General features: G+C 40.9%; 3 protein-coding genes across 7 annotated transcripts in view; 2 read left to right on the forward strand and 1 right to left on the reverse strand.

Annotated features, from left to right (window-relative positions):
• Positions 1–252: 252 nt before the first annotated feature.
• LOC108700795 (leucine-rich repeat-containing protein 46) lies at positions 253–6,960 on the forward strand. Of its 3 annotated transcripts, none has more exons than XM_018234750.2 (8): positions 253–554; positions 2,276–2,354; positions 3,127–3,235; positions 4,685–4,731; positions 5,191–5,300; positions 5,488–5,557; positions 5,731–5,892; positions 6,235–6,960. In XM_018234750.2, the coding sequence occupies exons 1-8, from the start codon at positions 545–547 to the stop codon at positions 6,332–6,334; spliced, it is 687 nt and encodes a 228-aa protein (XP_018090239.1). In that variant the 5' UTR covers positions 253–544; the 3' UTR covers positions 6,335–6,960. The 3 variants fall into 3 exon arrangements, with proteins under 3 accessions (XP_018090239.1, XP_018090240.1, XP_018090238.1); XM_018234751.2 differs by having other exon boundaries at positions 255–554; positions 5,731–5,909; positions 6,235–6,372; XM_018234749.2 differs by having other exon boundaries at positions 258–554; positions 5,731–5,876.
• A 6,699-nt stretch (positions 6,961–13,659) lies between these two features.
• Positions 13,660–22,451, reverse strand: sp6.L (Sp6 transcription factor L homeolog). Its single transcript, XM_018234752.2, has 2 exons — positions 21,588–22,451; positions 13,660–16,594 (listed from the first exon to the last, which is right to left on the reverse strand). Exon 2 carries the CDS (start codon positions 16,563–16,565, stop codon positions 15,549–15,551), a length of 1,017 nt encoding a protein of 338 aa, XP_018090241.1. The 5' UTR covers positions 16,566–16,594; positions 21,588–22,451; the 3' UTR covers positions 13,660–15,548.
• Positions 22,452–54,806: 32,355 nt separating this feature from the next.
• sp2.L (Sp2 transcription factor L homeolog) overlaps positions 54,807–57,244 on the forward strand; it is an 11,944-nt gene continuing 9,506 nt past the window's right edge. The window contains exon 1 of one of the 3 annotated variants that reach the window (XM_018233920.2): positions 54,807–54,983. The gene's annotated coding sequence lies outside the window, so the exon portion shown is untranslated. The remainder of the gene's footprint in view (positions 54,984–57,244) is intronic. The other 2 variants (XM_018233921.2, XM_018233919.2) reach the window with 2 other exon arrangements.

A 57,244-nucleotide genomic window follows, 5' to 3' on the forward strand; every position in this document is an offset into this window, starting at 1 on the left:
TGCTTCTTTTTATTCCTCCTCTTTCTATTCAGGCCCCTCCTATTCATATTCCATATTCCATATTGGGGAGAGGTGGGTCTCAAGGTGGCAGACACCCCAGTAGCCAATCACTAGTAAGAATGTTCTATGACAGACAGATGTCTCTTGCTAGCAGGGGGTGGGGCTTCAATGAATTTTCTGTGGCGCCCAATAGTATTTAGTGACAGCGCTGGCTCCTCCCCATATAGAGTCACGTGCTGTGTGTGTGTCTAAGACACATATTCCATTTACAGCACATACATGAGCTCACTGGAATTCACAGACAGCAGCATTATAACATTATTCTCTCTCAGTCACGAAGCCTCGCCGCTATATTCCGATAATTTACCCTGACAGCGCCTCGCACCAAGGCGGCCGCCATTTTCCCGGAAGTGTGGAATGAATGGCAATGGGCGGGTGCATTATGGGAGAATAGTGTATCCTAGCAACCAAAACACGCTAAAACCGAGGATTCTGCCTTCCTCACAGTCTGTGTAACGACAAGCGCCGCTACCGTCTCACAGGAATGGCTGGAGGTGAGTGTGAGGCAGCGAGTGATGTATCTGTGTGCGGCAATTGTACTTGTATATGTTTTTATACACTCCCTTAACTCCTGGGATTGTTCCCCTATAAATGAGCTGTTAGTATGATCTAGAGAGGGATATTCTGAGACCATTTGATATTGGTTTTCATTTTTTATTATTTTATCATAATACACAAAAGCCATGAATATCCTGTCAATTATATTCTTATAAACGGTGAGTTCTGATGTCATCAGTTATAAACGGTGAGTTCTGATGTCATCAGTTATAAAAGGTGAGTTCTGATGTCATTTCTGTCACATGACTCACTGAAATTTGTGTATTATAATAAATAAAGTGCCCCCTGTTGTAAAATATGAGGATATTAGAAGTTACCTCGGAGTTCCATGACCTTCTGCCTCGTGTTTTTATATGGTCATGAAACTCCTCGGTGACTTGTAATTAGGGAGGCACCGAATACACTATTTTGGATTCCCAAAAAATTTGGCTGAATACCGAACCGAATCCGAATTTTCTTATGCGAATTAGGAGTGGGAAGAGGAAAACCTTTATTACTTCCTCGTTTTGTGACAAAAAGTCACACGATTTCCCTCTCTGTCCCTAATTTGCATATGCAAATTCGGATTCGGTTCGGCCTGGCAGAAGGATTCGGCCTGAATCCTAATCCTGCTGAAAAAGGCCGAACCCCAAACCGAATAATGGAATGGGTGCATCCCCATTTATAATATCCTTATATTTTACAAGAGGGGTTAGTTCATTCAATATATATTACCCTAACTCTCCCCCGACCCCATGCCAGTGAGGGGGTGAAGTATCCGGCCAGTAGCCTTGGCCCAGGCCTCCTTCACATTACAATTATGCTGACATTGTAGGGGGAGAAATTGCATTGTGGATAAAAGAGTATTTTGACTTGTACACTGCACTTTGTAACTGAGAAGAAACGTGATAGTGTGGAAGGCACCCTCAGAACAGGAGTAGTAGGGGAAACCGAACTTGTGGAAAATCGTATTTACAACATATCCCCGGGCAGGGGACCAGCTTTACGCTTTTTGTGACTGAGTGTCACTTCATCGGAAGCTTCTGTTCTGAGGTCGTACAACTGACATACAAATAAAGCTGCTCAGTCCTACGGTAATTGAAAATGTTCATAGGGTGTTAATAGTAAATATCTCCTAACGCTAAACAAAATGTCATTGGCCTTATCACTTTCTCACCCTGTAACAACTGTGACCTGGTTGTGGAAAACCTCCAGGTCTGACATTTCAGCGTAAATCACAATGAAAGGAAGCCGCCAAAGAACGGGAAAACGCTCACCCCACGTGTCGAGTGGTCCGGGGGGATCGCCCCGAACCCCTAGCAATGGGTGTTTGTATACGATATGAAGAAGATCAGCAAGCGCTCCGGAGACCTCATTCTAAGGATGTAATGGTTTTAACCTGTTGAAATAAAAGCTGCATTTTACCTAAAGTAAGTGCTTGCTGATCTTCTTCATATCTGTTCTGAGGTCGCCTTCAACACTATCAAGTTTCTTCTGAATTTACTTGTCCGCAGCCAGAGCAGCGTTGGAGGGAGCATTCCGTCATCAGCTTATATAACCTCTCTACTAAGTGCTGCAATGGCGTTCACCCTCACGCTTCTACTTTGTAACTGTATCTACTTTGTAATATAAACCATATCACTGTATGGAATCAATCCTTATGAATGTTGTTTTATAGGCCACACAGAAATCACCATAGAGACTATTGCCAGGAGAAACCTGGATCCCACCTTACATCATGCAACTGGGCAGCAAGTGTAAGTGCTGAATATACAATATCCAATTGAACCCACAAGGAGGGGACAGGGGTAGAGCCGATACTGGGTGCTGCACATAGTTCAAATGAGTTGGGGAGATCGATAGGATCCTATAGGGGGTTATGTACTAAACTCCGAAAGCAAAAAACCCTGAGAAATTTGTGTTGTTTGGTTTTTTATAAAATCGGACTTTTGAAAAAAATCACAAAGTTTGGCAGAACTTTTTAAACAAGTAGGACGGAAAAGTCCGAATTGGAAAATCGGGCATCTCAGACCTGTCGAGGTTGCATATAAGTCAATGTGCGCTGGGTTTCGTGCAATACCCCGAAGTTTTCAGGCAAAAAAGCATAAGAAATCTGAGTTTTCGGGTGAAAAATACAAAAAAATCTCTTGAAAATCTGTTTGTTTTTTTTTTCCCATAAGCAAATTTTACGGAAACTGTAATAATAAATAAGCATAAAAAACCCAAGTGGATTTAATCAGAGTTTGTAGTAGAAAAATACTTTGATAAATAACCCCCATACCCCCTAATGTAATAAAAGGCACTAAGTTTGCCCAGGTGCAGTAACCCATAGCAACAAATACGATGGTTACTTTTAAACAGGTGACCAGTAATGCTTGCTGCTGATTGGTTGCTACGGGTTACTGCCCATGGGCAAACTTAGTTCCTTTTATTACATAACCCCACAGTGTTTTACAGACTCACATTTGTCAGTGTGTGTGTGTGTGTTTGATTTACTAATCCAATCCCTGTCAATTATCATTCCTGCAGGGAACAGGCACTCCTTCTCCTACACTGCGTCAGGCTGGACCGAGAGAGAATCACCAAGATGAGGAGCCTGGAAAGTGTCAGGGAAACACACAGCCTGTACCTGCAACAGGTAACCTGCCTTAGAAAATCACTTTCAGCGAATCACCCTGCATTACTGAACTACAAACCTCACGCAGATTTTAACTGATACATAGAAACCAATGTAACAAGAATGCAAGAGGCTAAAAGTTTACTAACTGCTAGTGTAGTTTACTGACTATATATATATATATATATATATATATATATATATATATATATATATATATATATATATATATATATATATATATATATATATATATATATATATATATATATATATATATATATAAGAGGATTTTCACTTTTCTGTTAGTATGACGTAGAGAGGGATATTCTGAAACAATTTGCTATTGGTTTTCTTTTTTTATTATTTGTGTTTTTTGACTTATTTAGTTTTTATTCAGCAGCTCTCCAGTCTAATTGCACTGATTTGACTCAGATACTGGAATATAAATAGGAGAGGACTGAATTAAAGGAGGAGTAATAAAAAGTAGCAATAACAATACATTTGTAGCCTCACAGAGCATTTGTTTTTTAGATGGGGTCACTGACCCCCCCCCATATGAAAGCTGGAAAGAACCAGAAGAAGAAGACAAATAATAAGTAAACTATAGAAAATAAATAATGAAGACCAATTGAATGTTTGCTTAGTATTGGGCATTTTATTTATTTTTTATATGAAGAGGGCTGAATAGAAAGGGGAGTAATAAAAAGTAGCAATAACAATAACTGTGTAGCCTTACAGAGCATTTGTTTTTAGATGGGGTCAGTGACCCCCCCACATTTGAAAGCTGGAAAGAACCAGAAGAAGAAGGCAAATAATTAATAAACTATAGAAAATAAATAATGAAGACCAATTGAAAAGTTGCTTAGAATTGGTCATGCTGTAACATACAAGTGAACCATCCCTTTTACATTACAGAAGGTAACCAATACACCAATGCTGTAAGAGGCTACATCTACACAATACAGTCTTTAATACAATATCAGTCAATAATTAATACTGCCTTTACTGATACTATTAAGTTACATACAGTAAGGGCTCTTGCACACGAGCATTGCACTTTCTTCCGTTCAGCTGCAGGAGTAGACGCAGTGAAGGGGGCTGTACTCACACAGATGCATGTAAGCACCAAACGCAGGTGAGACGCAGCATGTTGCATTTTACCTGCACTCAGCGCATACATACATCTGTGTGAGTACAGCCCCCTTCACAATAAGTGACTGCGTCTACTCCTGCGCTCCCCTGCGGCTGAACGGAAGAAAGCGAAACGCAGGGAGTGCATGAAAAACCGCCTGTGTGTAAGAGCCCTATTAACCAATATACCCATCTTGTCATTGGCTAAACATGCATATAGTAAGCTGACTATGCTGTTGAATAGCAATAGGCAGTCTTTTCAGTTCAGATATATTCACTTTGTATCTGTCCCATAAAGCAGATTTGACATCATCTCAATTTTGTTTCCACCATTAGAACCTCATAAAGAAGATTGAGAACTTGGATCTGCTACAAAATCTGCGGTGAGTTCTAATATTTGCCAAATTGTTTCTGAATAGCTGATCCCAGACCCAATGACCCAGCTTATATTTGATAAATAATGGTTGAGCACCAATGTAGCCAAGAGCAGACATAGTAAGATCTCTTGTGCTTCAAACACTCCCACAATGATCACTATTTGTCTCATAGGTGAGTTCCCCAGGGAATTCAAAAGCTCTCTTTTCACTTGCATGGGATTCTTGGGGCCATGTCTATCAAAGGGGAACTATTTTCACCCTTTCAAAAACATGTCACTGAAAATCCTATCAAAATGAACTTAGAGCTGTGGCCTTCCTATCTGGCCAATTGTGATGCACAATTGTAAATAAGTGGTAAGCGTGGACAGGTCTACTCTGGAACTCTGAAGAGTAAATGCAGTTGCTTGGGATAAAAGACTGGAAACATATTTTAGTATTTAGTGAATATAATTTGCACCCTTACAGGTTCCTGAGTCTGTCCGGGAACAGGATTGAGGAAGTGACAAATCTCCGTTTCCTGCAGAACTTGCAGCTCCTGGACCTGTCCCACAATCTGATCCAGAGACTGAACGAAGGTGAGGGGAAATGTGGGCTGTGTCTATAACAATGACAAGCTGTATATCCAATCAGCTGCCAAAATACTTACTGAAACAGGCTGATGAATGCCCCTGTTGTGGACTATAGTTATCTGTAAGCACATTATAATATAATATAATATAATAATATAAATGCTTTTACTTTATATGTTCTCTTATGACACAGGAGAGCTGCCACCAAAACTACTCGCTTTGGATATGAGAGAAAATGGCTGCACCCACACACCTGGTTACAGGTAACCGCTTCTGAACACTCTGGCGACAGGCCACACACTGATTTTTATATCAACACACTAATTGTAGCAGAGAGTCACTGACCTCAATGTGACATTTCTGTTGCTCAGGCATAACGCACAGTCACTGCTGAATATATAACACATTGATTGGTTTTGTGGGTCTCTTTCCTCAGGCAGAAGGTGATGGCAGCCCTGCCTCTCCTGCAGGAGTTGGATGGAGAAATTGTGGGTATCAAGCAAAGCCAGGAATTAGCATTAGAATCTGAGGAAGAGGACGAATCCGATACCGATGACACCAGCCTATCATATACAGACTCCGGTATTACATCACAAAAGTATACTGATTAAATTTGTAAGGATTTTCTAGGATATTTGGCAGCTTTTACAGCTTGTCACAAAAGTTCAACTTAAAGATTTGTGTGATGTAAACAGTAATATTGTAGTGAAATTTGCACTTGGTCTTCATTTTTATTCATTGTCCTTTTACAGTTATTAATGAGAAAGTATAACACTTTTGTTGACATGAGCTCATTAAGTTGGGCTTATGTAGAAAAGTCACATTAACACTATTTGAACTGCTAAAAAAACAAACAGCGGTGTATTTTTTTAACACAGACATATTAGCCAAACTGTCTCCCTATAATAAAGTTTAATATCTGACTTAATTTCCTTTCCAGGCAGTCTCTCCTCTGTGCGCCAAGACATACTGGAGCGATCACAGCACAGGAAAGAGAGAGCACTGACAGAACACAGAGAGCGCTTAGGGGAACTGAATGAGGATAAAGATTTCCTTGACTTATCAGAACAAATCCCAAGGCTCAATGCATTATCTGAACATGGCTCATGCACCGCAGAAACCCAAAGTCTGACTATCATGAATAACTGCAAACCTGCAACTGTATGTGAGGAAAAGGCTCTGAATTATGGGGCAACAAAGAACTGTCCATCGGCTTCAGCTAAAGCAGGTCACAATGTCCACCTCAATCAGGAAACCTCTAAAGTCCTGGTTAAGAAATCCTCCAGTAAAGCTCTACAGCCTGCACGTGGCACAGGGCAAGGCTCAAAGCCTGATGAAAGAAAGTCCACATTAGTTCCCAGGAGCACAAAAACTCCCAAACTACCAGCCTCTGCCCCCTCCCCAAAACAGCCTCCAGTTTCTTGTAGCCCAGGTAAACCGAGCAGCATAAGTGTTTCCTCCCAATCATCTCCTAATAAGAGACCGATTACAACTGCGCCCTCCTCTGGGAAAGCACGGACTGTATCCAGCGCAGCTACATCACAGAAAACCTCCACAAATCAACCAAAGACTAGACTTAATCATAGCGCAGGACAAAAGAAGTGAGACCATATTATTGAATTCTTTGTTATTGTTGATGATTAAACGAACGTCTTTTATTTGCTAACGAAGAGAGTACTGATATTGTTGGTTTTATTCTTCTGCACGTATGCATTCATTTTCTCCCATCTCTTTGTATAACGCCAGCTCCTTCTCCACTCAGATCAGGAATATATCAGACCCACCCTCAGCTGACTTGCCTGTGTCTAGCAATGTATTGACCCAATGGAGATTTTCCTCCTCCAGCTTTAACTGCTTTTGTCTCTCTTCAGCTTCCTGCTCCATGTACAGAATATGAGGCAGGGTATAAACACTGGCACTTCTCATTTGCCACTTAGCTCCCCTCACTGCCAGTTATATATATATATATATATATATATATATATATATATATATATATACCCAGGAGGTACAGGGGGCCCCATGAGGCTCTCATTGATGAGCAATTTCAACATATATTGGTAAAACAGGACAAACACTGGATATGTTGGGGGCCCTAAAATTAATTTGCTGTGGGGCCCAGCAACATCTAGTTACGCCTATATATATATATATATATATATATATATATATATGTCCGGCAGCACTATGTCCAGTTCCTTGCTCCTGCGACTGCTTCATCTCCCTCCGGCCTCTCTTTCTTCTTTCGTTCTGTTTGGTAATTACTCGGATGAGGTCCAGAAGATGGTGTTCTATCCAACTGCTCCGACAGGATCCAAGGTGAAAGTGAGCGCTTTATATATAGGATATAATAAGTATGTACAGACTTCTATATGACATTGGCTGAATGGCTACTTGTCGTTCCCAATTAGTGCAGGTTCATAGAGGTGGAGCAGGTGAGAGAGACACTCTGGGGTGCTGAGATGGGGGTGAATGAGAAGGGTCTGTATAGGGAATGAATCGGTGTGGAACAAGGAGCCAGTAAGAGAGGACAAGGCTTTGCTGGGCATGGACCTATACAGGTGAGACTTGAAGGATCTTATTCCATATCTTTATTATTATTATTATTAGACATTGTTTCTAGTAAGATCCATTAGATCTGAATCCCTCAGGATCACAGGGTCAGACTGTTGCCCGATTAGTAATTCTAATAACAATATTATTCTGTACTAATTCATAACCTCCGCACCTTCCTTTCCATCTCCCCAGACTAGCCCTACAGTGAGCTCCCTTATCTCAGCAAGCGGCGCAAGTTATCACTGGTCTTTTGGGAGAGTATGGGGTATGTAGGAAGTGCTGAATGGAAAGTGAAAGTAATTGTCTAAGGCATAGAGGAGGGGCAGACTATATTTGATTGACAGCTGAGATGTTTAAATGAGCTTACAACAGCTATGAATGCTTTAATAAAAAATATAAATTGGATTCCATGTTTAATTTGAAAAGGACTTTTATTATACAGATTTTTGTGTCTGGGTGACAGGTCCCCTTTAAAACATGTTGCTGTGAAACCGCTGATAAATAATTGGAATGTCGGCTCTTTGGGGCAAATTTACTAAAGGGCGAAGTGATTAAGTGTGGTGTCATTTCGGAACTTTGCCGATTTACTAACGGTCGCCACCGTAAATTCACTAGCGAAGAAGATAGACTCTAGCGGTACTTCGATCCCTAACGCCTGGCGAATTTTCGCTCTGGCGAATGGACGTAACTACGCAAATTCACTAAGATGTGGATTTTATTGAACGTTACTTGCCTGCGCCACCTCAGACCAGGCGAAGTGCAATAGAGCAGATACGACTTCCTCAAAAAAAATTCCCAAAAAACGCTGGCGACTTTTCCTTTTTCAGGGTGATAGGCTGAAAAGAGCGTAATTTTTTTGGGGGTTCCCTCCTTCCCCCCTACATTTCCTAACATATGAACATTAACTATACACTGGGCTCATGTGTAGGGCAATATAACAACTTTATTTTCTTTTATTAAGGTTCATTTTTAGTATGTTATAGAATGGCTAATTCTAAGCAACTTTTCAACTGGTCTTTATTCTTTCTTTTTTTTATAGCTTTTGAATTATTTGCCGCCGCCTTCTGACTCTTTCCAGCTCTCAAATGGGGGTAAGTGACGGATTCATTCTATCTTAGTTGGGATCAAGTACAAGCGACTGTTTTATTATTACACAGAGAAAGGAAATCGTTTTCAAAAACGGAATTGTTTGGTTGAAATGGAGTCTATGGGAAATCGCCTTCCCGTAGTTCCGAACCTTTTGGATAATGGGTTTCCGGATAATGGATCCTATACCTGTACTTGTCTTTCTATTCAGGCCTCTCCTATTCATATTCCAGTCTCTTCTTCAAATCAATGCATGGTTGCTAGGGGAATTTGGATCCTAGCAACCAGATAGCTGAAATTGCAGCTGCTGAATAAAAAGCTAAATAAGTCAAAAACCACAAATAATAAAAAATGAAAACCAATAGCAAATTGTCTCAGAATATCCCTCTCTACATCATACTAACAGTTCATTTAAAGGGGAACAACCCCTTTAATGATCCTTTTTTAGCCCAAATTGAAAGCAGAATATAAATTACCTCTCATTGGCTGCATGATGATATTTTTCGTAAAAATGTCCCATTTTATAAATTTACACCAACTACTGTATATACAGATGTAGGACTTGTAGTATCTTGTTTGTTGCCCTGACAATCCCGCTAGCAGGAGAGTTTCTTGTTTCCGGGTGATTAGGGTAACATTATGGGGGTTATTTATCAAGGTCCAAATTTATCTCAGTATTTCTAATATCCAACTCCGAATTCCAGAATGGACCATAATTATGAAGAAAAAAGCCAGGGCAAACTTCAGAGCTTTCCCCTAAAACTATGAATTGTTCTGAGTTTTCCGCAAAAACAACTTTTTCTTCTGAATTTTAGATTTTTTTGCTCAGGAACCCCAAAATCAATGGATATGGGTACAGACATCAGCACAGACACTGGGACCTTCCCCATTGACTTATACAGGACCTCGAGAGCTTTTAGATGCCGGGGCTTCGAATGAGACCGTCTGACTTTTAATTATAAAATTTTCGTTTGATTTTTTTTGCTCCAAAAACTAGAATAATTCAAGGTTCGGATATCCGGACCTTGATAAATAACCCCCTATGTCATACGCCCACTTGTATTAATATTATTCCAGCTTCATTCAGTAGGTGACATAAGCCTTTCTTTTTAATAAATGGATTTATATAATATATGTCCTTTGATCTTACAGGTATAGGACCTGTTATCCAGAATGCTTGGGATCTGGATCTTTCTATAACTTGGATCTTCAAACCGTAAGTCTACTAGAAAATCATGTAAACATGAAATAAACCCAATAGGCTGGTTTTGCCTCCAATAAGGATTAATTATATCTTAGTTGGGATCAAGTACAGGTATGGGACCTGTTATCTAGAATGCTGTGGACCCGGGGGTTTCTGGATAATGAATCTTTCCATAATTTGGATCTTCATATCTTAATTCTACTAGAAAATCATGTAAACATTAAATAAACCCAATAGGCCGGTTTTGCTTCCAATAAGGATTAATTATATCTTAGTTTGGATCAAGTACATGTATGGGACCTGTTATCCAGAATGCTCGGGACCTGGGGTTTCTGGATAATGAATCTTTCCATAATTTGGATCTTCATATCTTAAGTCTACTAGAAAATCATGTAAACATGAAATAAAGCCAATAGGCTGGTTTTGCCTCCAATAAGGATTAATTATGTCTTAGTTGGGATCAAGTACAGGTATGAGACCTGTTATCCAGAATGCTCAGGACCTGGGGTTTCTGGATAATGAATCTTTCCGTAATTTGGGTCTTCATACCTTAAGTCTACTAGAAAATCATGTAAACATAAAATAAACCCAATAGGCTGGTTTTGCTTCCAATAAGGATTAATTATATCTTAGTTGGGATCAAGTACAAGGGACTGTTATTACACAGAAAAAGGAAATCAGTTTTTATAACTTGGATGGGCTTTCCATAATCTGGAGCTTTCTGGATAAGGGGTTTCTGGATAAAGGATGCGATACCTGTATTATAATATTCTGAATATTGTGCAATGAAGCCCGTGTTAAATTGAATATATTGTGTCGCGGCTCCCTCTGGTGTTCACTTTCTCCTATAGTCTCCGCTCCCAGTGAAGGATAACGTTGCAGAGAGACCACAAATCCCTCAATAGCCGCTGATTCATGATTTAAACACAGACATCACCATGTTTGACGCCTGGAGAAGAGCAGACAAGACTCCCCGCACCTTCTGCTGGCGTCTGCTCAGCAACAAAACACACACTCATCACAACTCATGCACATTCATTTATTTGTGCAGCAACATGAAATTCACAGGTTAGCGATACAAACAAACAAGAAAAGGCAATATCATAAAACATTAAACTGCAGGTACAGGTGAGAACATTCCAATCCCTCCCGGGATAAAGCTACATAACTAGAGAATTGGGCTAAACCTTAGGCTAGCAGGAACACTAACATTTAAAGGGGTGGTTCACCTTTAAGATCATTTTTAGTTCGTTATAGAATGGCTAATTCTGAGCAACTTTTCAATTGGTCGTTTTTTGTTTTTTTTTAGTATTTGCCTTCTTCATTCTGTTTCCACCTTTCAAATGGAGGTCCCTGACCCCCATCTAAAAACAAAAACTCTGCAAGGCTACACATTTATTGGGCTGAATTGAGTTTTTAGCAGACTGAAGGCACGGACATTTTTTTTAAGTAGACCACAGTAAAAAAAAATCCAAATTACGGAAAGATCCATTATCCAGAAAACCCCAAGGTCTCCAGCATTCTGGATAACAGGTCCGGCAGGGGTGTAACTACATCTAGTTATGCCACTGAGGTTTGTGGTATTCTGGATAACAGGTATAGGGTCTGTTATCCAGAATGCTTGGGATCTGGGGTTTTCCAGATAAGGGGTCTGTTTGTAATTTGGATCTCCATACCAAGTCTATACCTTAAGTCTGCTAAAAAAAAAATCATGTAAACCTGAAATAAAGCCAACAGGATTGCTCTGTATCCAATAAGGATTAATTACATCTTCATTAGGTACAAGGTACTGTTTTATTATTAGAGAGAAAAGGGAAATCCGTTTTAAAAATTGGAATTATTTGATTAAAATAGAGTCTACGGGAGGCGGCCTCAGTGCTTTTTAGATGAGAGCTTTTCTATTCAGGCCTCTCCGATTCATATTCCAGTCTCTTATTCAAATCAGTGCATGGTTGCTAGGGGAATGTAGACCCTAGTAACCAGATGGGTGAAATTACAAACTGGAGAGCTGCTGAATAAAAAGCTAAATAAGTCAAAAACCACAAAAAATATGAAAACCAATTGCAAACTGCCTCAGAATACAACCCCTTTAATAACCATTTCATAGACATGAGGGAATCTTTAATATTTTAAACACATAAATGGAAACTTTCATGTTGCTGGTTCATCTCCATTGGCCAAAGACAATTTTCATGTTTCCCCGGGAGCCACAAATATAATTATCCATAAAGCACTGGAGACTTTTGTTTTTTCTAGTAGGGACCACAATTGCTATTTTCCCTATACCACCCCAGGGACCCCAATACAGGTACGAGAGCCGTTATCTGGAACCCCGTTATTTAACTCTCAGAAGGTTTCCCATAGACTCTATTTTAATCAAATAATTCAAATTTTCTCTGTAATAATAAACAGTACCTTGTACCTAATTAAGATAAAATTAATCTTTATTGGCTACAGAGCAATCCTGTTTATTTCATGTTTACATGATTTATTTTTATAGCAGACTTAAGGTATAGACTTTTTTTAGACTGAGGTATGGAGATCCAAATTACAGAAAGACTTCTTATCTGGAAACCCCCAGATCCCAAGCATTCTGGATAATAAATCCTATACAAGTATGGGATCTGTTATCCAGAATGCTGGGGACCTTAGGGTTTTCTGGATAAGAGATCTTTCTGTAATTTGGATCTTCATACCATAGTCTGCTAAAAAAAAAAAAAAGGCCTTAATTAATGTAAACAGTAAATAAAGCCAATAGGCTGGTTTTGCCTCCAATAAGGATTAATTATATTTTAGTTGGGATCAAGTACAGGTATGGGACCTGTTATCCAGAATACTTAGGGCCTGGAGTTTTCTGGATAACTGATCTCTTTGTAATTTGGATCTTCATACCTTAAGTCCACTAGAAAATCATATTAACATGAAATAAAGCCAATAGGCTGGTTTTGCTTCCAATAAGGATTAATTATATCTTAGTTGGGATCAAGTACAAGCGACTGTTTTATTATTACACAGAAAAAGGGAATCATTCTTAAAAATTGCAATTATTACTTTAAAATGGAATCTATGGGAGACGGACTTTCAGCAATGGGGAGCTTTCTGGATAACAGGTCTCATAGGTAACTGTAGGATACAGGATACATTTTCCCTTTGTGCAAGAAAATGGTAAATGTCATGAAATATGGACAGGTTTATTTATAACAATTATTCCTGTAGTATAAATAGAATGTGTATCTTTAAATTAACTCTTAGTATGATGTACAGAGGGATATTCTGAGATAATTTGCAATTGGTTTTCCTTTTTTATTATTTGTGGTTTTTGAGTTATTTAGCTTTTTATTCAGCAGCTCTCCAGTTTGCAATTTCAGCCGTCTGGTTGCTAGGGTCCAAATTCCCCTAGCAACCATGCATTGATTTGAATAAGAGACTGGAATATGAATAGGAGAGGTAATCAAAAGCAATAACAATATATGTGTAGCCTTACAGAGTGTTCAGTTTTTTAGATGGGGTCAGTGACCCCTATTTGAAAAAACTGAAAACTGAAAAGTGACTTAGAATTGGTCATTTTATAACATACTAAAAGTCAACTTAAAGGCAAAGCAGCCCTTTAACAAGAAACAAATGGCCACAACAGGGCACAGCAAATATGATACATGGATTAGTGGCTTCTATACAGATAAAAGAGAAACAAAGTAGAATTACTGGCCGTGTTCCAGACTGAGCGCCCCAATAAATCAACCATCACATCGGCCCGTACACCAGTTCCAAGGAATTCTATCCATTGGGCAGGTGAGGGTTAATTCAGTTCCCTACAGGTCCCCTGGGTGCAGCCAGTGCGTGCGGGTGCTTTTCTGGGGCGTGGAGCATTTCTTCGCCCGTATCCCTCCACACCCTGTTTTATAGGTACATTTCCCCCACAATACACTGTGAGCTTGTGTGTAGGAGAGGCCGCCCCCCCCACTCATTGATTAACGAGAGGGAGAGCAAAGGGTTAACTTGGCATCCTTCTCCCAAAAACATTTTGTTGGCTTCTCTGTTTTGCTGACACTCAGGGGACGGAAAAAAACACCAGCAAGGTGGTAGTTAAAGTTAAAAGCACAGAGAGTGGCTTATAGGGGTTTAAAGCGGGATCACTGGGCGTGGGAATAGCAGAACTCCCGGCACTGGGAATAATAAAACGCCGGGAACATCAGAAAATACAGCTCAGCTCTGGGACAGGATAGTCTTCTCTATCCATCAACAGTTTCCAGCTTTCTCCAACCCTGAACGAGGGACTGCTCCCCTGCTGGTTTCCTTGCTGTCCCCCCAATAGTACTTATTAGGGATTCGGCCTTTTTCATCAGGATTCGGCCGAACCGAATCGGAATCCTAATTTGCATATGCAAATTAGGGGTGGCGAGGGAAATCATGTGACTTTTTTTGTCACAAAACAAGTAAAAAAATGTTTTCCCCTTCCCAACTTCGGGGGGTTCGGCCGAATCCAAAATAGTGTATTTAGTGCATCCCTAGTACTTATCCCTGGTACTTACTCGGAATAAGCTGCACTCTCTTCTACCAGCTGTTCCTTTATTTACTCTTTCTTAATACTCAAAGCATCTTCTTATATTTATTATTAATGTTCTTGAATCTGAATAACCCTGTTCTGTCTCTAAAGTTACCTTTGTCTCCCTTCTGTCAGTTGCTTCTATTATTGCATGTGGTTTCCAGTAGACTCGTTGCTGCTTATCACACCTTTGTAACCAACAAATGTCTGACCAGGAACACTCCTTTGGCTTGGACATTCTGATATTAGCCTGAAGAATACATTCCCGTGTCCTCTTTCATTCCTAACCATGTGCTTTCTCTATTGTAATGGACTAACAATGATGTGGCACTGCTATACCTTGTTGACCTCTTTTTGGTCCTCCACCAGGTAGAATCTAACTCATCTGCTAGACTTTCAAACAAGAAGATCTAAATCTCCATACTTGGTATCTAGCTACGTCCTATATAACGTTCTTCCTAATCTATCGAGGGCCCTTTATGTGGCTGACTGGTCCTATTACTCATTTACAACTCCTCTCCATATTGGTAACTAAGAAGACTTCCTTCAGTTATGTCCTTCTCCCATAGATGATAATGCCCAAGAGTCATTGAGATGGCACTGTAGATACTGAAATGATATCTATACCCTACAATCTTTTTTCGGTGTTGTCATATCATTGGAATTTCATTACACTGTCCAAATAGAGAATGTGTTGATACAGACTGTTAAGGAAACATTATGAGATATTATGTCAGGGTGCTGAAACACTTAATCTATTGCCTCTACAAAATAAATTAAATATGTTACAGAACTCCTCTCTTGTTCTAGTCCGGAGGTAGGATCTACTCATCCAGGACAGGGCCCCCTAGTTGCTTGTAAAGTCTCAGTTTGTGTTACTTGCTCCACTCTCATCTGGCTCACTCTTGGCCTTACTTGATGCCTCTGTTGCCCCCCTGTTTTCACCCTCATGTGTCTTCATGTGTTTGGTTAAGTGATCACTGCGCATGAAGACACGACTACAGGAGGAACACGGATACTTTTTAGCCCCTGAATGGGTCTGAAGATGCCTTTGTAACTCATCACTCCGAGTGAACCTCTTGCCGCAGAACAGCCAGTTGCACACGAATGGTCTGTCTCCACTATGCCATCGCAGATGAGCCTTTAGATGGGAGGTCTTGGCATATGCTTTGCCACATCCTGGAATGTGGCAATTGTGAAGATTTTTGTGCTTGCCACCATCTCCACCACCCACACGTTCTGCCTCTTGGCAGTTAGGACAACGACAGGCTGCTTGGGCTGCACTCCGTGGCATCGCTCTTCGAACACCTTTGGGTCGAGGTGAACCTTCTGAACCCTGGTCAGAGGAATGGGAGTCCAGAGTTGGTTCCAAAGCTCCCATGAGGTGGGAAGAAGGAGGAAGCATGTGTGGGGGAGGCACACACATCTCTGAGCTATAACCTCCAAGTGGAGGTTGGTGTGGTGAAGAAGCAGAAAAGCCCCCTGCTCCAGGCTGTAGATCAACCCAGCTAGAACTAGCGTGAAGATCCCACCAAGAAGGTACCCCACCCTCTTCTCCAGATCCGCCTGGACCTGGGGGTCGGATCCAAGGTTCATATGGGTGAGACATATCTAGAGGTGGGTGCAAAAACTTGGGAAATAAGTTGCTTTCCTCAGATTCCCGAACTGAAAATGTCTGCCCGGAGGGTCTCACAGAGGTCAGGGAGGCGTATTTCTCGCTAGCAGGAAAGGAACACTCTTGAATACAGTCTTGCTGTAAGGAAAGTCCTGAATCTGATTCGGAAAGTTGAAGGTACGGTCTCACAGAGATCTCAGGTGATGACGGAGAGCCAGTTGTCTCAGATGGTTGGTTCCCCAAAGAGCTACAAACAGCAGTCAGCATTGCAGAGATGGAGACCCAGACGTGGTTATCTGTAGAAGTGTAAATGACAGAGGTGTGAGGTTAAAGGAAAATAACGCACTTAAAAAGTCATCGTTCTCTGCTCAAGTTTTTGTGTCTCTGTGTTTCCTTGAATGCCCTGTGACTCCCACCTGAGAGCTTGCACTCTTGTGCATGTGAATTATGGGACGAAGATCCCACGTCACCCGACCCTGATTAGATGTTTTCAGATATTCCGAGGAAATGTAAATATAGTTTATCTTTCATCCTAAATATCCCAGGAGCCAGCAACTGTAATAAAGGCCTGAAGGATGCAAATTACAGTAATTACAGTCTCGGCTCTAATGAGAAGTGGAGGATGAGAGAGACCTCCAAGGGTATGAGGGCCACATAGTCTGAAGGACAGCGCATGAACTTGTGCAGTGCTAGAGAGTTCTTACGTTTTCATACATAATTATGGAGGTTTGTGTAACAAGTTTTAAGAATTACTGACATATCCATAATGGCTAAGGGTCCCAGCATCTACGAGGGCTGAAAAAGTTGCACCTCTTTGTACCCTTTTGTCCATGGCGATGGTAAATAAGTCCTAATGGGTGCTTGACTTTGTTCTATACAAGGGGCACGTCATTACACTCGGGGGCAGACTTCATATTATCCCCACAGAGGTTTGGTATTTCCTATAATCCAAATGTTTGTAGAGCCAAGTGACACCACTATATATAGAGTATGACCAATGACATCACTAACCACCATTTATAAAGATATATTTTAAAGGTTATACACAGGGAAATCAGTGGCAAGGACCAATGTCACTCCGTCCAAACACCCTTCCCTCTCAAATGAATGGCAAATGCTCCGACTATGGCCAAAGCCGGCATTTATAGGCAGCCGCCAGTTAGGGCCACCAAGTGATACCTGGAAAGGCCGACGGAGGCAATGACTGCCTCATTTTCTAAATGCCGTCATATCTGAGCTCAGACCAATACAGATATTCCATTTTAAACTCAGGAAAGATTTATTTAGTGACATCACTAAGCACCGTTTATAACCGGTGACATTACTAAACATTGTTAATAAAGATCAACTTTACAGGTTGTTTTTTTTACAGACATTTACGCATTTTAATACCACAAAAAAAAATGTCATCAAAGCACAGCCAATTCGTTTTTCTTTGTGATATTAAGATAGCGCCATGTACCTTGTAATTAGGATTGCGCTAATCCATGTTGATGGCAAAACAATTTAATGGGGTTTCTTTATATGTCATTTAGTAGTTTTAAGGCATGGGGCACCACCCCGGGTTCTGAGTATTTTGGATAATGAATCTCATACCTGTGTGATGTCTATCTATCTATCTATTATCTATCTATCTATCTATCTATCTATCTATCTATCTATCTATCTATCTATCTATCATCTATCTATCTATCTATCTATCTATTATCTATCTATCTATCTATCTATCTATCTATCTATCTATCTATCTATCTATCTATCTATCTATCTATCTATCTATCTATCTATCTATCTACAGTATCTACAGGGCACATTTTACTTAGCTTGAGTGAAGGAATGGAATAAAAAAAAACTTTGAATTTCGAATGATTTTTTTGGCTACTTCGACTACGACTTCGAATGGAACGATTCGAACTAAAAATCATTTGACTATTCGACCATTCGATAGTCGAAGTACTGTCTCTTTAAAAAAAAACTTCGACCCCCTACTTCGCCACCTAAAACCTACCGAGGTGCAATGTTAGCCTATGCGGAAGGTCCCCATAGGCTTCCTAACAATTTTCTGATCGAAGGAAAATCGTTCGATCGATGGATTCAAATCCTTCTATCGTAGGAAATGCGGTAAATCCTTCGACTTTGATATTCGAAGTCGAAGGATTTTTGATAATCGAACCTAAGTAAATGTGCCCCCAAATGTATAGATATACATTTATCGATGCACATTCGTCTATTGTAATGCAACACCGGATTGTTGCATAGAAAGGTTGCATAGAAACCTCCGTGGTGCCAGAAAAATTCATTTAAAACTTTGAAGCCTTAAAAGTAAAGTAGGGGAATATGACGTGGTTTTAAACATGAACGGATGAAAAGGAAAGGCATAATAAACACATACTGTATATATATATATATATAATACACAAAAGCCATGAATATCTTGTAAATTATATCCTTATAAACGGTGAGTAGTGATGTCATCAGTTATAAACGGTGAGTAGTGATGTAATTTCTGTCACATGACTCACTAAAATTTGTGTATTATAATTAATAAAGTACCCCCAGTTGTAAAATATGAGGATATTATAAGTTACCTCGGAGTTCCATGACCTGTATAAATACACTCGGCCTTCGGCCTCGTACTTTTATATGGTCATGAAACTCCTCGGTAACTTATAATATCCTTATATTTTACAAGAGGGGGTACTTTATTCACTATATATATATATATGTGGATACGTTCAGTTTACTAAAGGAATTAAGACTTTTGGGGTTTTATTTGCAAAACTATTGAATATTAGTTGGAAAAAAAATGAACTTCTAATATGCTGTAGACAATGTATTCTTAGACCATTTACACTGGACTGTTAGTGCATAGGTGTGTGTATTACAATGATTTCATATATAGGAATGGCATACATTATACAGAAACCCATTATACAGAAAGCAACTAATTACTTGAAGGCCATAGATTTTGTTTTAATATGATAACTCAAATTATTAAAAATGATTTCCTTTCTCTCTGTAATGATAAGACTAAGATGTAATTAATCCTTGTTGGAGGCAAAACAATTCTATTGAGTTTAATTAATATTTAAATTAGTTTGTAGCAGACTTAAGGCATGGAGATCCAAACTACTAAAATGTGTCCAGAAAACCCCAGGTCCTGAGTATTTTGGATAACAGGTCCCATGCCTGTATTACATTTCTTGTTCTGTGGCTCTTCATCATAAGGTGCCATACACTGGGCGATGTCGCCAAACAAGCGGATCTGTCTCCGATAGGCCCACATTGAGGTTGGCGATATTGGGCTGATCTAATCGTGGTCCATAAGGGCCCAACGATCAGTTTAGAATGGAGGCCATACGGGCGGGCGGATCACGGGACCACATCAACGAACAGATGCGGTCATGATCCAATGGGATTTTTTACCCTGCCCGATCGATATCTGCCTGACTAGATTGGGGAAGCCCGTCGGAGGGCCACACACACGGGCCAATAAGCTGCCCACTCAATCTGTCGGAAGCTTTTATCGGCCCGTGTATGGGGGCCTTTAGAATTGAAAGCTACTGGATCTTAGTGTAATGCTAAAAACAATAAAGCTAAATAGTAACCATAATGTAATTGGCTTCTGATCCAACTGGCCTTACTGTGTTTCGAAACAGATAAAATATACGTTTATAAAAACGAATACTGAAAAGTTTCAGGCACAAAGGGCTTTGGCATGTTAGGATGGGAATTGGAGAAAATGGCAATTTGCACCTGAAAGTCCAGCTTGGAGGTCAGTTATGGTGAGATTTGAGGTGAATATGTATTTGTTACCCTACATATTCTTGAAATCATGACTGATAAATTGATATTTCCAATAATTCCCGATATCTGGACCTTCAAGGGGAGCCATGGCCAAAACTTGGACTGGAACAGAAACGGTTTGAAAAAAAACTGCCTAAAAAGGAAACTAAGCTAAACATACCATGATAGTTCTCATTCAGAACAAATGTTTCATCACTTAGAGTCTTAGACTATATATATATATATATATATATATATATATATATATATATATATATATATATATATATATATATATATATCATAGACGTGACTTCGCACAAACAATTTATTTTAAGAATTCGATTTAAGAATAACCCAGAAACGGCATATCTTTTATGTGATGGTATGACAAATTTTAGATATCTAGTAGGATGGTTCCTCAGTTTCTCATCTATCTTTTCTCTTCTATGTCCAAACTACTCGGCACCTCAAAAGAAGGAATCAAAAGGGGTGTTTGGCAGTTGGTAATTTTATATATAAATATATATATATATATATATATATAAGTTGACAGCAGGGGGGAAGTTCAAACAAAAAAAAAGGTCAAGCAAGATGAAGGTTTATTGTGTTGAATGTTTTGGTTCCACACAAGAACCTTCGTCCAAACCTCAAAAGAAGGAATCAAAAGGGGTGTTTGGCAGTTGGTAATTATATATATATATATATATATCTAAAATCAACATTTATAGCTCTTAATTGAAACTTGCAGTGGAAGAGATGTCATTGAGTAAAATATGCATATGGCTTCTCCTGACTTATCTTGTATCTTATTTGTATATCTGAGGGTTTAAAAGGACAGTATAGGAGAAAAACTGTAGGACATTTATTATGTTTTGACTGGTGGTGGAGTCTACAACCGCTCCATCTCATCATATCAGGGGTAATTAGAGACTCTTCATGGGGCAATGGTAAAGCTCATGCCACAGGCGAATGTTCAGAGTGGCTGCACTTAAAAATCAGAATATGTATCTTAAATACAACTAATAGCTCCTCAAGATAAATGCTAATTACTTTGCACATTCGTATAGATCACTGATACCAATTTGCAGGTTAACCTAGGAATTTACTTTCCCTATTGTGGGTGACATTGCTTATTTATTGATAGATCGGTAGGCAGAAGGTTGGTAGACGGACAGAGAGATTGATAGACAATTTAAGATAGCTAGATATGAATGGCATAGATATAAAGATATTGATGGAAACACATATATGTATAGCACATATAACATCATATGAAACTGCTCTCACTGGTCTTTGCAAAGTGAAATAAAGGGGGTAATTTATTTAACCGACGTTTCGTTCTTGGCAGAGACCATTCTCCAGGTTACAGGACATGAACAAAACCCCCCAACCAAGAATTTGCATCAAAAAGTATGATATAGATACACATGATATGGATTTTTAAGGATTTTTAACATACAATATATTTACCCTTGTTCAAAAGCAATAAGAGCGACCTACCTTTTTATAATCCACTTCAGATTTACAAAGTTGCTCCAGATTCCTAGAGATGCGGTGAGATGATCAGGTTGAAGCTGTAATTCTTATGACAGACACTATTGGAACATCATGGGGTCATGACTCTGGTTTAATTGGAAACCTTGGTTCTGCTTATTGGGTGACCCACCACCTTCGCTGCTCATCTATCCTAAACCAGAACCGGTTTATAGAAGCCTTGCATTTTTTTCATCAGTTTATCAGAAGTTTAAGGTTCTCCAGAAATATTTTCCCACGGGACTGATTGGAATTAGATACTGCACCTTACTTGTAGAGTAAAGAGCCTTGAGGCTTTGACGTTGACTAGCCTGAGGGCATCTAGTTATTGGCAGGTAGTGTTTATATGACGATTAGAAGCCTTGAGGCATTCAAGGAGATCAGCAGCCTCTGGACATCCAAGAATCAGCCGGATGGTGATTCTGCATGTGCAACTTAGTTCACCGTCTTTTAGAAATGTTACTCGAGCCAATGGGAGTCCTTGAGCGAATCACTGATTTTTTTTTTTTTTTTCAATATAACTCAGAGTTTAGTCACAAGATTATATCATTCCAATATCTTGTCGATCTTATAGGGTGATTGACCAGGGGACAACAGAGACAACTTTACCTCTGCAGTCTGAAGACCATTTTAGATGAACCATCTAAGAACATGGAGAGATCACCCTCCTCCAGGCAGATATCCCTCCAGATCAGATATTTGGAGCCTCAACTGTGCGTACAACTCCTAAATTTCTCTCTCCTCACTCACAGGCAGATCACACCTAAGTTTTCCTGGTTGCACCTCTGCCTTTTTCCCAGTTCAGATCCTCCCACCACCTCACCTTACTAGTGTTATTAACCCTTTGATGCGGGGATATGAGCTGGCAGAACCTCGTCCTGTGATGTTTAACTCATGAAAGGAAAGGGTGTGTCGGACAGCAGACAGCTGAAACACACAAGAAAGGAAAGAGAGATTTTCGGGATTACCTGTGAGATGCAGATTTCCTAAGGAAGTGTCTAAATTAAAAAGTACGTCTCAGACAGCAGCGCACCGGCATGGGAAGCCAGAGAACACCAAAATCATGGCGATGACTGATATTACCCGATGTTCTGCTACACACACACAAAATGCTTAGACAGGGATATATATATATTTTAACCCCCACCACCAACACATAACATGTGCTGCAGTTTATCATCATTTGAATTACCACTGAGATTTGTGTGTTTGTGTATGGGATGTATGGATAGATAAATGGATAGATAAACCTGCATGTGCCTATATACAAGATTCCTTATCGGGAAAACCTCAGGTCCCAAGGTTTCTGGATAACAGGTCCCATACCTGTATTAATACTGACAGGCTTATTTTAAGAAAGGCAGGGTCGGCTTGGGAGGCCCCGACCCTGCTGTAAACCCCCCTGCAGACCCCGGCCGCAGCCATCATCGGCATGTCCTCTCCCACTGCGCACATGAATGCGTCTACCTGCTTTTGATGCATCCGGGGGCCGGAGACAGAGATCGCGGCACAGAGCGGTTCTGGGCCCACCGGGTTTTCTCCCGGGACACTGCCGGCCCAGTACGACCCGGAAGAAAGCTGCAACATTCTAGTAACCCATGGCAACCAATCAGCAAATAGCATTTTCTTATTTTTTGCATTAATTTGTACTGGTGGCAAAACAATCCTATTGGGTTTACTGTATATACGGTATTCTTTTTTTTTTATATAGCCTGATCCAATTTAAAATCCCTTATTTGGATTTAGGATAATAGACCCCATATCTGTACTATAATGCACGTATTTGCCTTCAACTGAAGAGGTTAAAAACAATCGTTAGTGTGAGAGAGAGAGAGAGAGATTGGCCGTAGATAGAGCGATACCCCCCACCCTGCGAGCCCATGTGCGCAAGACACATCAGACCACACACTGAGCAGAAATCAGGATCACTCAGCTAATTACATGGGCTGTCTGCATAAACTACTAGTTTGCAGGATTCATCCAGCGCTACAATGCGCCTTCTATAAGCTGACCGGATACAAAGTCGTCCTGCAAAGCAAGTGCCACGGCACCAAATACCCCTTGTACCTTATTCCAAACTCTGTGTCCTTCATTTATAAAGCACTGTATAATATAGCAAAGATTATAGATCTGCGGGGATATTTAACCAAAAGCAAAATCTGAAAGCCCCTGCTCAAAAGTAGAGTCCTGCAGCAGGTCGGGTACCCACGGGTTACTCGCAAAAAAAGCGGGCACCCTGCGGAATGAGGGGAGGATTTTCAGGTAGCCACGGGTCTGCGGGTCGCCGGTCGTGTTGCAGCTCTCATCTAAATTTCTTATCTTATGTAATTTTGTCTATATATTACTCCTTTTAAAGTTTTACAAAACTACAAAAACAAGTTTTGTAGCCGCCCACTTTTGATGATGTCACTTCCGGCTTGCAGCACCATCACTTCCTGTGTGATGGTGGTCGGTGGGTTGCGGATAAGGCAGTTGCGGGTCGGGTAGCGGATCACAGTGGGTAAATATGGGGGTTGCGGTTCGGGTCACGGGCTGCGGGTCACGGCCGGGTCTTAGAACTTGGTTCCACGCAGGACTCTACTCAACAGAGTCTAGAGAAGATAAGCTTGAATACATGGGCGTACAGACATATTGAAAAGACTTTCCCTTGCTTTCTCGTGTACATGGAGGAATGTTCATCTAGTGCTGGACCTACTTACGAGGAATGGAGGGCAGACACCAAAGGCTACTGGGGTTTTAGGGGTGAAGATTATGAGTAGTTCAGGGTTCACAGAAACCAACACCATAACCAGGACATTGATATACCACAGCCCAAACCCAACATTCAGACTATGAAAGGACTATGTATGAAGCATGGGTGGTGGCATGTGTCTATAGTTAACAATGCAGTGTATGAAGCTGCAACTCTAGGTCCTTTCTCATCTGGTGCAAAAGAACATGTAAGACGAAGACAAAAGCAGCACAGGACATGACCAGACCTAATGGACCACATTCATTCTCATGAGAAAACATCTCCTGATTCAATTCGAAATTTCCCTATAGAGTTTTCATGAGATAGCTTTATGGGATAATCAAGATGTTGCTCAGGCTTGAGAAAGGGTCCTGTGAGGCCCAAAACGTTGCCACATGTCTGCTCAAATGAATTGAATATTATACAATTTGCAATGTGCTACAGTATATTGGACTTTTGCAATTGATTCTCTGACCCGTGGCAGGTTGGATCAAATACTGTTTAAAGCACCTGATCCGAAAGGATTCATCGCATGAGGTAGAGCACTCCATCTTTGTGTGTATTTATGAAGCAAGCTCCGGGACAGTGCCTGGAAATCCCTTTGGACGCCCCATAACTTTCACATTCAGACGTACAACCCCCCCCCCCCAGGTGCAAAAAAATTGCAGGCACTAAGTACAGGGCTGGGAAATTGATAAATGATGCCCATAGCATCTTTCAACTTTTGAGTTTATGATGGTATCATACAAGTGCAATTCAGTTCTCTCTTCTCACACGGACAGCTTGTCTCTCAGCTTTTGTTTTGCTTCGTGCAAATGATACTCCCATTAATAGCAGAATTAACATATCTGTGTCCAGGAATCATTACTCACTTCCTTGTGGATTTACATACGTATTACATTATTTCAATAGGAATGCTTATTTTTGGCCGTGAAAAAACACCACTTCATGGAAACCCTGGGAAATGTTGAATTATTCTGCTGGTTCCTGGCAGAAGCCAAGAGGCCGGGGTTATCAGAACGTACGCAAGAATGTGCACAATGTGAACAAATGAACAGCTTCCAAAGAACTGGAAAACAGAATGGGACGTGCCGGCACTTGCATCAATTGCCTCGGGCCTACAGTTATCCGGTGGTCATGCTTCAAGTATGACACATGGGCTCCTTCTGGGGAGGGGCCCCGTTTACTCTCAGAGATGTCCAATCGCTGCTGGTCCAGCTGCTGCAGATAAATAAAACCATCGGGGGTTTTCCAGCAGTTCTTCTTTTAACTGGAATTTTAGCGTTCATGTCCAATGCCATACAACTCAAAAACAATAATTGAATCTCACAAGTCAGAGGAACAATTCAATATGGGTTATTTATTAAAGTCCGAATTCCAAAAACTCCACCAAATTGAGTTTTTGCTACTATGAAATCTGAATTTTTAGTGGGAAAAAAATGTTTTTAGATTTATTATATCCCGAGGATGAAAAAAGGCTGAATCTGAAAATCCAGCATCTCAGACCTGCACAGGTTGTATACAAGTCAGTGGGAGAGGTCCCTATCTTCAGTTTCGGACTGGCCCAACGGGATACCAGGAAAACTCCCGGTGGGCCCAGGTGTCAGTGGCCCCTCATGCTGCTAAACATTTGGCCTATTTCATGGTCATTCCACTTTTCTATTAGAACAAAAAGCCTAAATAGATGGAATAATAGATTATAATATGCAGGCCCGGATTTGCGGCAAGGCCGCATAAGCCCGGGCCGAGGGCGGCAAAAAAATAGGGGCGGCATGCCGCCCAGCCGCATTGTGGGGACGTGTGCGTCCCCATTCAATTACAGCAGCTGCGCCTGCGTTTTTTCGCCGGCGCGCTAGGAAGGGGAGGTGAGGTGGGCGCTAGGACCGCGCAGCCGCCTGGTCGGACCGCACAACCTAGGGGCGCCCCTCATTGAAATCCGGCGCTGATAGTATGTAAAGAGACTAGGAGAATAGAGGTTGAGTGAGGAATAGTACTGAAAGTGGGCCCCTGGTCTTAGGTTTTTGGGTGGGCCCCTGGTGTCCCAGTCCGACACTGCCTATCTTATTTGAAAGTTTATTTGGTCTGCGCTGGAATTTGCCCGGAAATCTGACTATTTTGGACTTTCCGGGCAAAAATCTGCGCTTTTCATCGAAAAAGGCCAAAAATAATCGAGGGATTCTGTGAAAAAGCTCCAAAAAAAATCGTACAATTCGATTTTTTCATGTGTGTCCCCGATTCGATTAAATCATGCTTTTTTAACAATAAATAAGTTCCAATTGGTGATTCTAATTAGGTTGGACTTTTTGTAAAATAATTCAAATAATCAGAAAAATGTGGATTTTGATAAATATAGTGTTATATAGGAAAAGGATTGTGTTACTGTGCTGGGGGCCATGAAATCTATATTCATTGGATTTATGGCTTCCTTATTCCATATATATATATATATATAGATAAATATATATTTATACAGTAGAACCCAAATTTTCCATCCCCGGATTTTCTGGTTTCCTGGAATTGATACTGTTTTGTCGAGATCCCATTCAGGCAAGTGTTGTTTTTTTTCTTTCCGGGATTTAAAGATTTTTCCTGGAATTTGCGCTGTTTTGATGGGAATCATAAAATCGGATTATACTGTATATAAATTTAAATGCTAGCCTTTTTCCCCCCCAAAAAAATATGCCTTTAGATGAGTACAGATTTGTAGTGATAGAACTCACATTTTTTTCAGTAACCCTCCCCTTCCCCCTACTGAATATAATCAATAACATTTGGACCCATGGGTGGAGCTCCTTTTATTAGAAAATGCTCGGGCCTGGGCAGTGGCATAACTTAATGTTACTGGGCCCCACAGCAAATTCCTTTTAGGGCCCCCAGCATATCCAGAGGATTTTACCAATATATATTTAAATTGTTCATTAGTGTCCTGTCCAGGACTGTTCCACATGCGCAATATAATAAATAATAATATGCCCAAATTGCCGAAGTTGCTATGCATGCCAATCGTTTGTTTAGCCATAAGGAAGCAACTCCGGCTTCCAAACCAAAATTTGATAAAGAGGCTCACATAACACAGAAACCCCTAATATACCCATCACAGTTACCTGTTTCTTAAAAAGTCTGAATAAATGCCATTTTCTATGCCGAAATCCAACTGTTTAACATTTCTTCTCTTTCTGCATCATTTGAAATCCAGGCAGGGAAGGAGGGACTAAACACTGATGTTACAAATTGTAACAACTTCTCCACAGCTTACAGACAGCATGCAGGAACTACATAACCCACAATGCATTGCACTGGGACGTTCCTTATTGAAATCACGTGTGCAGGGAATTGTGGGGTTTGGAGGATGCAGGCTGAGGATAGTTGGTTGTTGATACAAAGTAACAGTAGTCAGTCAGCTCAGCAAAGTAGTCAGAAAGATGAGCAGGGGGCTAGGCTTAGGGAACTGTCAGAAACCATTAAAAATCATGAAAAGTCTGCATATTTTTTAATTGATGTATATTGCAAAGTTGCTTGAAATTATGTTTACTTTTCAAAAAGCTCAAGTTATGTTTTTGCGGAGTTCCCCTTCAATGGTGAAAGTGGAGCTTTTCCGGAGGATACCCCAAGTCTGAGCTTGTGGAGCACTTGCGCGGGGTCCAAAAGTTGCCACATAAAAAATGTATTATATTCACTAAAATTGGTAAAATTGGTGATTTACATTGTCATTGGCTTCTAATAAACCCACCACTTTGTCCCTTTGTTTTCAGGCTTGCGTCCCACATTTCTAACAATAAAGATATTAATAATAAGATTACAGCCCAAAAACATTTCATTTTACTCAGAGGTTTAAGCTGAATCACACACACAACAATATTTAAGAGAGTGTTAAAAGGTATATGGGGTTATAAAATACAAGAACAAAAAGTAGATATTTATCCTGTTTAATCAACTTGTATTTTGTCAGGAACTCATTTTGAGATGGAAGCCACCGGAAAGGCTGTGCACTCATTTTTGGAAGAGAACGCAGTAATTGCTCTGTGTATGCCGAGGTGTGTCAAAAGAAATTCTAATTGCTTGTTTTTCCCTTTATTTGATGTGTTTATGATACAATTTCCTCAAATGATTTTTTTAAAGCTCTATTTGTTACGATCCTTATTGATTGACACAGGGCTAATGGAGACACAGACATTGAGGTGACCCGAATGGGCAGACGACGCTTATAATTTATAGCAAATAGATGGACCGATTGTGTTATAGATTGATTTCTATTTTATATTTATGCATTTCCTACCAGTAAAAGGCATTTACTATCGGGGTCGCACTGGGCTGGCGGGACACCGGGCAAAAACCCGGCGGGCCCAGACCCACTGTTCTTCCTGAACCCCGGCCGGACGCTACTTTACTAAAATGCAAAGTTGCATCTCAACAGCCGAACGCTGACAAAATTTCACTAGCGTTAATACTTCAGCCAGTGGCGGGCCAAGCCAACCAGGTGCCCTAGGCGACCCGGGTGGCCACCGCGCTCCCCTCCACGCTCTCCTCCGTGCTCCCCTCCGCGATCGCTCGCGCGGACATGCGCGCTCCTGAAAACATTGTGTGCACACATGAGCACAAAGCCGGAGGGGAGAGTGTTACAGCGCTGGAGGCAGGGAGGCAGAGCAAAGCGACCCAGGGGAGTGGTGAGAGGCGGGGAAAGTGACTGAGGGGAGGGGTGGGAGGCGGGGAAAGTGACTGGGGAGATGGGGTAAAGCGCTTGAGGGGAGGGAGGCGGGGAGGAGTGGGAGGAGCAGCGAACATGGACTAAGGGTAGGCAAAAGTCAGGTACCTGTCCAGCGCCCCCCTTTCTTTGCGCCCTAGGTAGGTGCCTCTTCTGCCTACCCCTAGTTCCGGCCCTGACTTCAGCGTAAGCATTCATCTGTCGCTAGCGTTCAATTCACCCTTCATTAGTACTCTTATGCTTAGGTCAATCTGAAGAGGGTGGGTGTATATAGGTAGTACAAGAAAATACTTCAGCAGCACTCCGATTATGGTGAAAAAATTGGAACTTTATTCGTGCCTCAAGCTAAGCGACGTTTCGAGCCCTTGCAGCCCTTTATCAAGCTTACGTAAGCTTGATAAAGGGCTGGAAGGGCTCGAAACGTCGCTTAGCTTGAGGCACGAATAAAGTTCCAATTTTTTCACCATAATCGGAGTGCTGCTGAAGTATTTTCTTGTACGTGAACCAGACCTGGGCAGACAGGGTCACAGACGGCACCCGACGCTGCAAAGAGCGGTGAGAGAGTGTGTGTGTAGCACTACTTTGTGTTTTTTGTATATAGGTAGTATATACGTCTTTATTAGAGATGGTGCAAATGCTTGAAGTGGCCACTTATTATTACACGTGTCCAAGGAAGCAAAATAAAGACAAAAGATCCTCTAATGCCCTAGAAAAGAGCCCACCCTAAAACAAATGTGGCATGCCCCTAAAATTGGATAAAAAAATATGAAAAAAACACCAGCGTTGTTTAGAACTTTTATGACTTTTCGGCATACAGGATATGATGTCACTGACATAAGATTAAGGAGGATGTAGCTTCATCTAATCAGTTCTTCAGGTCTAAGGAGGTGAAGGAAACTCTGGCGAAAGAGAATTTGCAGAGTAACGATCGTTAGTCTGGGTGAAAATTCGTCTGGCAATAGGGCGCGAAACTGCGCTAAAGACGGTCTCTTTCTCTAGCAAATTGTATCTCTAATTCAGAATATATTTAATATGTATTTCCAAGACTGCTTGGCCTTACCCAACATTATACATTGATTTCTGCCATAAAACATAGACTCCCAGGATCCTCGCCTTTCAAGCTGTAGTTACACCCCTGGATACGTATATTGAAAACCCTCCAGAGATTTAAGGGAGCACTGAGAGCTTGGGCAGTGGAGGCTTTGCCCCCAAAGGCTGCAGAAGGGCCTAAATCTGGCTGACTTTCAGCACGTATGGCTATATATTGTTTATAGGAAGAGAAATAGGTAATTAATCAGTAATTATACAATAAATTCATTGTTTACACACTTTTCACTGTTTTATTTACCTTGGGAGGGTCGGGACGCAGGGCGCAACCAGAAAGGAAGACTGTGGGTGGTTTGAAAATGGGTGTGACCTTGGGAGATAGAAAAGATGGGGCAAATGTATTTGGATTAGACATACTATAGGTTGGGTGGCAGCTTTAATATATGCTTAGACCAACAGATGTATAAATACACCCCTGGGAACCAACAACATTGAGTAGGCCCATTTTAGTGACTTGCAAATACAATATAAATATATTCGTCCCATTGCAGGAACATAGGATTGGCCCCGTGCATAATGGTTCAGGTTGGTGCCCCTCCTGATATTACAGCAGCATGAATGGCATTGCTTTTATGAAGAGGGTCATTAGTCTGAACTAGTTAGAGTAACAACCAGTATCGGTACAAAAGGTGAGGAAGGCCCTATGCAAAACAGCTTACAATCAGCCCTTACAAAGTCTTGAATGGGAGCATGTGAGGGGGTAATGAGAGAAGAGTTGTGGAGCAGGTAATAAGCGTTTGGGTGAGTATCTAGAGACAAATTCAGAGATGTCGGGCGGGGCAGAGTTATTAAGGGCACAAGGCCTTCCTCACCTTTTGTACCAGTACTCTTTGTTATGTATGTAACTCTGTATGTTCTATGTATGTAATTCATGTGATTTCTTTGTATAAACACATTTACTTTTTATTCATATTTTATATCTAAACCCTCAACAACTTGCCCACCTTTCATCAAACGTTGTCTTGTTCTAGATCCCACAACTGATGGACCTGAAGCCTCTACTCTAAGACTACATACACGGCAGTGAAACTCTCTTGTGTCTCCAGCAATTACATTCTGAGTAAGTAAGATAATAAAAGTTACTAAGTACTAACCAGATCTATTAAACCTTTGCACGTATCCTGATGTTTCCTTTTCACCAGTAACTGCTACCTTAAGCTTGTGACATTATCTGAATTAGTATGACACAACATGGAGGAGAAGGGACTGATAAGTGAGAAAGGTCCCCTTGTCTTCTAACTCATAATTGCGAAGATCTGACTTTACATGATGAGCCCTACTAACTCGTTAGCCTATGGGAAGTACAGGTTCTTGCTAACTGGGGGTATTGCTGAGGTCACATTTCCAATGAAGTTGCAGATCATTTGTGGCTGATGATTAATAATTGTGTGCGGTTCTAATAACACAACTGGCTCTTCCTTACAATGTTTACATTCTCCCTCTCTGTAAGGCAACTCTACTCTCCCTCCTTGCTTATTTTATCTCCCACACCCTGTCCTCTCTCCCAGTAGAACCTCTGAGCTCTTCCGGTAATGGTACCCATATTACTTTCAGAAATGTTACCCCATGAGATTTCACCCCACCCAAAACAAGAACAGCAGGAAAATGCCAAGACGGGCAATTTGTAAGTGGGTTCTTTCCTAATTCATGAACCAGAAAAGCTAGACCAAGGGAATCCATTGGTTGACTTAAAAAATATTCCCTGTTTTATATAGGTTTTCTGGTTCATTCATGCTCCTTTAAGTATGAGTCCAGTTTTATATTGAAGATATCTGAGTGTGCAGTTAAAAAATGTCATTGCATCTACTGTACTTCCTGATCTATCATCTCACAGTAAATTGCCGTTGCATTTCTTTGTAAATGACTGGAACCCACATTCTGATTGCTAAGTGCGAAGAACACACACAAATGTTTTGTCTCAAAGTTATTAAAAGAAATACCTTTGGAATTATACAACAAGCTGTTTTAACATTGGGGTTAGCAAAGGGAAACTGTATCCTTTCATTTAATTAATTCCCATTTTGGCCCATTTGGTTAATGGGCCAAACTACAGATCGGAGCTTGAGAAGATGCTTTCTGCCACTGTCCACTGAGTTATTTACCCAATAACAATGAATCAGGTTAAGCTCATACCACGGGGCGGGCTGATACACTATAAAATGCAATTTGTTGGGAGAAAAGGCACACATTACATGAGTCACAAGCTATACACACCCAAGAATACAAATACAAATATCTCAATACAATCATAAAGAGGACATTCTGTATTTATGCCAAAATAAGAGTATAGGGACATATATAAAGGCATGTGCAAAATTTTGTTTACCCATAATGCAGTATATTTTCCTCCAAAATTTCAACCTGATGCTCCACCACATGATCTACCAATCTACCAATACAGAAGCAAACAAACCTCCCACCTTGCTGCACCCTAGGCAACCACCTCTCTCTACCCCCAGTTTTAGCCCTGACAATGTGTAGTGATGAAATTCCCTTTTGGTCTTTATATGTCATTAATTCCAAGGATTTATTATATTTCAGAACCTCTTGACATCATTCATTGTAAATAAGAAACACCCACTGATGGAATGAGTAGGACCAGTGATGGAGATGAGATTAGCTAATAAGGGGGTTCAGCATTGTAAGTAGGAATGAGACCCTCTCACCTATAGAATGTGTAGGATCTCTCATGAGTTGATGGGGCTCAGTGCCATTCCATTCATTGAGGGGCTTCAATGAAGCTGAACTAATCAGGGGTCCAGCTTTATGGGTGAAAAAGAGACCTTCTCATTTATGGAATGTGTAGGATAGGAGTGCCCATACTTTGCTAATATGAGGTCTACTTTTAGTGATGTTGTCCCATTGGTATCTACATCCATAAAAGCATTGTTGGCATTTTGTTCCATGGAAAATATTATTTAAATATTGATTTTAACAAACAACTATTTGTTATGTAAACTTAACATAATCAATATCTGAATGAAAAGCATGAAACAGGAGGGTAATTTAAACAAGCTGTTTGTTGAAATTGTCTTGAGATCTACTGATCATCAGCTAAAGGTCTTCTGGTAGATCCCGATCTACCTTTTGGACACCTTTGGTGTAGTATCACCCATGGGATTCAGAGCCATTCCACTTATTACTGAAATAAGAAACTTTCTAAATACAATCAATTAAAATTCTGAATTTTTTCTAAAATAATCAAGTTTATCTTCACTATCCCTCTCTCAGCATCTGTTTCTCTTCATTCTGTCTTCATTCAGCAGTTGGGTGTCAGACGAATGATCCAATATATCTTAAAGGGGCCCCTTTCCTAGCAGATGAATTAGAGCTCACTCAAATAACTGTTTCCAGTACAAACAAAATCTAACAAAATAACCACCTTTTGCACAAATTCTGCATGTAGAGAGACATGATGTCTGGTGATTTTAATAGAGTGAGCTCTAATACATCTTCTAGGTAAAAGGAGCCCCCCTATAAGATATATTGGATCATTCATCTGACACCCAACTGCTGCATGAAGACAGAATGAAGAGAAACAGATGCTGAGAGAGGAATAGTGAATATAAACTTGATTATTTCAGAAATGCTACAGAATTTTTAATAGATTGTATTTAGAAAGTTTCAGTATGCTGAAGCTTATATTAAATTTTCATTTTTGCGATAGTGTAGGATCAGGGATGAAGTCAAACAAAAAAAAAGTTCAAATAAATCTTTTTGAGTAACTAGTGTCCGGGTCTCCAAACTCGAGGACGGATAACTAAGCATTAATCAATATGATTACATTGATGAACATGAACATTGATAGCTGATTATTCACTATGATTACATTGATGAACATGAACATTGATAGCTGATTAATCAATATGATTACATTGATGAACATGAACATTGATAGCTGATTAATCAATGTGATTACATTGATGAACATGAACATTGATAGCTGATTAATCAATATGATTACATTGATGAACATGAACATTGATAGCTGATTATTCACTATGATTACATTGATGAACATGAACATTGATAGCTGATTATTCACTATGATTACATTGATGAACATGAACATTGATAGCTGATTAATCAATATGATTACATTGATGAACATAAACATTGATAGCTGAATAATCAATTTGATTACATTGATGAACATGAACATTGATAGCTGATTAATCACTATGATTACATTGATGAACATGAACATTGATAGCTGATTAATCAATATAATTACATTGATGAACGTGAACATTGATAGCTGATTAATCAATATGATTACATTGATGAACATGAACATTGATAGCTGAATAATCAATTTGATTACATTGATGAACATGAACATTGATAGCTGATTAATCAATATAATTACATTGATGAACGTGAACATTGATAGCTGATTAATCAATATGATTACATTGATGAACATGAACATTGATAGCTGAATAATCAATTTGATTACATTGATGAACATGAACATTGATAGCTGATTAATCACTATGATTACATTGATGAACATGAACATTGATAGCTGATTAATCAATATAATTACATTGATGAACGTGAACATTGATAGCTGATAAATCAATATGATTACATTGATGAACATGAACATTGATAGCTGATGTTTAGGTCTAGATGACACGTGGGAGGGAAATGGTTTAGAAATCACGCCTGTAACATCACTGTGGCGAGGGCTGTCTATGGGATGGTCCCATGTAGTAAGAAAGAAGTTATTGTAATAACGCGGTCGTGGTGGCAGAGTTATTATTTACCAATTAGTGACACTAATAGATTAAAGACCTTGCTCTCCACATTGTGTACAGATGACAGTCGTGGGTAATTATGTGCAGGTCCCTGCAGGCACTGCCCTGCATCCAGTGGGATCCGGTGTGTAAGGAAGGGAGGATTTCAACCAGAACTGGATGAACCAGCCAGCAACGCCCAAATCCTGCACCACATTACACTGAGCCCACACCCAGAGGGGAAGCAGTAGATCTTGCACACAAAAAAAGCTTCATCAAATGCCAAAATGTGGGCTTACATTCAGTCATGCTGGAGGGAATTCAGGGACCTCACCCCAGATTTGGGCAGTACCCCACTCAATAAAAATAGATGCAGCAATGTATTTCCCATGCACTGCGATACAACTCCAGCTCAATGAGGCCCTTAGTATTTCATAAACCTGTCCATCCTGTAATACTTTCTTCTTCTGAATTAATGATTTCTTAATGTTTGTTTCACAGCTTAAAGAGACACAAAGTCTTTATGTTATGATGCAAGAGACTCAAAGAGTATTTCCTAAGATACTATATTGATGACTGCTGTTTTTGGGTTTGAAATTGTCAACAGGGTTTCATGGTTTATAAAAATCGGAGCTGTTCGACTTATGGACTTCATCTGCTGGCCTCCTCCTGCCACCCCTGATAGCTTTCTGCTTTGGGTTGGTAGTTGAATATCAACAAGAGCTAAGAGGCTGCAGGTTGAACAAGACTGATATAAAGTATCTTGCCTTACTTTACTGTCCAAATTTTGCTCTTCCTACCTTCATCTGAACTTTTTGGGACCCTATCGGACCTTTTAATGCCACTTCTAACATGGTCAGATGAGGTGAATACTACCCAACTGATCTGGCTGGGGTGAATACTACCCAACTGATCTGGCTGGGGTGAATACTACCCAACTAATCTGGCTGGAGGTCAGTTAGTCAGACCTTGTAAATATTGACCTGTGTGCAGCCATATTTGATCACTCTCTGAAAACTATTCTCCTGTTTCATCAAAAATAATTATTGCACATATTAGTGTAAATGGATCAATCAATGGATTATTAATGAAATCCACCAATTTTATGTTGGAGTTAAATATGTTGATAAGCATCTGGCTTTCATTATACGGAGGTGACTTCATCTCTGCCACAGATCATCCCAGACCTAATCCTAATCTAATACTTTTTTCATCTTCTTTGTGCCAGATATGGATGTAATGATGTTTCATTCCTCTTCTTGTGATTCTTATGGAGGTTATGGTTCATCACTTTTTCATCTTGGGTTTAATATAGATGTGATTGTGCCCTTCTCATCATCTTGTGCTTGCTATGGTATCTGATGGTGCAGCCCTAATCTTCTTGTGTTTGCAATGGTATCTGATGGTGCAGCCTTTATCTTCTTGTGCTTGCTATGGTATCGGATGGTGCATCCTTCATCTTCTTGTGCTTGCAATGGTATATGATGGTGCAGCCTTCATCTTCTTGTGTTTGCTATGGTATCTGATGGTGCAGCCCTCATCTTCTTGTGCTTGCTATGGTATCTGATGGTGCAGCCCTAATCTTCTTGTGTTTGCAATGGTATCTGATGGTGCAGCCTTTATCTTCTTGTGCTTGCTATGGTATCTGATGGTGCATCCTTCATCTTCTTGTGCTTGCAATGGTATATGATGGTGCAGCCCTCATCTTCTTTTGCTTGCTATGGTATCTGATGGTGCATCCTTCATCTTCTTGTGTTTGCTATGGTATCTGATGGTGCAGCCCTCATCTTCTTTTGCTTGCTATGGTATCTGATGGTGCATCCTTCATCTTCTTGTGTTTGCTATGGTATCTGATGGTGCAGCCCTCATCTTCTTTTGCTTGCTATGGTATCTGATGGTGCATCCTTCATCTTCTTGTGTTTGCAATGGTATCTGATGGTGCAGCCTTCATCTTCTTGTGCTTGCTATGGTATCTGATGGCTCTGATGGTGCAGCCTTCATCTTCTTGTGCTTGCTATGGTATCTGATGGTGCAGCCTTCATCTTCTTGTGCTTGCTATGGTAGCTGATGGTGCAGCCTTCATCTTCTTGTGCTTGCTATGGTATCTGATGGTGCAGCCTTCATCTTCTTGTGCTTGCTATGGTATCTGATGGTGCAGCCTTCATCTTCTTGTGCTTGCTATGGTATCTGATGGCTCTGATGGTGCAGCCTTCATCTTCTTGTGTTTGCTATGGTATCTGATGGTGCAGCCTTCATCTTCTTGTGCTTGCTATGGTAGCTGATGGTGCAGCCTTCATCTTCTTGTGCTTGCTATGGTATCTGATGGTGCAGCCTTCATCTTCTTGTGCTTGCTATGGTATCTGATGGTGCAGCCTTCATCATCGTGTGCTGCCTATGGATGGGATAATCCATGGCTCATATTTCTGTATAGACAGAGCATCTTTAAGCCTCCTTGTACTTATAGATGTGATGTTGAATCTCTGATTTTCATTGCACAGGCTATGGATGTGATACTTAATTTCTTCTCTTTCTTGTATTGGCTATGGATCTCATGTCGTTTGCATTATATGTTACCCTATGCAGGTATATCTCAAAGAAACTATACATAGAAATAATTACTTGTCAATGTTGATTTCATGTTTTGTTTTATTATAGAACCACATGATGTTTGTCTACTGGTAAATGACAAGGTTAATTTATCTTTCCCAAGCCAGGCACCCATTCCAAACGATGAGCAGTCTAGTTCTGGTCTATTGTTGGTAGAATAATGAAAGCAAACATCCGATTAGTTAACATTTGTCAGTGGACTGGAACATATTTTGCTCATGTAACTTCTACCGTCATCAGGTTACGTAGCTGAAAACAGAAATTTGGGACACAGCTTGTTCCTTACTTAAGTGAAAGTACATTCTTATGATAGGACTCTCCCAGGACTGGTGGTTAATTGCAATGATTGCTTCAAGTGAATGACGCCAGATTGAAAGCCTATTGGGACGAACATGACCTAGAAATATGGTCAAATATGTAAAGCTATTGAAAAAAAACTCATCCAAATTATTAAGCATCGCCGATTAATTACAGACACAAAACAATTTAGTTCATGGCAAATTTAGAATTGGCTCATCTAATGGAACATATTTGCTACAGGTTTATAAGATTAATTGCCTTGTCTGACAACATTAGCTGCTGTTGGAACTGAATTATTAGCAGCTGATCACTTTATAGAACCATACACCCTAACCAGGTTAGGGTCCATTTTTTTTAAGTATGCACCTATATTTAAAACCCATAATAACCCACACAGTTAACAAATCTCCATCATTATGTGATGTAACTGAAATAAGAGAGCGTTGTGGTGTGGCAGTGCTGATAGGTCTACTCTTCGTCTCCTCCCAGAGTGAATAATGTCCCGCTCTACAGTTAGTAATTATATCATGACCACAGTAAATTATATAATGTTGGTCATTTTAGTCAAAGCCCATATACGTCTACCAATGCGTCACACGTGGTTATTTATTCGTGGGAAAATTAAGCAACAGCCCAGAACCACACACTTTCCAAGTTGAACATTCATTTTTGAAATGTCTATACTGGGCAAACATACCCACTAAGTTTCCTAGAATGCAGAGTAGGTTGTCATAGTCATATGTCTACCAATATCCATAAACCCCATAGTTTGGGAAGGTCCCCAGAAGAGAGCTACAGTATACTGAGAGTCACATGGGCACGAGTTTAGCAGACAAACCTTACATGTTATGGTGGGCACTCTGCATGGATGAGTAGGGTCTCTGGTGGGGTATGTTTTGGGTACCATTCCAACCTGGATCCAACAGGGCAGGACAGACTGCCCATTTACTGTATTTCTAAGAACATTAACTCAAGATACAAGTGGTGCCCATAACCATGAAAACACATTATCTTCACACCAGCCAATCTAGCTTGATATTAATAAAGAGATGCTATCCAAGCTATAATTTAGTGAGCCTTATTACTGAGCAAGTTGTTTTTATGGTTTATGGATTAAAACAGGTTGACTGAAAAGCTAGCGCCTCTTGCGTAGGCATTTCTCACATGGCTTGACTCTGAGTCTACAGGCCCATGCATGAATCAAAGGATACTCCACTTTTCTAGGACACCACTGGTCTATCAAAAATACCTAAAAATTCAAGTTAAGGCCTGAAATATGTCCTAATTGCCTTGCCATCTGCTAACCTGTCCATCCAGAACCCTGACTGCAACTGGCAGCATCCCTAACTACCAAGCCTAATAAACCTATGGCAATTAAACAATTCGAAGTGTCTGGATGGCCCTCTAACCTTGTTAAGTACAACTCAAAGCAACTGCAAATCAGTGGCAGGTTTGTGGGGGTTTAAAATCGTCATTGATCAGGCCCTGATTCAGTGGTGGCCTGATTCAGGTCAAAATTGTACAATCTGAGGACAAAGAGAGAGACACTTTTTATAGGGGCATAGTCTTTATACCAGGGATTCGTAACCTATTGGTCAGGATCCAAAAAAGATCCCTATACTATTAAGGAAGGATCCCCAAGAATACAGTGGAATACAGTGAAATTTCAATCCTACTATTATGTTTTTTAATTACAAATATGAGAACTATTACCTGGAAATCCATTATCCAGAATACAGAAATACGATCTGATGTAATATTAATGTACATGTAACACAACTTGCACCATAACACAGGTCAGTACTTTCAAGCTGGCTCCACAAATCACTTGTCTATTTCAAAACACGGGCTGAAATAACAGGCGCTCTCTCTCCTCGCCCTACTGGCTCCTTGGGTGTGGAACATACCTACTCATTCATGTTCCAGGACTGTGCATGCTCCCAACACCCAGGCTAATGGTGACAAGAATGGTGTTATTCTTAAATGGGCATGGAATGTAGGTTTGCTCTGTGTACAATGAGATATGCTCTTTGTCTTATCTTCCATTGCATAAGACATTTCCAAGAGTATAAAAACCCATGGCCTGTGGTACAGTAGTCTAGTGGTTCCCAAATTGGTGGCTGACCTCCTGTGTAGCTCCTGGAGCAGAAAGTGAAAATTTTAATTCATTAGGTCAGACAATAAGCCAGTGTTTTGGGCTTGCTCTGATCCGTTTCCCCTTCCCAGGGGTTGTCTATGTAAACCCTGGCAACGGTTTCCGAACTGCTTTGCACCCAATTCACATTATACAAGGTGGTTGAAGCACATACAATCTCTACTACTTTAGCTCCTGGAGCAAAGGCGGGTGGTGCTCAGCCTAAACGCCATATGCAATAGGATTTGGAGATTTATACCTATTAACTGTACTGATACACCTTAAAGAGCAGCATGAAGGCCAGTTAAGGTGAGAACTGTGGTGATAATGTATCTAGATATTTTAGATATTTTTGGAATGATGGGTGAATAACTGATACTACAATATTTTACTCATGACCTAAATGGGGACTTCACCAAACGTTGGACCTCCAAGGGGCCTTGAACCAAATGTCATACTGGGAAATACTATATCTAGTGGCTCATGATGTGTTTAGACGCTAAGAATAGGATTTACTTAGTTAACTACGGTTTTTATTCGCATAAGGAACTTTTCCACTGTTTTGCAGGACTTTCTGGTGTTTTGGAAGGTCCGTCAGAAATGGTGGAAATCTGCTAGTTGAAAAAGTCCTCTAAAGCTTAAATATGTAGGATCAGGGCTCCCTTGTTCCTCTAGTTGTTTGGTGTATACAGTGAGGTTCTCATGGTCCATCAGAAATGGTGGAAATCTGCTAGTTGAAAAAGTCACCTAAAGCTTAAATATGTCGGATCAGGGCTCCCTTGTTCCTCTAGTTGTTTGGTGTATAAAGTGAGGTTCTCATGGTCCATCAGAAATGGTGGAAATCTGCTAGTTGAAAAAGTCATCTAAAGCTTAAATATGTAGGATCAGGGCTCCCTTGTTCCTCTAGTTGTTTGGTGTATACAGTGAGGTTCTCATGGTCCATCAGAAATGGTGGAAATCTGCTAGTTGAAAAAGTCATCTAAAGCTTAAATATGTAGGATCAGGGCTCCCTTGTTCCTCTAGTTGTTTGGTGTATACAGTGAGGTTCTCATGGTCCATCAGAAATGGTGGAAATCTGCTAGTTGAAAAAGTCATCTAAAGCTTAAATATGTAGGATCAGGGCTCCCTTGTTCCTCTAGTTGTTTGGTGTATACAGTGAGGTTCTCATGGTCCATCAGAAATGGTGGAAATCTGCTAGTTGAAAAAGTCATCTAAAGCTTAAATATGTAGGATCAGGGCTCCCTTGTTCCTCTAGTTGTTTGGTGTATACAGTGAGGTTCTCATGGGAAAGTGAGGGTTTATATATTGCCTAATAAAAAGTCAGTAGTCACCTCTGGGTTGAATGAAGATACGTAGTGATCCATCCTCTGCTCTGGACAGATATTTTTTATTAGCAAATAAACAAGAACTGGTTTGGGGCAGTTTGTATGCGGGCACTGTAATCTGTATGCAGTTTGTGGATTGGAAATGTGCAGTGAGAAGGTTTTGTGGTCTGCAGCAGTTTTCTCGGCTAGAATGTTCTTGTGGCCGGACAGGTTTCCTGTGGCCTCAGCCAAGCTCTGTTGTTTGTACGGCCAACTTAAAGCATTAGATGCACACGTTTAGTAGTTATTCGAAATATTTGATATTAGTAGTTGAGCATTTGGGTATCCCGAAACCTGTTATGCAGAAAGCTCAGACTTTTGGGAAGGCTGCCTCCCATAGACTCCATTTTAATAAAATAATTCCTAATTATTAAAAATGATTTATTTTTCCTTTCTAATAATAAAACAGCTCATTGGACTTGATCCCAACTAAGATATAATTAATCCTTATTGGAAGTTAAACAATTTTTAATGTTTAAATGATTAGGTTTCTGGATAAAAGATACCATACCTGCATAGTACCTTGAGTGTTTTCTACGTTAAAATAGAGCTATAGACAAATGATCCGAGCACTTGTTCATTCCAAACGCAGATGCCCCATCAAATATGCCCCAAATATCTGCTCAGAGCCTTGGGTTGTTTTTGGCCGTCTCCATGAGACACATGTTCTGTGCAACAATAATGAATGGAAGGCAGGGCTGAAAGGTGAGGCACAATCATGGACTGTGGGAGTAGGTGGGAGAACTGGGTCCGCCTGTCCCATCATGCCTTGCAGGAGTTCTTGTAGATAGGGAAGAATGGCTTGTTGAAGCTTTTATGTTGCACCAGTCAGAAGAAAGACAACAGAAAGCACCTACTAACTGTATTCACTTGGGACCAGGGCTTACATTCACTTTATTAACCTGTTTAGTATTACATTTTGGCACAATTTACTCTTCACTGGGAGCTTTGATTATTTTCTACGATTATCTGACCATGTGGGGGGACTGCTGTAGGAGATGTGATAGACATAATAGCTTAGCCATAGACTTTTATGAAACTGCATTGTGAAGAATTGTTCTGGGACAGCTAAAGTCAAACATTTCACACACCTCCCAACTCTAATCAGGTAGAACAGTCCTGGGGGGATCTGTTGTGTCTGGTCCTAGCCGGGTGGTGAAGTTGTGACTTAATAGTTCCAGCTTTTCAATAGGAAAAGAAATGCTCTGGAAGACTTGCAGAAGAAAGGCTGTGCAAGAGGACTTAATCTGGCCATACATACAGAGATCCACTCGCCAAATGCGTGGATCTCTCCCTAATATGCCCGGCTGATACGATTATGGGCCCTAGGGACCAATGATCAGATCACAATGACCCGATGGGATTTTTAAACCTGCCTGATCAACATCTGGCCGACTTTAGGATAGATATCGAACGCTCGAAGGCTTAATCTGTTGGCAGCTTATATCTGACCGTGTATGGGGACCTTAAGAAGACCAACTCGGGGCTCTGATTTTAATATATGTATAGGGCTACTGGTCATTAGAAGAATCACAGCAGCCCTAGACCGTGAAATCTTTTTCCCCATTTCTCTGAATTGTTATTCCCATTTACCAAGTGCAGGGCCGGGTGCAAAGTGCAAAAAAAAATGGCCCCAATAAGCCGTGCTTTTTGCATGTTGCTCCCTTCCCTACACTTTGAAGAATTTCTTCAGGTCTCTGCGCTATAAAGATCTGCATTTGCCTCATAGATGCAGCGCTCCCTGTATTCAGCAACTCTGTATTCATGAGTGGCAGTTGGGGAAGGCACCAGCGGGAACCAGTCACAATGGAACCATATACTTGCTGCCTGCCCTATGTCAAATGGTACAGACAGGGCTGTCTTGTGACCCCCTTCAGAGTTTTCTGCACCTACTGCCAGATTTCCAAGCCATACCCCCGGATGCAAGTGCTTTTTGAGGAACACTAAGGACTGTTTAATAGTGACTGGAGTGGGTTTTGCCAAGCCATTGGTGAGTTGGCACACACACACTTGATGCTACATGGAAATGTCTGTTCTGTTTCATGCGTAGGATTAAAAATAAGAATACACATTAAAAGAACAGGAAACCAACACATGTAGGACCTTCAGAGAGGACACGAGCTGTCATTAATCTTGGATATGACTTTGCTCCTGTTTGAAGTCAGCGCCACTGCAGGATTAAAGGCTGTGCTTGTGCAGCTGGAGGAGCGGATGAACATTCGGCACAGTCTCTCTCTCTCTCCGGGGGAATCACAGGCACAACAATTACCTGAAACTCATAGGACTGCGGACGAGGACAGACATTGCTTTGTTGTGGGTAATGACACACCTTGGGAGTGTGGTAATGACAACACAAAAAAGATCAGTGCAGCGAGGGAGATGAGGCAGACAGACTGCTGCTCTCCTATCTTCCCCTGCCTCTGTCTAGATTAATTAGACTCTATGGGTATATATATATATATATATATAACCCTATTTGTACCCCTGTTCTAAACAATAATGATATTAGAAGGCACAGTGCCATAGATGCCTTCTACTAATCTAATAAGCTTTTGCATATGGGGCACATAGATACATTATAATACATACATTGCTATTTTGGAAGCCTAAACAAGATGCACATTGAGGGGCATATTTATTAAGGTTCGGGTCGTTTTTTCCACGAAAATTCGAGTTTTTTGGTCAAAACTTACATTTTGTTGGTTAAAAAAACTGCAATCATTCGAGTTTTATTTTAAATTCTTGAATATTTGAGATTTATAATACTGTGACCATGGAAATAGCTTGAATCCGAAAATACACCATCTAAAACCTGTCGGGGTCATGTAGAAGTCAATAACGGAGGTCCCTTGAACAATTTGAGGACGTTAACAGCCTGTTTGATATTCAAGTTTTTTTTTTTCGGAGGGTTTTGCCCGAATAATCAAGTGATTCAGGTTTTTTCTTCACCGAAAATGCGATCAATTCAAGTTTTTGGGTTGCAGGACTCGAACTCGCATATTTGGGTTTTTGCCATTCGAGGTTTTAAATATTATACCATTTGAGTTCATTCAAGGTAAAAAAAACTCCAACACTAGACCTTTGATAAATAAGCCCCTTATGTAAGTGTTGCTGCTGTTTAATCCCAACTCCGCTAACCAGGTCTACTGATTCTGTTGCCATTAGGTCATTACAGATGTGCACAATGATTAAAGTCTTTCAGCAGTGGTTTGGGCTAAAAGACTAAAATTCCCATGAACTAATGCAACAGAAAATGCAGTCATCTCTTTCTGCTCTTATCGGTCAATTTTTCTCAGGTTATGATTTATATTGTACAGAAAGTCTACAAACCCCAAGATCTGCCATAAGAAGTGGAAGAACTCTATAGCTCTACAGCTATGAATTTAATGTCCTACATAATCTTGGAAATAAGGGTGGCCATACATGGGCAGATTAAAGCTGCCGATATCAGTCATTTAGACTGATTCAGCATTATCTGCCCATCTAGGAGGCATTCCGATGGGTCTTCCCGATGGATATCAGGCCAAAAATCGGGCAGATATACTGTACATTGGCCAGGTTCGATTTTTTTTTGGCGATTGAGGACCGCATCTACTAGTTGTCCTGCCCATCACCCATTAACTTCGCCACCTTAAGACTGAATGGCCGATACTTTCCGATATCTAAACGAGCCAAAAGTGGTTTGACATCCGCTTCCCTATGTTGTAGAGTTCTTGACCAGGATTCCCATTTCTTAACCTTAGACCTTCTATTCTTTTACCCTGTTTTGCTGCTGAGTAGGGTGAAATTTGGGGGTGAATATGTATTACACAATCTTGGAACTATGACTCAATGGCTGATACACTATTATTCTCCTAAACTCATGAACTAAGGAGGCTCTGACCAAAAGTCAAACCTTCAAGGGGAGGGGGAGAATACCTAAAGTTTGGACATTCAGGTGGAGATTGGACTGACATCCACAGCCCTATGTATTAGGGTTCTTGACCAGGATTCCCATTCCTTTATCCAATCAGGTGGGACCTGCTACCCTGGTGGCTGTTGAGTATAATAGGCCTGGGTAGAATGACCATTGATACACATGAAAGCCCATCTTGAAGTTCAGTTAGGGTAACATTTGGGGTGAATATGTATTTGCTGTCTTAAACAATCTTGGAACTACGACTCAATGGCTGATACACTATTAGTCTCCTAAACTCATTTCATGAACTAAGGAGGCCCTCACCAAAAGTTGAACCTTCAAGGGGGGATGCCCAATGTTTGGACATTCAGGTGGAGATTGGACTGACATCCACAGCCCTAAGTAGTAGGGTTCTTGACCAGGATTCCCATTCCTTCATCCAATTAGGTGGGACCTGCTGCTACCCTGGTGGCTGTTGAGTATATTAGACCTAAGAATACATTGGCCCTGCCCAATGAATTCCTGAACATTGATAATTAACTAAAGTGTAGACCTTGTTCAAGATCCAATTAGGCCCCTACATACTTTCTATGGAGGCCCATTATTATTTACATTTAGTTGGAAGGATTTAACAACTCGTCCGACTAGGATTATAAGTCATCTCATTTACAGACAAGTATGAAATTTGGCCAAGCTGGGTAAATAGTAATATGCTTGTGTACATGCAGGTATAATGAAAAACAGGTTCCTTTGGGACTGTCTGGACCATAGCTGGTAAAGCCAGAGGCTATTGGGAGATGCTGGGACTTCATCAACAGTAAGAGGGACGCTGGTTGGTCAGGCCACATTTAAATGGCAGCACCAGCCTTTGATGTTGTACATAAATAATAATGTTCAGTCTGTTATTAACAGCTATTTTCATCTTTCATCCACCCCCCGGAACACACACAAATTGCCCCAGTAAATCTGCTTATAAAAATCAAACAATGGCAACATATAACATCAAACGGAAACGAGAAATGAGATGCCACGCGCTCAGTAAAGGTTAATTAAGTGAAATTTTATTTCTATACTTTCCTTTTTCCTCCGGAAACACTTTGAATTAACAGGTGAAGAGAGACAAATTTGCTTTATTCCTTCTTTCAAAAAAACATGTCTTGAATCCCTAAGTAGAGTAGGAAGCCAAAATGACATTTAATGGCTTTATTTGCCAGACTGGGTTTAGGAACCACCCCCAAGTGAGCTACTGTCTTGGGTGGCACAAAATGAGCTACTTTGGTTTCTTTATCACAGACATTTAAGATAAAGTCTTGTTGCTGGGGGGGGGGTCAGAGACCTTTAAATTTAAAGGCAAAGCTACGGTTGCAAACTGCCTTAGAATATCACCATCTTCATTATAATAAAGGTGAAGTGGCCCTTTAAATGAATTCCAAACGGAGCCTGAGGACTTCCTCATACTCAGGATGTCACGTTTGCAGAGCGTGCATCACTCAGCGGAGCAAATAAGGACACGGCGATATTCTAATGACATAAATACACACCGATATTCTCCAGCCTGAACTGGCTTCTCCCTTCAGCTGCAACTGACTCCCCCCCCCCCACGTCTACGATATAAACCTGAGCCGTCTCCCATAGACTCCGTGTTCTCCAAATAATCCAAATTTTTAAAAATGATTTCTGTGTAATAATAAAACAGTCGTTTGTACTTGATCCCAACTGAGATATAATTAATCCTTATTGGAAGCAAAACCAGCCTATTGGCTTTATTTCATGTTTATGTGATTCTCTAGTAGACTTAAGCTATGAAGATCCAAATTACGGAAAGATCCGTTATCCGGAAAACCCCAGGTCTCAAGCACAACCTGTACAAAGAAAAAAAGTAAATCATTTCTAAAAAATGTGAATTCATTGATGAAGTCTACGGGAAATGATGGCCATGGAATGAGCAGACGACAGGAGCCTCCAGTCTACTTTTCGGGATTAGGGATTTCCGGGTTTCCCTACAGTATGTGGCGACTTTAAATGAACATATTGAATTCAGACAATGGCAAAATCTCCTTGGATTAAAGTGATATCCAAGACCCCCAAAGTATTGTGCCTGGTCCTAGTCGGAAGTGGGAAGTCCTCCGCCCCAACTCCTACACAGTCTAACCCTCTTGCAGACATAGAAGCAGCTGTGCCAGGATTAGTGGATGCAACAAAAAACGTAGATAATAGGCACATGCTGTGCGCTGTATGTAGCCCTGAAATTACCCGGCAGTCTGTAATTCCCAATCAGACAGTCAGAAACCCAGCACTGGGCACAGCATCAAAGGCACATTGGAATACACAGGACAAGCGACAGGAGAGACAGGATAATTGGGGACAGGACTCTCACGTACCATCCCTGTTTCTAAAGAGACGTCTCATTTGTCTTTTTAAAGTATAAGGAAACCTTAAAAATATTAAATGTAAAATTGACAAAGGGGCTATTCTAAGCACTTTTGCAATGTACGTTCATTATTTATTTATTTTGTAATGCCAAGATATTTAGGCAGCGGCCTCCAACCTTTTTTGGGCCGGGGACTGGTGTAGAGTCAAATGAGGGTCGGGGGAGTCGTGAGGGGGTCGGCGTCCTCGGTAATTAGTCGCTAGGTTTGTCGGCTCAGTTCAAGACTGTCCACGGCCCGGCCGTTGCGGACCCCAGTAATAACGGATACATGTGCTGTTAATATGAATGAATTTTGTTACAACAGCGCCACCTGCTGGTCATTTTCCCACCAGTCTGACCAGCAAGTAGTCAAGGAAGTTGTCAGGAGAAAGAAAGAGGCTGATGTTCTTCTGCTTAGGAAAGATGTAAGAAAGGTTTCTAATTGTTTTCATGGAATTAAAAAAAATAAATAAATAATGAATGTACATTGCAACAGTGCGTAGAATAGCCCCCTCATCAGCTTTACATTCACTTATTTTTAAGGTTTACGTATCCTTTAAAGTTGGCGATAGATGTGCAGATTTTAGTCTTCGTACGACAAAAGGTCGTTCGTTTCAATGTAACGATCTACAACTAACCATTCGGATGAAATAAAGTAGGAGAAATAACTAGGGATGCACTGCATCCAGGATTCGATTCGGGATTCAGCCTTTTTCAGCAGGATTCGGATTCGGCCGAACCGAATCCCATATTGCATATGCAAATTAAGGGAGGGGAGGGAAATCGCATGACTTTTTGTCACAAAACAAGGAAGTAAAAACATGTTTTCCCCTTCCCACCCCTAATTTGCATATGCAAATTCGCATTTGGTTCTGTATTCGGCCAAATCTATAGCAAAGGATTCGGGGTTTCGCCCGAAATCCAAAATAGTGGATCGGGTGCATCCCTAGAAATAACAAATGGAAGATGTTCTGGCCGTGAATTCACAGCAAACGTTATATCTGACAAATAGTAGTGACACCCACTGATATCGTCAGGCAATACATGCAGAGATATTATCGTTAGCCGTTATCCTGTCCCATCGAATAAACGACCAATTGCCACGGCATAAAAAATCTCGGTCCAAATAGGGATGCACCAAATCCACTATTTTAGATTCGCTGAAAGATTTTGTGAAAGATTTGGCCGAATACTGAATCCAAATCAAATTATGGGCAGGAAAGGAAAAAGTGGAAAACATTTTTTTATTTCTTGTTTTGTGATGAAAAGTCACATGATTTTCCTTCCTGCCCTTAATTTGCATATGCAAATTCGGGTTTGGTTCGGCCAGGCACAAAGATTCGGCATCTATGGCCGGCTTAACAGTACAGCGACTCTGCAACAGCAGTTTCACGTATTTGGATTTTTCTGGCTTCCCATTCCGTAAGATTTTCTTCCAGAAACTACAATCTCCAATTGGATTTTCTTTTTTTAAATGAAGGGTGGCAAGTAAAATTCTGTTCCCATTATGTTTTACAGGTCGGGATAAAAAGTACAGTCAAGCCTTGGATCCTTTCCAGCTCATAAAAGCCACTACACAAGATAATTGTGCTCATAATGCCAAGTACAGATCATCTCACTGCTTCTCCCAATCCCGCGAGTCACTGCCCCTCCACCAAACATGGAATACGGATCCGCAGCAAGTCTGGGCTGGCACCGGGATGTTCCCTAAACCTCTCAACATCAAAGCCACATGTAGCAGCGGAACTATAACATGTAACAAATCCCATCACCCCCAGACTCCTCGTGTAAACTTCCTAGTGAGGAGCATATTGTCTGCTAGGGGTCACTGGCACATTCGGCAGATTTCCGGTAAAATTCAGCTTTTGGATTCAAATATTTTATATTATTGAATAAGAGCCATTATTAGAAATAGTTTGAATATTTCGTGAAACGATGGCTGCATCCAGCACGTTGGGTTTGTTTTTAAAAATAGGTTTTATTGGCTTTTGTAGGTGTGAACAGATAATTGTCACATTTACAAGATTGTTTGCCGTAAAACAAAAATGTCACAAGGGTTGTAGTTAAATAATTAGGTATTCTGGTTTCTCCCCAGGGGTGGGGATAGAAAGGGAGAGAGGAAAAGGAAGGGGGTGCAAAGGATAAAGAAGAATGAGGTAGAAACAGGGAGGGACTTAGACTAAATCAGGGTCCGACTGGGAAAAAAACCTGGTGGGCCACGGCCCTCGTGGGTTCCGTCGGCCCAGACCCACTCTCTGTGTGAAGCCTTGTCCACAAGAGGAAGAAGGGGGTTGAGGCTCAGCAGGGGTATAGTTGGTGGTCCCGAGCCCCCCAGTCTGGCACTGTTAGACTTGATGGACCTATGGATACACAGGACTCAGTTTGTTTTTTAAAATATGTTGTAGATATTGATGGCGAATTTCTCCCGATCCGCTTTGCCGAAAAATTAGCAAAACTCAAAAATTGACTCCTGCATCAATTTTGACACCGATGTTAAAGTCAACGGCCGTCTGAATAGTGTTGACGCGCGCCGGTTTTGACGCCAGCGAATTTTCACGGCCAAATTTTTGCTGCAGTTTCGCGAATTTATCCGCCGGGGGCGAAACACAGGAATTCGCATCGAATTCGATCCTGGTGAATTTATTCGCCCATCACTAGTTGTAGAGCACCAACATATTCCACAGAGTTGTACAGCAGAAGGGTAGATATATCAAACATAGAGATTACTCATGAAATCTTATACCAGTAGAGAAGAGGGCTCTGACAAAGGTGCCACCCTGTATCCGAAGTGATCCCAGGGCACCTTGGCCACATCTCTCACTAGAGTTGCCGCCTGTCCGGTTTTGACCCAAACAGCCCAGTTTTTTGAAGGGCTGTTCGGGTCAAAACTGGCTGCCCAGTTTCCCAAATTAGGAAAACTGGGCAAGATTGACACAGCAATCAGCCAATCTTTGATCTCCACGTCATAGCCCCGCCCCATGGTAACAGAGCCCCACCCCCACAATGTTGTGACCCGCCTCACTACGCCACTGTACAACCCCCCTTTACGTCATGGCCTCGCCTCCCCTGGAGTTTATTGGGGTAATGGTGGCAACCATACCTCCCAACTGTCCCATTATGAGTGGGACAGTCCCGCTTTTGACAGCTCAACCCGCAGTTCCGGATTTGTACTGAGTTTCTGCTGCACTGAACAGCCAGAAAAAGATACAAAGTTTCTAACTTAATTGGCTCTTGGCAGTGAGCCCAGAACACATACTTAAGATACTTTTGTAACAGTTTTAGATAAGAACGAAGACTCACAGTTCAAAGGGCAATTCACCTTCATTAGCAAAACTTTAATAACACATAAAAACCACAGAAATGTGTTCAAACTTTCATAACCTACCAATAAAATGGACATGGTAATTAGCGGGTGCGGCCACAAATATGGGCGTGGTCAAAAATGTTGCTGCGCTCCTCGCGGCAAATCTTTTTTTCCCTCTTTCTGTTTCCAAAATGTTTGGAGATATGGTGGAAACCCTATCTCTCACGCCCCTGCCCAATTGCTTTGGGTGACAATTCCATGCATGGAGCAGGTTAGGTGGAGCATGTATGACATCAGCGGCTGGGAGTAGTTGGAGAGGTAGAGCTTACAATCTAAAAGATACAGAAAAAGGATGTGCCTGTCACCAATAAAAAAACGACCAAGAGCAGGACATATTATTATCATAAATGTGATAGTGGCGCCTTATTTACGATAAATGATAATCCTGTTGTTTCAGTGCCGCACTCACATATTTATTATGTTGGCGCTTCCATGAAGAGAACGCCAGCACCCACATGATATCATACCACAAGTGGGGTATTAGCGCTTAGCACCTATTTACATTCACAGCTTGTGGTGACCACTCTACTAACCACAATGACGTTGGTGTGGCCCCCGGAGTTAACACCTTTTGCTCATGGGCGGCACAAAACGACACATTTAGTTAAAAGTTTTTGTGCATTTTTTTCATTTCACGTGGATTATAAAGAATGTCATAAAAAAAAAGTTATTTTATGCCATTTTGATCATTCACAACAGTTGGATATCTCATATATAATACACAAAAGCCATGAATATCTTGTAAAGTATATCCTTATAAACGGTGAGTTCTGATGTCATCAGTTATAAACGGTGAGTTCTGATGTCATCAGTTATAAACGGTGAGTTCTGATGTCATCAGTTATAAACGGTGAGTTCTGATGTCATTTCTGTCACATGACTCACTGAAACTTGTGTATTATAATAAATAAAGTACCCCCTGTTGTAAAATATGAGGATATTAGAAGTTACCTCGGAGTTCCATGACCTGTATATAAACACTCGGCCTTCGGCCTCGTACTTTTATATGGTCATGAAACTCCTCGGTAACTTATAATATCCTTATAATTTACAAGAGGGGGCACTTTATTCACTATATATGGGCTATAACTGTGGATTTGTGCCCAGGCACAGCTCTAAACTGAGGTCTAATTTAATTTATTTGGTAGAGTCCCAGCTCCCTCTATTGGTCGGTTATTGCTATCAGAATTGGAAAGGAATTTGAAGCCTTACAAAGTGGCAGCTATAAGGGGAAAGAAGAAGCGCATCATAAAGGAGGTTTCCTTCCTTAATAAATTCAGGTTACCTGGCAGCATAAAAACCAGCGCATTCTGCATCAGAACTGACCGACGATGAACCCTGAAGTGTCAGCTTCTACGACAGACGTCATTTTCTGCTAATGTTTCCATAATTTTAGACGCCCGCTAAGTTTAGCTGCTTGAAGGATTTATTACTGTGTATAGCACGTCCATACATTGTGATTGAGAATCGCTGTGGTTCCTGCGAATACAGTTTCCGCCATTACACCCTAGAGGAGGTTCAGAAGATTCAGAGGAAGAAGAGATTCAGATATTGAGGCTGAGCTTTGATCTTCAATTGGTGGAACCTTTGGTTCTGGCCATACCAAAGACTCTGTGGTCGAACTCCTCCGTGAAACAGGGGAAACCTCCACCAGCTCAGGCCTTCACCTACGCCCACATTTTTCTGCTGCGGCACCGACAGGGAATTTGGACACATCTGACTTAGAATCAGAAGAAAGGAAGAGTAAAAGACTATTTTTGGTCAATTACACCATGTCTTTTCTTGAAAGAGCCCTTGCTCTGTCCCTGAATTGTGAAAAAAAAAATACTTACAAAAAACTGGGATCCATCCTAAAAAAAAACAGCCTAAAAATTACTTTTGGTGAATTTCACCCATTGTCTTCTCCTTAAAGGAGACATATAGGTCGGGTTGCCCAGTGTTGGACTGGCCCATTGGGATACCAGGAGAACTCCCCAAGTGTCAGTGGGCCTCTTGCTTCTAAATATTTGGCCTAATTCATGGTCATTCTTTATTAATGATGGAAGAATAGAGTACAGTAAGTAGATATAAAAAACTAGGAGAATAAAGAGGTTGAGGAGGAATAAGGGTTTGGAAAGTGGCCCCACAGTCTAAGGTTTTGTGGTGGGCCCCTGGCATCTAAGTCTGACACTGGGGTTGCCATCCTTCCCCACTGGGATGGGCCAAAAATGTCATGGGGGTGGGATGGGGATGTTTTGGGCACGGTTGTGGTCACACAGGTGGGTCAGTGGGCGGAACTATGATGTAGCGATTGGCTGAATGACATGTCAATCTTAGGGAATCCTGCTGGTTTTCCAAATCAGTAAGTTTTGACCAGGACAGGCTACCCTACACATGCAATAATGTATTATACATAGTGATGGTTTTATTTGGGGCTTAAGCTTAATATTATCTTCAAAAACGCCCCCTTTATTGGAGCTCCCAATAATCCCAAAAATCTGCTACGGTCCCTATCCTAGTTTCAAATCAGGGGTGGGCGTGTCCTAATGGAAGCACAGTAGGAGGGGACAACCAATCACAGCCCTGCAGTCACACAAGCACAGACAGGCTTCAGTTCCCTGTCAGGTCCTACTGCTGATTGGTTCCTGTCCTACAGTGCAGTGAGCTGAGTGTCTCCGATCCCCTGCACAGCCTGGGAAAGAAGGCAACAGGAAGTGGAACAGATGGGCGGGATTAGTAGGGTTTTTGCAGAAATATTCAATAAATCAGCTAGAATCACTACTATTTTAAAGGGGACCTGTCACCCTAAAAAATAATTCCAAAACCTATTTTATAATGTTAGTCAAGCAAAATAAACTTCACTTTCACTATTTAAATTATTTCAAACTTGTTTATTTTAGTCTTGGAATTCACAATCACAGCCAGCAGGCAGGTGCCATTTTGTGGACACTGTTATTAAGTCAAGCTTTGCATTACGCCAAAATCGACCCGGCCGACTATGTTGCCCCCACCGCTTGCGCATGCGCTGAAGTGTGCATGAGGTGAGGAACCGCGAAACTGCTAAAGACGCAGGAGTGCGCATGAGAAGAGCGCACCACCGCATGAAATGCCACAGCTTCTCAACACAACGGTCCGAAGTAGGGGAAGGCGTCAGAAGAGGTACGTAACTTGTGCCCCTCTACCTTTGCTCCCTAGGCACGTGCCTCTTCTGCCTACCCCTAGTGAGGAGGGAGGGAGAATGTGAGGAGTGCATGTGCAGTGACATGTAGAAAGTGAAATTATTTAGCTGCCCACCCCTATGCGAGGTTGCCACCGGCCTAGCTGGTAAAACACCTGCCAAGGCTGTTTTTACAAATTTACCAATGCTCTGATGTTCTTCTGCTTAGGAATAAAATTAGAAACCTTTCTCACATCTTTCCTAAGCAGAAGAACATCAGCCTCTTTCTTTCTCCTGACAACTTCCTTGACTACTTGCTGGTCAGACTGGTGGGAAAATGACCAGCAGGTGGCTCTGTTGTAGCAAAATTCATTCATATTAACAGCACATGTATTCCTTAATATCTTGGAATCAAAACAAAATAAATAATGAATGTACATTGCAAAAGTGTTTAGAATAGCCCCCTCATCAGTTTTACATTCATTTATTTTAAAGGTTTACTGATCCTTTAAGCACATTCTTTCTATATTTATAAGTGTATAATGCACGGACACTTTCTTGTTTTTCACACAAAACGTCCTTTAATGAACCATTATGTGAAAAAAAATCTGCCCACAGATCCCAGAAAACCCCTGACAATGCGCGACAAACACAACATGGCGCTCGTGCCTCCACCAGCCGCTTATGATTACGTAACACTCAGCTACGCCGTCCCTGCTCGTCACTCCCCTCCTCAAGGCGTCGACGTGACGCGTCATCGCGCTTACGTGCCGTCGTAGCCTCGCGCGATGAGACTTCGGGGTGTGACGTCGGGATTTCCTGTAAAACAGGAGCCAAGGAGCTCGCGATTAACAGCGGTGCGGGGCGTGTAAGTAGCGACTCGGGAGTGCGGGTTGGGTTCAGTAACACCGGCTCTGAGGAAAGTTTCTCTTCCAAATCTCCTGAGGTTTCCGTTTCCTCACAGAGCAGCCCTCAAACCCCCACACACACTGCTCAAGTGGAACATAAATGTCTCCTCTGTTTGTACTTCTACTAGTCACGTATTTACTCTTATTTACCTCAGCTCCTGCATTTCACTTAATGTCCCGCCTATTTCTCTCCCAGACCTGATCAATATCTGACTGGAAATACTTCACTGACTGATGTATTACCCACAGTTCTCTGCTTTACTCACACCCTCTTAATGGGCTTCTCCCCCTTTAAATTAACTCTTAGTATGATACAGAGAGGGATATTCTGTCAGTATGACGTAGAGAGGGATATTCTGAGACAATTTGCAATTGGTTTTCATTTTTTATTATTTGTGGTTTTTGACTTATTTAGCTTTTTATTCAGCAGCTCTCCAGTTTGCAATTTCAGCCATCTGGTTGCTAGGGTCCAAATTCCCCTAGCAACCATGCACTGATTTGAATAAGAGACTGGAATGTGAATAGGAGAGGCCTGGACAGAAAGATGAGGAATAAAAAGTAACTAACAATACAATTGTAGCCTTACAGAGCATTTGTTTTTTATATGGGGTCAGTGACCCCCATTTGAAAGCTGGAAAGGGTCTTTACTCGGCAGCTCTCCAGCAATTTTAGCAATCTAGTTACTAGGGTCCAAATTCCCCTAGCAACCATGCATTGATTTGAATAAGAGACTGGATTATGAATAGGAGAGGCCTGAATAGAAAGATGAGGAATAAAAAGTAACAATAACAATACATTTGTAGCCAGACAGAGCATTTGTTTTTTAGATGAGGTCAGTGACCCCTGTTTGAAAGCTGGAAAGAGTCAGAAGAAGAAGGGAAATCATTCAAAAACTATAAAAAAAAATAAATAAAAAAAATGGACAATTGAAAAGATAATTGGAATTATTTGTTTTTTTAGCCGATTGTAAAGTTGATTAGTATTGGCCATTCTATAACATGTTAAAGGGGAACTATCGCAGAAATGAAAATGTAATAAAAGCTTAAAGGGATTGTTCACCTTTAAATTGTTAGTATGATGTAGAGAGGGATATTCTGAGACAATTTGCAATTGGTTTTCATTTTTTATTGTTTGTGGGTTTTGACTTATTTAGCTTTTTATTCAGCAGCTCTCCAGTTGTAATTTCAGCCGTCTGGTTGCTGGGGTCCAAATTCCCCTAGCAACCATGCATTGATCTGAATAAGTGACTGGAATATGAATAGGAGAGGCCTGAATAGAAAGATGAGTAATAAAAAGTAACAATAACAATACATTTGTAGCCTTACAGAGCATTTGTTTTTTACATGGGGTCAGTGACCCCTGTTTGAAAGTTTTAAAGAGTCAGAAGCAGAAGGCAAATCATTAAAAACCTATAAAAATTAAACAATGAAGACTGATTGTAAAGTTGATTAGTATTGGCCATTCTATAACATATTAAAGGGGAAATATCACTGAAATGAAAATTTAAGCTTCCTTATACTGAAATAAGAAACTTTCTAAATACAATCAATTAAATATCCTGTATTGTTTCTGAAATAATCAAGTTTATCTTCACTATTCCTCTCTCAGCATCTGTTTCTCTTCATTCTGTCTTCATTCAGGAGTTGGGTGCAGTGGCGTAACTACCTGGGGAGCAGGGGGTGAAATTGGGCCAAGGTCCGCACCCCAGCAGGGCCCCCCGGCAGTCACGCGCGCCACTGTATTCGGCTGCAGCCGCACGGACGATGATGGGGGTGGGGCCCGGCTGCACGGCCCGCCCCCACCTAGTTCTGTCACTGGTTGGGTGTCTGATATTCACTGACAGTTAGATCCAATATATCTTATAGGGGGGCTCCTTTTGCCTAGAAGATGTATTAGAGCTCACTCTATTAAAATCACCAGACATCATGTCTCTCTACATGCAGGATTTGTGCAAAAGGCAGTTATTTTGTTACATTTTGTTTGTACTGGAATCAGTTATTTGAGTGAGCTCTAATACATCTGCTAGGAAAGGAGCCCCCCTATAAGATACATATACGGTAAGATGTTTCCCCCAGGAAAATTAAATGGGCAGAAAATAAATAATTATGTGTTCCCTATTAGAACAGGACTGTGTGCAAATAAAGCAGTTTGCAGTCCTACCGGCTTCTGAAAGAAGAATTTGAGTATGACACATAAGGTGGATGCCAATCCATCTATTAAA

The sequence above is a fragment of the Xenopus laevis genome, chromosome 9_10L, assembly GCF_017654675.1.
Source record: "Xenopus laevis strain J_2021 chromosome 9_10L, Xenopus_laevis_v10.1, whole genome shotgun sequence".
Taxonomy (NCBI): Eukaryota; Metazoa; Chordata; class Amphibia; order Anura; family Pipidae; genus Xenopus; species Xenopus laevis.

Excerpts from the sequence above, each read along its gene's own strand:
- LOC108700795 (XM_018234749.2), top strand. Across the intron at positions 3,236-4,684 it reads ACAGCCTGTACCTGCAACAG|AACCTCATAAAGAAGATTGA; the intron begins GTAACCTGCCTT and ends TTCCACCATTAG. Across the intron at positions 5,558-5,730 it reads ACCCACACACCTGGTTACAG|GCAGAAGGTGATGGCAGCCC; the intron begins GTAACCGCTTCT and ends CTCTTTCCTCAG.
- sp6.L (XM_018234752.2), bottom strand. The coding sequence starts at position 16,565 with ATGCTGACTGCTGTTTGTAGCTCTTTGGGGAACCAACCATCTGAGACA.